The sequence below is a fragment of a genome, unplaced genomic scaffold (assembly GCF_019419815.1).
Source record: "Pyrus x bretschneideri cultivar Hongxiangsu unplaced genomic scaffold, Pyrus_bretschneideri_v1 Contig15, whole genome shotgun sequence".
Taxonomy (NCBI): Eukaryota; Viridiplantae; Streptophyta; class Magnoliopsida; order Rosales; family Rosaceae; genus Pyrus; species Pyrus x bretschneideri.
The window spans coordinates 5,190,024-5,262,112 of NW_025999446.1; the positions used below are offsets into that span (position 1 = coordinate 5,190,024).

Genomic DNA, 72,089 nt, shown 5'->3' on the forward strand with positions numbered 1-72,089 from the left:
ACAAAAACAAAGCTTTTCGAAAACCAATTCAATAAATAAGTTCTAACCCCTCGCCGTGAAACCTGTATACTTCCCAGAAAATAGAATATATATATATATATATATTATGCTTGAAAAGCATGCCATGCAATATGCCTCAAAGTATTATGCAAATGCTCAGGGAACATCAATCAATAACAAGTAACTGTCAGCCGGAGTCACCTAACGTGACCTGTACGGCTGAATCTAGAGCTCGAATCTCCATCTCACTAACTATACCTGCACACGAGTCGGAACCACCTAAAGTCGTCTGTACAATAGGCCTGGGTGTAATATAAGTATGCTCTAGTGCTACGATCACGTGAAGGCTGGGCGAATAATCGCGGGTCACTTACGAGTCGGAACCACCTAGAGTGGTCTGTACGACAGGACTGTGCACCAAACTTGGATCCAAGATGAGCGTGTGGTGCGGGAGGTGAACATCACGTGAAGGACTGTGCCCAACTCTGGGCGGGAGCACTAACACCGGGGGTGCAGGTTACGAGCTCACTAAGTCTCTAAAATCACTACTGGATGTAAATATAAAGTCATACTCACCTGGCACTTACCTGTGCGTCCACGACATCAATACACATGCATATATATATATATATATATATAACTAATAATGCATAACAAACGGCAATGTAATGCATGGCATATAACGAATAAACGATTCAAAATCAATTTCTGGGAAAAGTATAAGTATATAGGTATATACGGAAAACCAAAAGCCCACTCACTGGTAAATGGAAGGGTCGTAACCCCCCTGCCTCGAGTGACCATGCTCATCCTCGGGATACGTCTCACCTATATGCGAAACAACTATAAAAACGTTAATTTTAAAGCACATAACCAACCTTTAGAAATAACTTCTCATACATTGCTCAAATGGGGTGTATGAATACACCAACGTGATCTACTCAACCTCAGGAACATCCCCATATTTTTAAAATAATTTTTCACCGTCGCACGCGCCCCCACGTGCCGGCCAAGGCACGGCCACACGCGCCGGCCACGCGCAGGCACGTGCCTGGCACGGTGACGGCATCAACTGACGTCGTCAGGAATATTCCATTATCTATAACGGTTTCCGTCAACGGCGTCAGGAATATTCCATTAGATTTGACGGAATATTCCGTCGTCTTCTCCGGCGAGCCTTCGGTGCCGTCGCAGGCGCCGGAAAATCGGGAAAATTTCAAACCTTTGTAACTTCTTCGTTTTTCACCCAAATTTCACAAAATTGGTACCAAAATGAAGCTTACAACGAGAGGAACACAATCATACCACTTTCAAGTGCTAAAATCCACAAAATCTCACCTGAAAAATCACCCCAACTCCGGCCAACCTCGAAACTCATGATCCCGACGTCCAAAACCTTCAAACGAACCACCCCGAGCCTCCTAGGGACCTCACCAAGCTCCCTACAAGCTTGAAATTCCCAAAAACATGAGAAATTACATGTGCATGAACAGTACCAAAATCAGGCAACCCGAGTTCAACGTGAAAACGAAGGTATTCTTACCTGAAATGGGTATGGTTGGACTCCTACGAGCCTCACGAGCATGGATATATACTTTATACCTTCGATCTGTGAAGGTTTGATAGGTTTGTGTGTGTGTCCGTATGATGGGGAAGAAAATGGGAAGGGAACTGGGCACGGGATAGGGTGCAGGGCAGGGGAGAAGGTTGTGGGTGTAGGTTAGTGTGTGTGTGGCCCAAAAACATGCCAACAAGGAACCCAAAAACCAATAAACGTAAAGAAATCGCACTAGGGGTAAAATCGCCTTTTCACGCGTACGTTTTTAAAATTCCCGGAATGGGCTGTCACAACCTACCCACCTTATAAGAATTTCGTCCCGAAATTCAAAACAACCATAGAACAACCCCTAGTGATCGAAGAACAACCGAGGATACAAATCTCTCATCCGATCTTCAGTTTCCCACGTAGCTTCCTCCAAGGAATGATTTCTCCACAAAACTTTCACTAAGTTCACTGTCTTGTTCCTCAGAACCTTTTGCCTCCAATCTAGAATCGTCATTGGTTCCTCGTCATAAGTCAAATCTGGATTGATTTCCAAGGGTTGAGGAGGTATCACATGAGACGCATCAGCAACATAATGTCGAAGCATAGACACGTGAAACACGTTATGTACTCTAGCCAACTCCGGAGGCAACTCCAACCTGTAAGCTACCTCACCAACTCGTTCAGTGACCATGTATGGCCCGATGTACCTGGGACTCAACTTGCCTTTCTTTCCAAACCGTACAACACCTCTCCACGGTGAAAGCTTCAGAAATACCCAATCGCCAACCTCATACACTCTATCAGTAGCATGACGATCTGCTAAACTCTTCTGTCTGTCCTGGGCTGCCTTCAGATTATACTTAATTACCTGAACGTTTCGAGTAGTCTCCTCAACAATTTCTGGACCCACTAAGACTCTTTCTCCGACCTCTGACCAACATAAAGGCGTGCAACAGGACCTACCATATAATGCCTCAAATGGTGTCATACCGATACTCGAATGAAAGCTATTGTTGTAGGCAAACTCCATTAAATCCAACCGTGTGTGCCAAGCATCACCAAACTGTAACACCGAAGCTCGCAACATATCCTCCAAAGTCTGAATGGTTCTCTCCGACTGTCCGTCGGTCTGAGGATGATACGTCGTGCTATAAAGTAGTCTCGTACCCAAAGCTTCTTGAAAAGCCACCCAAAACTTAGATGTAAATCGTGGATCACGATCCGAGACAATACTCACAGGGACACCATGGTATTTCACAATTTTCGAGATAAACAACTCCGCTAATCGGCCCAAAGAATACTTCTCCCTCACTGGAATGAAATGTGCTAACTTAGTAAGCCGATCAACGATCACCCAGATGCCGTCAAAACCATTATGTGTACGTGGAAGCTTATACACAAAATCCATAGTAATATTTTCCCATTTCCACTCTGGAACGGGAAGCGGCTGCAACAACCCAAACGGTTTCTTCCTTTCTGCCTTAACTTGCTGACAAACAACACACCTACTCACATACTCAGCTATCTCCCTCTTCATACCCGGCCAATAATAAAACGGTCGAATGGTATGATACATTTTAGTAGCTCCTGGATGCATCGCATAAGCCGAAATATGTGCTTCATCGAGAATTGCTTTCTTTAAATCCAAATTATTAGGCACAAACATCCTACCTTCATGCATCAGCATGCCATCCGAATCACGAACTCTAAGGTCTCTCCTCCTCCCTCGATCTCGAGCTTGAATCAATTCTTGAGTCTCCCTATCAGCTACCTGAGCTTCAAGCACCTGATCGACTAAAATTGGTCTAACTTGAAAATTAGCAAGTAAAGCTACCTCTCGATCTTCTGCCTTTAACCTCACTCTCGTGGATCGCAAGTCTGCCAAAAGAGGAATACGACTAGCGTACAACGCATTGATACGACCCTGAAACTTCCTGCTAAGTGCATCAGCCACAACATTTGCACAACCAGGGTGATAATCAATCGTGCAGTCATAATCACTGAGCAGCTCCATCCACCTCCGCTGACGAAGATTAAGTTCCTTCTGTGTAAAAAGATACTGAAGACTCTTGTGATTTATAAAGGTCTTACATTTCTCTCCATAAAGGTAGTGTCTCCATAACTTCAACGCAAAGATAATAGCGGCTAACTCCAAATCATGCGTAGGGTAATTCAACTCATAAGGTTTCAACTGTCGCGAAGCATAAGCAATCACCCTACCATGCTGCATCAACACACATCCCAGGCCACTCAAAGAAGCATCACTATAAACCTCGAAATCTCCACTATCGTCCAGGAGTGCTAACACAGGTGCATGAGTGAGACAATATTTCAACTGCTGAAAACTCTGCTCACACTTATCATCCCACTCAAATCTAACGTCTTTCCTCGTTAATCTCGTCAGTGGTAAAGCAATCACCGAAAAATCCTTAACAAACCGTCGATAATAACCTGCTAAACCAAGGAAACTCCTCACCTCCGTGACGGTTCGCGGTTGTTCCCATTTCTCCACAGCTGCCACCTTTTGAGGATCCACCAAGATACCTTGAGCTGAAATGACGTGCCCCAAAAACACAACTTGGTCTAACCAAAACTGGCACTTGCTAAACTTAGCATACAATTGGTGTTCCCTCAACCTCTTCAACACCAAGGTAAGATGTCGAACATGCTTCGCTTTAGACTTAGAGTACACCAGAATATCGTCGATGAAAACAATAACAAACCTATCTAAATATGGCTGGAATACCCAGTTCATCAAATCCATAAAAGCAGCTGGTGCATTCGTCAAACCAAATGGCATAACCAGAAGCTTGTAATGACCATAACGAGTCCTGAACGCCGTCTTAGGAACATCATCCCTACTAATCTTCAGCTGATAATATCCAGACCTCAAGTCAATCTTAGAGAATACGCAAGCACCTCGAAGCTGATCAAACAAATCATCAATACGCGGCAACGAATAACGGTTTTTAATCGTCACCCGATTCAATTGCCGATAATCAATACATAGCCTCAAAGTTCCGTCTTTCTTCCTTACAAACAATACTGGAGCTCCCCAAGGTGAAGTACTAGGCTGAATAAAACCCTTATCCACTAATTCCTGCAACTGAACTTTCAATTCCCTTAACTCAGCGGGTGCCATACGATAAGGAGTCAAGGAAATAGAATTAGTATCTGGAAGCAACTCAATAGTGAACTCCATGTCTCGATCAGGCGGCAAGCCAGGTAAATCCTCAGGAAAAACATCAGGAAAATGTTTGACTACTCTCACATCCTCTACTTGACTAGGAGCAGCCTCATCCAACACCACATGAGCTAAGTACCCCTGACAACCTTTAGATAACAACCTTTTCACTCGCACAGCAGAGACAACGCCATGTCTCACCCTACTCTGCTCACCCACGAAAGTAACCACAGGTAGTCCAGGACGATGGAACGTAACTATTTTCCTGTAACAATCAATATTGGCACGATAGAAATGCAACCAATCTGTGCCCAGAATCAAATCAAAGTCAACAATATCTAATGGGATAAAATCAGCTGGCATAACCACATCCTCCACTATCACTGGACACCCTGGGAACACACGATCTACGATACATCTCTCCCCTCTAGGCATAGCCAACTCTAAATCCTACCCTAGAGGTGTGGGGCGAGGTTGCGTCATTTGAGCAAATGTATGAGAAATCACAGAATGTGTAGCACCATAATCAATTAATACTCTAGCAAAATAACCAAGGATATTTAACGTACCCATGATCAAATCCGGATTGTTCTGAGCGTCCTGTAGAGAAATGTTGTGAATACGTCCCTAGGTCTGCTGTCGTCCACCTCGACCTCTGCTCGTCTGACCACCACGACTCTGAGTGCCACGCCCTTGATTGGGCTGACCAGACTGCCTCGAAGACCCCGCACTACTCGAAGCAATCTCTCCCTGCTGAATTTGTCCTTCCTAAAACCATTGAGAACCGCCTGTTGGAGCTGGAGAATACGGCATATAGCCACCAGAATACGAAGGATAACCACCCTGAGAATATGGGTCTTGGGGATATTGATACTGTCCCGGGGCGTAAGGAACAGCATCACCCTAATAGTAGAAGGCACCACCTCGTCCCGTTTGCCCATAACTACCAGGGCCAGGAATCTGCTGGATCGGAGCAGGTGATGGCAAGAAAGTCTGTTGCGGCTTCTGTTGCTAACTCTGGGGATAATTCGCAGCCCGATGTCCCATCTGCCCATAAGTAAAACAACCACTGCTGCCACGCCTACACTCACCAAAATGTCGATTATTACACCTACGGCAAAGTGGGGCCCTACCTCTGCCACCATCACCCTGTCTCTGGCCTCTAGCACCACCAGCAAACCTACCTCCGCATCCCTGACCAGTGGCGCTGAAACCACCTCTAGAAGAGCTAAAACTAGTACCACCCATCTTGAAATTCTGAGTCCGACGAGGCCCGAGCGACGCTTGACCTTTACCCTTATCATCTTTTTTCTGATTATCGTCTTTCTCTTCCTCATCACTCTCGCTCGACATATTTTTTGAATCCTCAATCCTCAGCAGAATCTCATAGAAATCCTGGTAAGTATCACAATGAGTAGTGGTCACCATCGAACGTCATTTCTTCTTAGTGCCTAAACGAAAACAACGAAGCATCTCCGCTAGATTACCAGCAATCTCAGGATGATAAGGAGACAAATCAGTGAACTTCCGATAGTACTCATTCGCTGTCGGCTTCCTCTGTCTCAACTCAGTAAATTTCTGCTTCTTACGATCAATGTACTCAGGGGGTACAAACCTTCTCTTGAACAACTCACTGAAAACATCCCAATCAGTCTTCTCAGCTGGAGTCAAACAACGAAGTTCCTGTTCCCACTAGGAGGCAGATTCCTTACCCAAAAACCACGAGGTCGTCTCTACCTATTTCTCGACAGGAAGATTCCCCTGACTGTTCAAAACACGAAAAGTCTTCTCAATATGCTCTAGCCACCGCTCTGCACCTTCATTACCTTCAAACTTATCCAACTTCAAATTATACATAGTCTCCAGAGGAGTCCTCTGGGGAGGGCGGATCGCCGAATGAATAGTTGTAACAATAGCTTCCCCCAGCTGAGCAATATCGAGAAAGCTAGGCTCAGCAGAGCGAAGTGGTTCCCGACGAGGCGGCATAGTTCTAACAGAAGACACCAAAACCATTAGAAGGCTCACAAAAGTACAGGACTGCCAAACCTAAGCTCTGATACCAAACTGACACACCCCGATCGAGATCAGGGCATGCTGGCCGTCACGTGGAAGTGACGTAACCATGTGCACAGTACGGAAGCTAATAAAATAATGTAAATAGTACGAATAATTAAAAACTAGCATTACACAAAGTAATAAGAACAAGTGCAGCAAGTGTAAATCCTAAGTTTAGAGCAAACAAGCCTAAAGCAGTCCAAAAAGACAAGACGACAACAAAGCACACCCGAGGGTGGTCCTACACTGGTGGTGGTCTGTCAGATATGCCGGGAAAATCCTCTGGGAATCCACCAAACGTGCTAGCCAACTAGAACCTGGAGGGGCGCAAAACAAAAGCGTGAGTGGACAAAAACAAAGCTTTTCGAAAACCAATTCAATAAATAAGTTTTAACCCCTCGGCGTAAAACCTGTATACTTCCCAGAAAATAGAATATATATATATATATATATATATTATGCTCGAAAAGCATGCCATGCAATATGCCTCGAAGTATTATGCAAATGCTCAAGGAACATCAATCAATAACAAGTAACTGTCAGCCGGAGTCACCTAACGTGACCTGTACGGCTGAATCTAAAGCTTAAATCTCCATCTCACTAACTATACCTGCACACAAGTCGGAACCACCTAAAGTGGTCTGTACGACAGGCCTGGGTGTAATATAAGTACGCTCTAGTGCTACGATCACGTGAAGGCTGGGCGAATAATCGCAGGTCACCTACAAGTCAGAACCACCTAGAGTGGTCTGTACGACAGGACTGTGCACCTAACTTGGATCCAAGATGAGCGTGTGGTGTGGGAGGTGAACATCACGTGAAGGATTGTGCCCAACTCTGGGCGGGAGCACTAACACCGGGAGTGCAGGTTACGAGCTCACTAAGTCTCTAAAATCACTACTGGATGTAAATATAAAGTCATACTCACCTGGCACTTACCTGTGCGTCCGCGGCATCAATACACATGCATATATATATATATATATATATATATATATATATATATATATAACTAATAATGCACAACAATGGCAATGTAATGCATGGCATATAACGAACAAACGATTCAAAATCAATTTCTGGGAAAAGTATAAGTATATAGGTATATACGGAAAACCAAAAGCCCACTCACTGGTAAGTGGAAGGGTCGTAACCCCCCTGCCTCGAGTGACCACGCTCGTCCTCGGGATACGTCTCACCTATATGTGAAACAACTATAAAAACGTTAATTTTAAAGCACATAACCAACCTTTAGAAATAACTTCTCATACATTGCTCAAATGGGGTGTATGAATACACCAACGTGATCTACTCAACCTCAAGAACATCCCCATATTTTTAAAATAATTTTTCACCGTCGCATGCGCCCCCACGCGCCGGCCACGCGCAGGCACGTGCTTGGCACGCTGACGGCATCAACTGACGCTGTCAGGAATATTCCATTATCCATAACGGTTTCCGTCAACGGCGTCAGGAATATTCCGTTAGATTTGACGGAATATTCCGTCGTCTTCTCCGGCGAGCCTTTGGCGCCATCGTAGGCGTCGGAAAATCGGGAAAATTTCAAACCTTTGTAACTTCTTCGTTTTTCACCCAAATTTCACAAAATTGGTACCAAAATGAAGCTTACAACGAGAGGAACACAATCATACCACTTTCAAGTGCTAAAATCCATAAAATCTCACCTGAAAAATCACCCCAACTCCGGCCAACCTCGAAACTCGTGATCCCGACGTCCAAAACCTTCAAATGAACCACCCCGAGCCTCCTAGGGACCTCACCAAGCTCCCTACAAGCTTGAAATTCCCAAAAACATGAGAAATTACGTGTGCATGAACAGTACCAAAATCGGGCAATCCGAGTTCAACGTGAAAACGAAGGTATTCTTATCTGAAATGGGTATGGTTGGACTCCTACGAGCCTCACGAGCATGGATATATACTTTATACCTTCGATCTGTGAAGGTTTGATAGGTTTGTGTGTGTGTCCGTATGATGGGGAAGGAAATGGGAAGGGAACTGGGCACGGGATAGGGTGCAGGGCAGGGGAGAAGGGTGTGGGTGTGGGTGTAGGTTAGTGTGTGTGTGGCCCAAAAACATGCCAACAAGGAACCCAAAAACCAATAAACGTAAAGAAATCGCACTAGGGGTAAAATCGTCTTTTCATGCGTACGTTTTTAAAATTCCCGGAACGGGCTGTCACAATTTTGATTTGGGGATTAGGGTTTAGAATTTGGGATTAGGGTTCCACATTAGGGTTTCCAGACTTGGGAAATTTATTTAGGGTACATTTTTAATTAGGGGAATGTTATATAATAAGGGTTAATTTATAATTAGGGCTTAATTGTAATTAGGGGTAGTTTTTAATTGGGGGAATTTAATTAGAGAATGTAATTTGGGGAATTTGGGTTAGGGGTAGGCACGGATTAGATTAGGGTTAGGGGAAATTTCTAATTTAGGGGAATGGTATATTATTATAGGGACGGATTAGATTAGGGTTAGGGGAAATTTCTAATTTAGGGGAATGGTATATAATTAAATTATAGTTATATAATTAAAATTACCTTTAGTTTAATTTTCTAAATAATAGTTAGTGAATTTTAATTTTTAAATTAATACTTCTGGTTTTAATTACAATTAGACAAAAGGAATTGTTATTGGCACTTCAAAATTCTCATTTTGCACTCTAAACTTTCTATATTTAGAAAGAAAAATACACTTGTGGGAGTGTAGAATGAGATTGTTAATCTTACTTATTAAATTAAGGTTAGGGTTAGTTTTTGGTGGCCGGATTAGATTAGGGTTCCAGGTTACGGTTCTAGTGGATTAGTTTCAATTTGTTAAAAATAGTTATGTAATTATTTTGTAATTACACTTTTAGTTTTAAATTTGTTTACCTATACAATTTAATTTTTAAATTATTATTTCAATTTTAATTTTATTTCATTTTTAATTTTGTAGATGTCTCGCCTTATATCTACCCAGAGGGCTACGAGTAGTGGGTCCCCCACACATCCTCCACCACCTCCTACTATGCGAAGTGCTCCACCGATAGTGGAGCCTCTAGTGGTTGAGTCAGGAGTACCCAACGTGGCACAGGAGCTGGCATCATCGATGTCTTCGGTGGTGCTTCCGCCTAGTGCACATTGTACTCACCGGCTTGCCTGGGCTCCCGACACATCCAAACAAAATGAACTTTTTGCTACTTTAAAAAAAAAAAAATGGAGAAGAAAAATCTGAACCTAACTAGATGACTAGTTAAATATATTTGCAAAACTTGATTTTTATCTTAAAAAAAAATGAGTTTTAGATTATAACCTTGTGTTAGATTTAAATCCAATTTTCATCCCTTATAAAATTGTTCACAATGTTACTTGTCTGTGTTTTATTGTTTATTACTACTTGTAGGTTTAATTTGGGAATTGGTATAAATGTAGAGGAGCTTTTGCTGAAATTTTGTAAATTTTTAATTTTATGTTTAAAGTTTTTTTTTTTTTTTGCAGCTAAGAAAAACACCCGGGGACCCTGCCAACAACTAAAGACAGGGCAGGTCACCCAGGTGACAAACGATCGTATCATGACAGGATACGACGAAAGGCATCGGGCTACACTTACAACGAAGTAGCATAGTGCATTGGCGACAACGTTGAACATGTTGTTAGGACCGAGTGCCCTATGTTGTGGAAATCGTGGTGCGAGATCCCAGTGGAAACGAAGACCCTGGTCCGTAACTGTTTATTAGTAAGTTCCTAACTTTGTTTTATGCAATTATATATCAAGTTCATATATATATTTTTTTTCAACTTTAAATTTAAATTTAATTTTGGTTTTTTTATTATTTTAATTTAATACTCTGTAAATCGTAGACAAACTACAATTTTGACTATATAAGCGAGTCGATGGACAGCTACCTGTACAGGTTGTTTTACAAGTGGTACAAGCAGTGGAAGAGCGACCTTCACATACATTTTGAGTTGTTTGATGATCCTGAGGTCGCTCTAGAGGAAGGTTACCCACTGGAGTTGGAGGATCGGTTAGACGAGTGGGCGTGGCTCTGCGGCCATTTTCATGGGCCCGCCTATATGGTACATTTTTATATATGTATTAGTTATTTAATTTTAAATTTTTTTAAAATTATTCCTACTTTGGGTTATGCGTTTGTTTCATTTTCCTTAAATATTACACTAATATGTTTATTTTATGTTCACAGAAGAAGGCGAATGAGATCAACCAGGAGAAGAAGACTCTTCTCCACCATTCTGGTTCGAGACCCTTCTTCTATAGGATGGAGGCGTGACGACAAGTAATGAGTGTTTAATATTCGCGCTTCCAAGTCTGTACAAATATTTTATTTTATTTTCCGCACCAACATTGTCTTTATGTTTTTTTTTTCCTTTTTTGTTTTCAGGGGGTTTTTAAATTCCTCAAGATAGACGTCTTTAAGTACATTTATGTTCACCCTAGGGATGAGCTTGCCGAGCAACTACACATAAGTACAACTTCATTTGAAATTACTATTTTATGCTTCCAAATGTTACAAAATTTAATTTAATATTAATTCTACTTATACACTTCTTGTTTTATTGTCAAAGGAGATGATGGTGAAGAGGAGCCATACTGTACTTCAGGAGTCTGCCTCCCAGTTTCCCCCAGACACTCTTATCGAGTTCGTGGCTCTGCCCAAGGATGTGGGGTTTTAGATCTTGACTGAGACCTTGGATGCAACCTTTGGGCGGAGGCCGGAGAAGTATTGTCAGGGGATAGGGCAGACTTTTTAGCACGCTACTGGGGCTTCATCATCATCACAACCACAGGGCCACGACATCACTGAACTCAAGCATGAGGTGGCCGACCTGAGGAGTAAGCTCGCATTGATCGCCCTCAGCTCGAATAGCATCCGTCTCCCACCCGCCATTGTTGTCCCTTTCACCTTCGAGCCACAGAACCCATCTACCTTCGAGCATATCCACCATCCTTCCCAATACACCGACTCGCCACCCGACTCACAACCTGTCCAACAGCCCGACTTTCGGACAGACTTCCAGCCTGACCCGCACCCTAACCTATAAACGACCCCATTTAATGACCAAATAGATTATAGGTTTCTTTTTCCTTAGTTTTAAACTTTTTACTTGAATGTACATTTATTTTTTAAATGTTTTTTTTTTCCTCCATTCATTATAATTGCAATTTTAATTAAAAATTAATTAATTATTATTTAAATAAATTATGTAACCAAAACCCAAAAAAAAAAAAATGGAAAAAAAATAATTAAAAATTGATCCTTACGCGATGAAATTTTCGTCGCATAAAGTAATATCAACAATTTCTTAATATTTTTTATGCTATAATTAATTAAAAAAAATTGACCTCACGCAACGAAACTTTCTTCGCACAAAGTTCACGTCAACTAGTGTCCTATGCCACATGTTCGTTGCACAAACTTAATGGCCACAAATGTCAACCATCCCATGTATTGTATCATGTTGAGCTCACTTTGTTGCATCAGTTTACGCTCAATAAACTATTTTTGTTCCTTTAAATTTTGTTTGATGACGTCTTTTTCGTCGCATAGGTTCAATAATGCGCGAAGAAATTTTTGTTGTCATCGTGTAAAGTCTATTTTCACAACGAATTGCCCTTCGTCACAAAAGGTGTTAAATGTAGTAGTGAATTTGTAGTGTTAGAGTTAGTAGCGTGTATACATGAATCAAGACATTTATTGCATCAATGTGTGGTTGAGGATAATCTACTTCTTCAAAAGCCTCTGGCTAGGTGTTCATGGCCGAGCATTACAGAAGGGAAGGGGCAATGTTGGGCCTAAAATCTGGGATTTGGGCACAGGTGAAATAAACCAAGAAATAAAGGTTGGGAGCCTTAGCCCAATAATTAATATTTAGTCCAAGTAACATCCTCATCCAAGAAATGAAATGCCAATGATGTAATAGAGGAGGTGTGCTATTATACTTCTTACACACTCCTTGTTAATTTCTATTTGTTGAGTTTCTTCGAGTCATCCGATCCGACTGCCAAAAATTAGAAGGGTGTGTGAAAAGTAAAATGGGGTGTGTGAAAAGTAAAATGGGGTGTGTGAATATCACACCCTTAACAGAGTCCAAATGGAATTGAGATTGTTAAAGGATCATATTGTGATAATGGTTCGATCGAGTCATGGTTGGGTTAGGAATGTTGAAGGATCATAATGGGTTTTGAATAAGAATCGAATTATTGCAAGATCAAAACCTGTTATTTATTAAAGAAGGAAGGAATTAAGCACTTAATGGGGACTAGGATCAAAATCCTAGTTCAAGTCAACAAGGTCGATATCTAGTAGGGATAGACTTTCAGTAAAAAATGGGATTTGATGAGATAATGTAAAGAATATCCAGGTGCATGCTTAAGTGTCACAATTATATTGAGACTCTACTTCGGTAGACTTGGTTGTCACGAAACTCACCCCTATAAATCTAACTGGTTTTACATCGTAAGGGGACCTTCAACTGAACACACAAACAAACCCTCTATGTGAAACCCTCTCATACTTTGTAAAAATATTAACTGCTTCATTAATTCCTTTGTCAACACATATTCAGTTTGGCTAAAAATCATTAGGTTGACAAACCAGTAACATATTCAGTTTGTGTGAACGTCACTGGAACCGTATAATCACTTAGCTTGGAATACCTTCAATTTAGTTAAACAACCTTAGTTCTAGTTCGGTTGGTTATATGTCCCAATTCTCAGCCAGCGAAGAGTCTTCGATTCTTTTGCCGAAAGAGGTCACTTCATTAGCCTCCCCAATTAAGTAAGGTGTTCTATGATCGATTACTCACAAGTTCATTCCAGAGTTCGGCATTTAGATGGCCGAACCACTTTTACCATAGAGCCACTCATGTCTTTTGAGTATATATGTCCCTTTAGTTTGATTATTGTTTAGCGCACTTATAATATTTTCACAAATATAGTTGAAACAGTCAAATTCAGTGCAGAATATTGAACTTCGCAACTGAAGGCATAACATTATCTTCAAGTACCAAAACGCTAGGCCGAGAGTATTCCTTCCTCGGCCAAAGTCTCTCGGTGTAGAAGTCAGCATTGCGTCTTATCACCACAATACCACATCCATCTCATTTACCCAACCAAGCTTGAAGGCAAATTGGCATGCCCTCATCAACAACCATCCATAGAAGAAAGTAGTGAGCTTGATGGCCAATTTCTTGATAGAAATTTTATCACCTGCAAAAGTAGAGATAAAAACACACAAAAATACTTGCAAGAAAACAAGGTCGTTTTCCGTAGGGATTGAATGAATAATTTGTATTTAAACTAATTCTTAATAAACTATTTGAAAACAAAGTTTAGAAGAGGTTGATTTAATGATCTAAAATATTAAAAACGAATTTAATTAAAAACAATTAAATAAATTGATAAAGTAAGGAAAACAAAAGAAAATAGTTTTGAAAACCAAATTTTAAAAGCTTAGGGTTCTGCCGTCCCTTAACAATTCTATGTAAATTTACCAATTACTTATGAATTACCCATGCAACTTTGAAGGTTAGGTTTTCCTCATGCATATTCTACTCGTGGTATTCAAGCTAAAACATATATCAAACTTGCAATCCGTTTGTGGTATTCAGATCAAATATAAACATGCATGACTCATTAAGGTTTGTGAAAACCCTTTGAAAAACCATGCAACCCCCAAGACGTGGTATTCATCCTAGGTGAAATTACTACTACCAAGCACAAGAAGCAATACTTAATTCTCCGATGGTATTCCGACCGAATTGCATCTGATTCCTTATCTAAATATCTCAATGGTAGCTAAGCAGTAAGATATAGAGACAGTTTAAGCATAGTGACTAATAATTCACAACATGCATACGTAATATCATAAGCACTTAAATAAAGACTACATATTCATGCTAAGGCTCAAGGCATCGCCCTAACAAAAAAAAATTAGTTACGAACAACCATAAAACAAAAGAATTTTATTGAAATAGAAAAATGATAGAAAACACCTAGAAAATAAACTTCAAAAACTCTATAGAGTAGTGCGTGCATTTCCCCTCACCCTATGTTGCGTTCTCCCCCTTCTTCTAATGGCTAAAAAGTCTTATTTATACTACTAGAAAATAAAACCCTACCTTGAAAAGGTCTTAGAATAAAACTAGGAAACATAATTAAATGATAAAATAGAAAATAAAAGGTTTCCTATTTGAATTAGAATTCGGAGTTCTCAGAAAATTAGTCTTTTGACCGACCAAATCAACTCCAATTTGGTCCCAAAAGGTCCCTTTTTAAAAGCTTGAGACGTCCCAAACAAATCCTCAGAAGGAATCTTCCTCAAAATATTCCATCTTGACCTCCAAAATACCCAAAACGTCCAGAAATGTCAATCTGAGAAAGCTGAGCGTTGGGCCTTAATTTCATTGCCACGGTCAAACGGCCTAGTAGAAAAATCTGGAATTGTGGTACAATCATCATACATAAACATCCTCCAATTGGAATCACTCCAAAATTCATTTGTTTGAATACTTTTTGTTCTGGAGGAAATCGAATGTCCTACATTGAAAATATATAACAAAGTATCAAAATTCTACCAAAATAATTACCAAATTAATACTAAGATTAGGGTAAAATATATGGTATAATATTGACTCATCAGAGCCACTCATTTCTTTTGAGTATATATGTTCCTTTAGTTTGATTATTGTTCGGCACACTTATAATATTTTCACAAATATAGTTGAAGCGGTCAAATTCAGTGCAGAATATTGAACTTCGCAACCGAAGGCATAATGTTATCTTCAGGTTCCAGAACCCTAGGCCGAGAGTATTCCTTTCTCGACCGAAGTCTCTTAGTGTAGAAGTTAGCATCGCGTCTTATCACCACACTACCACATCCATCTCATTTACCCAACCGAGCTCGATGGCAAATTGGCACGCCCTCATCAACAACTATTCATATAAGAACATAGTTAGTTCATTGATTACTCGGCCTGTTCGCCACGTAAGTCTTGTAGTTTTTAGAGTCTACACTTGCATATAGTTTCATGCTTCTTCAATTTAAAATTATCGTTAACTACAACTTGTGTGATTAATTTGCTCATTGTATACAGCTGCAAACTTATATACACGACAAACCATGGAATCTTCTTGACGTGGGAAAGTTAGTTGTTTTACATAACCTACATTATGCTCATGAATTATCATGGATGACACAATACTACGGAAATCAAGACTTTAATATAGATATTGAATTCGTCATTCATTAGCCGGACGATAATTTATCATTGTTGTCATAGGCGTGGTCGCTTTGTTCGCGATTAGAGACATTGTTTAAGGTTCAATTAGTGCCTAATTAAGTAAGTTTTCAAATAATATAGAGCTCAATTATTCTTACTGGCTACAGGATTGACCAACTTGAATACTCAGCCAGTTGGCTGTTTGTATTACAAACAGAATTTGATTGATTCAATATAACTGCCATTTAATATGAGGTAATCGGGATGATTAAGTGTTTTGTTAAGTTTTGTTAGCAGTAGAAATAGACTGTTCATCACCAAAATGACGTCGCTTCTAAACAAAAGTGGTCACCATTAAACGTTGTTATTGATGGGTACACAGAAAGCAGCTATTAGAGTAATCGTACTAGTTACACCTCATCTTATCGCTATGATCATTTAGGTTATTAAACTCTGCAATCGGTGCTCGAAGATGCAGTTGCGTCAGTAGCCCAACGGTTGATGTAATTTTTTCATTTAACATTTGATATATTTTAAATTGCTTACTCTTTGCCAGGCCACTATAAGTGGAGATGGTTGATGAACCCAGAAAATATAACAAATTAGTAAATAAGCAATTTCATAGCGAGCTGCCGACTAATGACTATACCTTTCTGGTTCATATATAGTTAAAGTTCTTTCTATTAGATTTAGCAAGATGTTTTGATTAAAACAAGAGATTATGTAAGATGTAAGATAAATAAAAAGAATAATGTCTGCAAATTTGCGTTAGCTAGGTCAAATGAGTTTGTACGCCTTCTATGCACGAGTTTAATGACTCCCTTCATAGATATATTAAAGTAGTTTAAAATATAAATTTCATCCATAGAAATTCAAAGTAAGTGGTCCTAGCTAGTACTCCTGAAGATACGGCTCATCAAGTTTGCGGCTTTAAAGTTTTTCCACCTCTAGTTATATAAATATCATAAGATCAGCCTTCTTTTTTGAACTTTTTTTAGGTCAATATATATAGGTCAGTCTATTTAACACTTAGCTTCATGTCTTATTCATTTGTCTTTGATTTTGGAAGGCGTAAATTAAGCTCAGGATTTGGTGAGAAGATGGCATATTCAAAACTCCTAATTTCCAAACAAGTAGATGCTCCTTCAACTGCAACACCAACAAGATTATTTAAGCTGTGTTTGGAGAAGTGGCACATCATAGTTGCAGTTGCAGGTGCTGTCTGCATGTCTCATTCAAAATATTTGTAATTTCAGGAAACTCTGTCTTAATGTCGTATTATATAATCAGTTTTCCTTTTGAATGAGGGGCATTAATTAACTCATTAATTAAGTTTAATTCTTTTGTATGAGCTTTTGCTTTCTATGAACTATTCTCTTCTAGTTCTAAAAGTATATGAGTATGGGCGGATGATTGGTGAACCAAATGCCTCAATACTTATATTTATTCTTGTTTAATAACATCCGTACATGAGATTTGAACTTTAAACATCCTTAAAATAGTGAGGCTAAATGTTATTAGATTGATTACATTGACCAAATGATCGCAGTCAGTTTAGCGTAAGGTATATAGTTTAGTCGCCATACAGAATAAAATAAAGAGAAAAATAAAAACAACTAACAGAAATACTAGAAAACCAGCATTCGAAACCTTTCTTTATAACAAAAAATATAAATAAATACCAGTTTAATTTACAAATACATTGCATGTAGCCTGCTGTGGTAGAAATGTATAACACGTCATGCTGTGGAAATGTGGAATAGAACGATGAATTGTGAGGTGGTATATATTCTAAGGAGAAATTACTCAATATGTTACAAGAAAAATAACGAAATTGGTGGGCGGATTTAATAAAATATTGCATGCTTTCCATTCTACGACTATCCTTTAATTAATTGTGAGAAAAATAACGAAATTGGTGGGCGGATTTAATAAAATATTGCATGCTTTCCATTCTACGACTATCCTTTAATTAATTGTGAGGAGCAGGTAAAACAATATATCCCAATTCCACTAATTTAGTAGCAGCATGAAACGTGTCATTTTCATGGGTTAATTTATACTGCTTGTCACAATCTTTATGATCATAAGCATCTTATGGAGAGGAATTTTTGGGTGTACCTGAAATATAGTCTCTTGGTGTGTATATACTTCAGTTTTTTTAGTTTGTTTAAATTTATACAAAATTTAAAATAAATAAATAAAAAAGTTTAAAGGTCTATCACAAATGTGTATTATTTGAGACTCAGATAAATTGTACTGACTACTAAATCCAATTATGACCATGGATTATCATTTTTGCTACATTATGTATTGGGATTCTACTTAAAGACTAGCAATTGTCAATGTTTATTGGGAAACAGTGCGACCCTTGTACTAAACCCAGCTAGGGTTTATTCACATCCATCAAGATGGTCGGAGAGAAGCGTAAAATAAGATCGTGTTCACACATTTTTATGGCCTCATCACGTGGAAGCGTAACCATTACCACCCTACTTAGCTCACCATTGCCTGGCTTCGCCGGAAGGATCAAAACTTGCCCTAATGCGGACACCGGCTCAACATAACACGACACACGAATTGGTACTATCACATCTTCAAAAATAATCGAAAATGGGTCCACACCCTCTAAGCTAGCACAAATGAGATCACAACTGTTCATCAAAGACCGAGATCGATCATCCTTACATACAAGCCACTCGATCAAATCCATGATTCCCTCACGGTCCATTTTGGCCACTACCTCACCTATAGAACTTGCAGCTTGTGACAAATTATCTTCTTGGAAACCCTCCAGATGAACCTTATTATAAACCATGCAATTTCCAAAGAAGCCCTTATCTAACCCCAAAACTTTTCTCATATCCAGGCGTATAGACATGTCAACAAGCCCATTTCTCGTTCCTTTTACCTTGCTAATACAAACCCAAAAGAGCCCAGAAAGGGCCTCAAACGGTGTTGGGCTTGATTTGTCAGTTCCATTAATGGGCTGGGCCATGGCAATGCAAGCCCGAACCATGTCGTCTGAAAAAAAGAGAGTAACAGTCGTGTGTTTTGCATCTACGATGTGAATTGACTTGCTGATGGAGGTTTTATAATGGTTGATCAAGGCAGTGTAGGGCGTTTGGTTCAGCTTTCCGTTTCCTGGCCTCTGCGAAGGCAACGGGTAGAAAAATGGAGGGTGCATCATTTTGCTGAAGACTGTCGTGTCGGCCCAAGCTTTGATGAACATGGTTGCACAAGTTTGATCTGCAAGGAGATGAGTGCAACTCAGCCCAATTGCTAGTCCACCATCCTCAAATTCAGTAAGCTTCACACAAGAAAACACACGAAAAAGAGACAATGCTTCTACATGTTATTACGAAGAAAATGATATATTGTCCGTCTATCAATCTAAACACTATGTAGCAAGAAACCAATCCTACTAATGTTCAATTAGACTACATAGCATTTCAAACTATTTACTACGAGAAAATATTTTTCTGTTACAAGAAGAAAATCCTAAGTGTAATCAATTATACACAACTACGTATCTATCTCATCACATGATTAATCTACATGCTGAAAGAGAAATACACTTAATTGTGTACAAACGGAGATAGAGAAGCTATTCTCAATTGCAGAGGAGTACTAACATGATTACCTGAACATAAAATGTAGACCAAAAATAAGGCTTATGGTACATTTCCTCCCAATAAACAAGCATAAGCTCCTTCTCCCTATCCACATTTCTTAACCACTCCTCCAAACTCCCTCTGGCCTTAGCCTCAATCATTCTCACGCCCGCATCATTGCACTTTATCATCCACTGCTCTTTGTCAGTCTTCTGCAACCGGCCTGTAATTATCGGATAATTAGTAAGTGTTACCGCAAGGGACTCTCTAAGCTTCGTTGTGATTTCACCAGGCTTTGTTGGCACTCCAGTTGATGGATAGTACAACACCATCCTAAGGTGGTTCTCTTCCATGTGGCGGTCAAGAACGGATAGGGGGTAGGTTTTTCCGGCTTGGACAGGCTTCGTGCTCACCACGGTTCGTTTGCAGATGAATGTGATAAGCTCGGCCATATTGTTAGGATGTAAGATTACAGAAATTGGGATGTTTGATGACGATGAGTACTATTATTTATTGGTTGGTTTTGTGTTACGTGTGTTCCTTGTAGTAAGTAAGAGAAAGGGTGTCCATGTTTACAGGCACCAGAAAAACTAATTCTTGTATATTGAGGAAAATGAAAATCTCATGATCTATTAAATTATTCTTATGGTTTCTACAATCTGTTCGTTTGAAATTGTTTCCCCCTTGATTTACAAGGTTAATAGATTAGGGTTACCTTAGCATATATAGAAAACTCTTATGCTGCTAAACCTAGCAGCTATTTGTTCTTGAAAGAGATTTCAGTCCCTAACTAATGATTAATTTGTCATTCATGTTTAAGAATGAATAGTTTGTCATTAAGTAAACTTGTATTAATGTTCACGAAAATGATGTATTTAGACTTGAGTTAACAAAAGTTAGCCTGTATTGAATGTAGACTTTTTATGACTTCTAAAAAGTACATGAAAATCTTGTGGTATTCAATTATGACACTTTTGAGAGTCTACAAAAATGCACGTGTATCCAAAATTCGGTACTTTAAATGATTTTAAAAGTCATGGATTTTGATAGACTTTTAGTGGCTTTATAGTAAGTTTTTTGTCCTAGCAAATCCAATCTCTCCCCAAAATTTTGGTGGATTTCATTTTTTCTAAATTCTCTAATGATACTCTACCATCCAGCGTAATATAATGGTTGTTACTATCACCACTTCTACCACCATGTCACAGCCATCATCACCACCCCCATCCCTACTCTTCCACCACCCCGACACTCACACAATCACCACCCCTAATATTATTGCCGCCACTGAAAGACACCATTTTTACTACTATCATCTTGCCAAAAATCACCACTGTGACACTTCCACCATCATCATAGCCACACTATCATCTCATATGACTACTTTGTCATGGTCATGATCACTACTTCAATAATAAAAACTCAAAAAAAAAAAAAATGATATTTACAACAAATGATCATTAAAAATTCCATGAAAATCCACAAAGTTCAAAAAAAAAAAAAAATTATCTCTTTAGAGTTCTGCAAAAGTCATTCATTTAACTCGTTTTTATCTTAAAAGTCTATATATAAAAGTCTACGAAATTTTATGGAGTTTATAATAGTCAATAAAAGCCTACTAAATCCGCGAAAGTGTATGAATTTAATTAAAAACTCAACAAAACTCCATATAAACTTTAACACTCCTATACTTATGCTCCAAAGTGCAAATACAAAATCGCAATGCTCACTTATGTTTTAAGTGGTCTACGACTACCCCTTAGCTTAAGATATAGGGCAAGGGAAGGGACATAAATTAGCGATAGACTAACACCTAAATGCAGTTGAAGTCATCACTTCGAGCTTGATTATGCTTAACTCAACCTGAGTTTTTGTTAAGTATTGCTACTTAAACACATAAAATTAATCATACTATAGGAAGTCTCATTTCTATTGAAATTTGTCAGTTAATGTATCGATTTTGTTTGTTTGAACAACGTTATTGTTTTCTATTTCTCTTTTCACTTGCTTCCCATTCTTAGTTTTCAATTTGTCTTCTACCCAGGTGAAATATGAATGACTTGTCCTATCAAAACTTTAAGATTTACATTGATGTTGGTAAGGGATTAGGATTCTTTCTTCCTCTTTTGCCATCCCATTTCCTCAGCTCCTCTCAAACTTTTCATTTTGTCTTTCTTTATATAAAGAAATTAATACAAAATATTGACGTGACTTAATTGTGACTTTTCAAATAGGAAAAAAGAAATGGGAGAAAAAAAAAGTGAAGAGAATCCTAACCGGTTGGTAAGTCCATTCGGCTAGCAGACCCAGACACCCAAAATACAGCCCAAAGATAAGCGGCTGGAGAAAACACGCGCGCATCGTGCACTTGTCAAGCAGCAATCTCCATCCTCCACATCTCATCACATCACACGAATCAGATCAGATACCCTCCCGACTCTCTCCTCCCCTCCCCAAATCTTCCCCCACAATTTCACGTCTACGATTAGGGTTTCTGAAAATGTCAGGTGCAGCAGTAGTGGTGGGTTACTCGAGCTCCTGGGCACGCGCCCTCGTCCAGATCTCTCCCTACACTTTCTCCGCTATCGGCATCGCCGTCGCCATCGGCGTTTCTGTCCTCGGCGCCGCCTGGTTTTTCCCTTTTCCTTGTTTCCTCTCCATTTCTTAATTAAAGTTCTAATGTTTGGATTAATTACTGATGATGAATATTATTGGATGGAAATTAGGGGGATATATATAACTGGGAGCAGTTTGATCGGTGCAGCAATCAAGGCTCCTCGAATCACTTCTAAGAATCTCATTAGGTGATGAAATTTCCGGAATTTACTGCAATTTTGCTTGCATTTTCGTTTAATTTTAGCTTCTGCTAGTAGATTTGGAGGAATATAGCAAACTTATAGTAAATGTGAACCCCGGACAATTAGGATTATCTCGATGGTCTGGAGTAGCATCCCAGTAAATGAAATCGATAGTTGATTATAAATCTTAATTGAAAAATGGGTCGTGTTTTTATTCGCAAATGCACTTATAACTAGCTTGTTTAATTGATTGATGGATGGAGAATTGTGCTATCTATTCGAACACGCCCAAAACTGTTTCTTAACAGTTAACACCAGTGTGGGATTTTTGCTTGTCTCAACGATGCACCTTGAATATTTGAACTTTTACGTAACTCTGCTGATTGTGAATTACTTAGTGTGAGATCAAGATGATGATGTTTCGCGACTGACTTGGACTGGATGTATCGGTTGTCTCAGTTTTATCTTTTGTGAATGGAAATTCTTAAAACTAGCTGTGTTAATTGATTGATGGATGGAGAATTTATTTAAACCCTTGTAAAACTTGTTTCTTAACACAAATGTAGGAAATTTGCTTATTGTTAACGATGGACCTTGAATTTCTCTACTTTAATGTAGCACTGCTGTTTGTAAATTTTGAAGGGTGACATTAAGATGATCCGATTTGGGACTGACTTGGAATGGATGCATTTTCTGTTGCAGTGTTATTTTTTGTGAAGCTGTTGCTATATATGGTGTTATTGTTGCAATTATTCTACAAACAAAGTTGGAGAGTGTTCCAACATCAAAGATATATGCGCCCGAGTCTCTTAGAGCTGGATATGCAATCTTCGCCTCTGGGATTATCGTGGGCTTTGCCAACCTTGTCTGCGGGTTAATATCTTTATCCTTCTCTATCACATTCCTGTATATGGAGTTTTGAAAATTTTCAATGACAATACAATATGATGATTTTGTTGTGATTTTGTGACAGGTTATGTGTGGGAATTATTGGAAGCAGCTGTGCATTGTCTGATGCCCAAAACTCCTCACTTTTTGTGAAGATCCTTGTGATTGAGATCTTCGGCAGCGCACTTGGATTGTTCGGAGTCATTGTGGGAATCATAATGTCAGCTCAAGCAACATGGCCTTCGAAATGATGATTCCGTTGCTCGGTAAAACTTGGCATCACATTAAGACAGTGTTACGTGCATGCGCGAATGAATTCTGTAATTTGTTCTTTTCATCATTAGTGATAGGAATGTTAAAACTGCTTGGAGATACCATCTTGCCCTATTGTATCAATCTTAGGCTGTATTTAATCTGTTGGAATGAGTTGTGGGAGAACGAGTTAGGCATTTCCTCATTCATGGTGGTAAACAATTTTATCTTAGTTTTGAACGAATAACAGAATGATCTTTGTATGCATCGATTAAGGTTGTTTTCTATACAGCTTTGTTTCGAATGCTCAATATTGTGTTCAAATAGTTTCAGGTTCAAACTTTAATACGTGCATATACAAAGACCGAACAATACTCAGAATAGATATCATGCTTTATCGGCTACAGAGCAACGGGATCGGAATCAGGACGATCTGTCTTGACGATTATCCGGTGCATAACATTTGAATTAAAGTAGTATGGATGGAACATCGGTGAAAAAGGGCATGAGTTTCTGCTGAAGCTTGTGGCACTCTTCTGGGTTAGCGGTCTCGGGGTTGAAAAGTTGGCGATCAGGAAGAACAAGGCCTTGTTTAATCCGACCCATTCGCATTGCGTGCAAGACTTGTTTACGCACGACTGGTAATCGAATTGATTCATATTCTTCAAGAGCAAATTGCAAATCTTCTGCTCCCCACTTCTTCAAGCAGTGACCTAGCACCACAGCATCTAGCACCGACATGTTCGTGCTTCTTAAGGCATGAGGAGTTGTGGGGTGAGCTGCATCTCCAACTAGTCCCACATTGTCCCAGTAGATTTGTTCCAAGGGACCGCTTTCATATATGGCATTGATGAAAGGCTCTTTTGTTTCTCTGATCACTCTCACAAACTCCGGAAGCCACATTTTCTCTGCTTCTTTGTGCATACTCTGGATCATGTCGTTGCTCGCCTTCATGGTCATCGAGTTAGGCTTCAGACCAGGTTCGGGTTGATGGACGTACCAAATCCAATTCAGCCTTCGGTTTGGAAGCTCATACAGCATAGTGTGAGTCCCAGAACCTAAGCCAAAGTACAAGCATTTTCCAAGCTCAGGGTATTCCTTTCGGATGCCGGTTATGGTTTCTGAATCCTCATTTCCTGCAAAATCAAGCACCCCTCTCCATGTGCAATAACCCGAATACCTAAAGCAGCACACACAAGATCACTACACACCACAAGCTCAAAATATGAAAGTTTTCATGAAAATGGTTGACACTTGACAGTAACAAACCTCAGTTTATGGTCAGAAACAAAACTTTGGCGGATGGAAGAGAGACATCCATCTGCTGCAACGAGCAAATCACTGATCATTTCGATGACTTCATTGGTTTCATGGGATGAAGCCTTCGCTATAACTTAAAACTTGTCACTAGATATGGAGAAAGAAAGGAAACGGTTACCCCAAAGAAATAGGTTTGGTGGAAATGCATTGTATAGAAGAGCATGTAGGTCACCCTAGTGTCCTGCTCTACAGTTCAACTCCTCATCTCTAGTTAGTGTCCATTTCACCTTTTTCTCACCATCTATGGCATCATTCTAGCAATAAAAAATTTCGAGCTTGTTAGAAAACTAACAAATCACAGTTTAACACGTGAACAAATTTTTTTACTTTTACGAGTTACTTTTGCATAAGTGTCATCAGCATTCAAATTACAGACCAACAAAATAGAATTGAGGAATTGTGTGTTTGTACTTGATCAATTGTAAAGGGCAGAGTGGTTTGGCGAAGAAGCTCAAGTCATCTCCAATCGAGGGCCAAAGGGCCAAATAACTCGTTTTAGCCCTATCACAAAAAACCATCTCCAACCGAGGGCCAAAGGGCTATAAGCCCAAACATAATTTATTATTTAAATTTAAAAACTACAATAACTTAAATTTAAAAATAGCAACTTAAATTTAAAAACTACAACTTATATTTAAAAACTACAAATTAAATTTAAAAACGACAAATTAAATTTAAAAACAACATTAATTTAAATTTAAAAACTACAACTACTTAAATTTAATATTCATAATCAACATCATCTTCATTATCTGTCATTGTAGGAGTATAGCTAGAGGTAAATAACTGTTGTTGGGTCATAATTTCTTCTTTTTTCCCTATGAAAATAGGCCTGACTCATTAGAGTGTAATTCAAAGTGTTCCTTTCCATATTCTTATCATCCATCTCTTCTTGTATTTGTTTGGCCCGCTCTTCATGCCTGCGGTTCCTTTCTTCCACGTCAAGGGCAGTTTGCTCCACCATTAATCACAATGAGGCCGCCACTTCTTGTTGAGCGGCGTAATCATCATTTGCTTTGCCCTTTTCCTTCAACTTTCATGCCTTGTTTCGTCCCATAGCCCTAGGTATGGAATCTTCACTCGAAGACGGATTTTCTACCCTTATTTGTTGAATGGTAGGAGATCCATCTTCATCCATATCTACAGACTGAGGATGTAGTTCCAAACACCGACGTAGGACTTACTCTATGTTGAGGTGGACCTTCAAATAACACCTACCCTTTACAAATTTCTCAATAACTGTAAAACTAAAGGGGTTCGAGCTACCCTCCATATACAATTCCTCCGCTTGGCGTACCTAGAAAATATAATTACAAAAATTAAAGGAAATTAATTTATGAAATTAAATGTAATATAATTAAATGTATTTACAAAAATTAAAGGAAAGTAATTCATGAAATTAAATGTAATATAATTAAATATTTAAAATAAATTGTGAAAACACTTACTTCGTCGTAGTAGTTAGTGTCGCTTTCATGTCTACTTGCGACTGCTAACAGTGCTTGATGCCATTTGTTCAAACTTGGGTGAAGATATTTCTTCCATCTTGAAGAACAACTCTCATGGTTTCGGACATTCAATGAAGTGGTGTCTTCGTAGAACTCTAAGTATTTTATGGATACACGAGTCCAAACATCTTCACTTGTTTAAGAACTCACCCTCACACTATCTTTCGGCACCCAACTATAAGCCCTGCAAAGAGCTTCATCTTCTTTTCGGGTCCAAGCCCTACCTTTTATTGCTAATGAGGCCTTTTGCAAATTATTGAAATAATTGAAGGAAATATTTTTGAAAGATGTAAGAAAATATGAGAATTGAAATGGTGTAGGAATGGTGAAAATTTTGTGAGGAATGTGAATGAATGGTTTAGGTATTTATAGGAAAAAAAAATTAGAATTTTTAAGAATTTGAAAAAAAAAAAAAAAAAATGGCCCAAAAACCAAAAATAAAAAATAAATAAATAAATTTTGAATCCAACGGTAACTAGCGTCAGCTAGTAGTTGGATTCCAAAATTTGTTTAAGAATTCCTGTTAGATATAACTGACAGGATTAATAACAATGATGTCAGTTATATCCGATAGTAATTCTTAAATTCCCAGATGCTCACATGACCCAAGGCGTTAGGAAATTGAATGGCGAGTTTTAATTTAAAGGAACTAAGTGTTCCATTTCTCCCCTGCATCAATGAGGAGACACTACACCCTGTGCTACTACGAACCCGACCCATTGGCTGCTATTCGACCTTTTAGAGCTAACAGCAGGTCCTATAAGGAAGGGGATGGAAGCAACGTTATTCACAGTCGCGCACTTCTGGCGAACCCGGCCGCTCATATCTCAGGGGATAAGGGTGCAAAAACCCGAATTTAACAGGGGTGCCCTCCTTTAGGCCAGCAGGTTGGCCCTTTGGCACTTTCAGATTCCGTGGAGCCCACAAACCCTCTGTCCTAGCCCTTGGTTAGAGACGGTTTTCAGGTTATTTTCTGCCCTCTAACCCTCTGGATCCTTCGATTGGAAATGGCCTCAAGATCTTGAATCCATGACTGAATGAGTTTGAGAGAGAGAGGGTCAAGGCCAAGTCCTGCCCCAGTTTGGCTTCCAGTTGGGGGAGCATGTGATTTCTCCACCACCAAAACGTTCCACCCTGCTAATACGAGCGTATGGGCGCATGATACCCCTGCGATGCTCCCTCCCACTGTTACTGCCTTGGGTTTTTTCTTCAGACTCATCTCTCTCTCTCTCTCTCTCTCTCTCTCTCTATAGAGGTGAAGAGAGTTCTCTTTTGTCTTGTTTTGCTTGTGAACTGAAGAAGGATGGGCAGTCAGTAGAAGACGATAAGAGTTTTACAGCACAGGGACATTGAATATCGTTTTGGACTCTTGATTGCGGAGTTATATATAGTATGAAGACAAATAACGGGTACGCCGGCAAACATTATATTTTTTAATCTGGAATTTTGCTTTAATTTGTCAAATTTAAAAGTATTGTGGTCAATCCAACGGTGGACATCAAATCAGCGGCTACAAACATCCTACATCCTCATCCTCAGACACTGAATATTCTCCCTCTCCATTGGAGTCTCCAACCTCTCTCCGCTTTCCCAAATTTCCACCATTCTCATGGTACTACTGTAGAGATGAGACTCTGAGAGAGAGTAGCTATCTCGGCTTAAAGCATGTCGTTTTGCTTCTCCCTGTCAGTCTCCCCACTCTCTGTTTCTCCTTTCCAAAACCAAATCTCCAAGCTCTCGATTCAGAGCGTGCGCTGCTGACGTTCCTGATTTCCTCTCAGCCGATTGGTTCGCTCTCTCTCTCTCTCTCTCTCTCTCTCTCTCCTATTGATTGATATATAACTGATGACGATCTTGGAATTTGCAGGCTGGAATCCCGGAAGAAGAGGCCCTTTGGCCCCAGATTAAACGTAATCATCTGATCATATGGAAAAATAAATGATTTCATTCGTTGAAGTTCCTCTCTCTGTTTATGTGATATAATTTGTTGACTTGTGTTCTAGTTTAGCGCAGAAGAAGCTGTTCAGCATCAGCTGGATGCCCTCAAGTACAACGATCAACCCCGCCCCGATTATGGCATCGAGGTCATGTACAGGGTAAACTTTCTCAATTTCTTCTTCTTTTTTGGGTTGGATTTATTTTTGACACGAAGAAATGGGTTGGCTTTGGATTCTTACTGTTTTGCTTCCTGGTTTCCTGCGTTCATAGTTTGCTGGGTTTGATCCTTTTGAGAGGTCCACCTATTTCGGCCCATTCTTTGATTTGGGGCAGGTTGGTGCAATGCTGTATTTTTCAAATGATTTCCGCACGCCTTTTTTCTCCTTCTGCATAACCCTGTTAATTCTTACTTCTCCTTGGATTTATTCATTCCAAAGTCCAAGTAAACAGGGGTGTGCATGGGAAGGAAAAATCTGCGGAAATTACTCCCCTTAGTGATATTTGTAGCTCATGGTTTTCTCTTGGTTGTGTGATTCGCTATGTGTGCAGTTTGAACGATTTAGGCGAATTTTTCACCATTCAACATATAGAGTGTTGTTATGTCATAAAGAGAGGAAGATATTAAGCAGTTTAGTTGTGGAGGAGGTATGAGTACGTTGATTGATTCCGCTAACAAACTTATATGTGATGTAACTTTGAGCTAACTTAGAGTTGCCATACTAGACTCGAGTCCTCTGGTGTTGTTACACGTTTAATTGCATTTCTAATTCGATATCTTTGTTGAATGAATTTCGACTGCAAACTAGAACCTATTCAAGCAGCGGGTTTGGATAAGAGGATGTCGGCCAGAGGAAGAAGAAATATTTCAATTCACAATGGTTCAGGTTAGTGAAGATGTTTTCGCTTTGCAAAGTTTCTTAAGGGGAATAGATGAATGATGAACATGTCATATTTACGAGGCAACAAAACATGCATATAAGTTGTGTTGTAAAACCTATGGACATATTCTGAATACTGGATTTCACACCCCACCAAAACGGAAAAAGTATAGGAATCCACTGGTTGCTGTATCCAACCAAAAAATAATGTCTGCCGTCTGCAATGCTTCACGGCAGGCATGGTCTGTAAAGCGTAATATGGAACTGTATAGTCGGTAGAGTGCTAGTCAAGGAACTATTATTGAATCCGAAAGTACGACTGTGATTTTGATTTTGTAAACTAGGTTAGCCTTGTATCGATATGGATCATATGCGTTTTATACGATTGAACTATGGAAACTGTAGTTATACCTGTATTGATCTGTAGCTTCTTGTTGGCAGAGGGTTGGAGGGTCATGGGATGGTTATTGGCTGACAGAGAGTGTACTTCACGACGGAGATGCTTTTGTCGGTGGTTTGGCTTATTGAACATTCAAGGCAGCTATCGATCGACGATCACTCTAACAGAGACATTTGCTCACGCACTGCCAACCTTCCAATTTGTACATATGGAAAAATAAGCAAAGTTGTTGTAATGTCTAATATGATGTAGTTCGTATATCAAGTATTGTAAAGTCCGGAAGCAGGCAGAGGGTTGGAGGGTCATGGGATGGTTATTGGCTGACAGAGAGTGTACTTCACGACGGAGATGCTTTTGCCGGTGGTTTGGCTTATTGAACATTCAAGGCAGCTATCGATCGACGATCACTCTAACAGAGACATTTGCTCACGCACTGCCAACCTTCCAATTTGTACATATGGAAAAATAAGCAGAGTTGTTGTAATGTCTAATATGATGTAGTTCGTATATCAAGTATTGTAAAGTCCGGAAGCAGCATGTATCTTTCCTCCTCATACGTCTGGTCTGCCCCAACTCTTGAGAAATAGTTGAAGGAATAATGGAACTTCAGATGATTCATAGTAATACATTGTAACCGAAGAGATTTTACGTTATTCATTCAGTTTCCGTTTCTTCCACCTGTAGTACCGAGTGCGAAAATACAGAGAACAAAGCAGAAAATAAATCATCAAAAGAGTGATGTCCATTCATCCCTGTATGCGTGGTGCCTGCTTACAGAATTGCATTTCCAAAATAACAACACACTTCATAAAGAAAAGCCAGAAAGGGTTTTGTTAACGTGCCGGAAACCCTTACTTGGCCGTGAAATTATGAAATTTTCCATATGATCGTAAGCTAATCCGATAAAAAACCAACAATCATTTCACCGGAACATCGCAGATGAACCGTTACATAACTCAGCTTCCAATAAATTTTAGCTACTTCATAACTCTTAACAACTAGACAACATCCAGCATAATTAAGGAATAAAACAGACCAAAATTTAATGGAACAGCACCCCATTTGATGGCTTTGAGATGCTATTTCTTTGTCTGAGTAATATACTTGGTGAGCACATAGCAGTCTGGAGGAGTAATGTTCGTGTAATAATTCTGGATGGTTTCCGTGATTTCGAACCCAAATTTCTTATAGAAGTTTATGGCGTCCTCATTGTTTGTCTGAACATGCAAGTAAATTTCGGAAATATTTTGCATGGCGCACAGATCAAGAGAATGGTTCAACAGTTGTTTACCTGCAAAAATCCCAGAACTTAGATCAGAAAATTTGCGCAGTTGTAAATATCCAGATTAAGCCAACATTTACCAGTCGACAGAACCACCACAGAGCAGGAGACTTCTTGACAACTCAAGTTTGTATTCAGAAGGCAAAGTTAATCAAAGCATGGATCATGTATTTCGACCACAATGCCACACCAAAGTTATAATATGAAGAACATTGCTTGCTTACCAATGCCTAGTCCACGGTACGGTGCTAAAACTCCCAATGTCATGATGTACACGCGGACAGCTCCATTTTCCTTTTTCTCAAGCCGGCATGCAATTGCACCAACGCATATATCACTGAAATATGCTGTATACAAATAATAGCAGGAATTAAACTTTAAACTTTCATACTGTTTGTCACTTTGGCAAGTGGTCAACTCCAGCATAGACACGAGTACTAAAGAAGGGAAAAAAATCTGAAGGATGATAAATCAAGGGTATAGCTACACAATAAGTTTGTAATCGTGTTTACATATGATTATCAATCTAGTTTTAGACCATATATGCAGATTCATTGAGAAATCATAAGAAATGGACTTTGATGGCTCAGCGAATAAGCTTGTTAAATAATAGTCTCAGCACATACAATTCATAACAGGATACCTTCAAAAATGCCCAAGCCACTGTCCCACCCACTTCTTCATTCATAATGACCCTCTTTGCATGCCTAATAGAACATAACTCATCAAGAAGACATCTAATTTTGTTGTTGAAGAACTGATAAAAATCCAGGGGATAGCTAATCACTTAAGCACCTCACTGATGCTGCACCAGAACATCATCATTTATATTTAAAAATATGTAGTTACTCTCGTTCCTTTTTTTTTTTGGAACACCAACAAGCAGAAAAATTGACTTAAGACGCATAACAATCGAACTAATCATTACTATCAGAACTAAAACTACCCAAATCCCTGACATACCAATTAGTTTTCATCCCCAATTTACTTGTACAATTGTGTTGTCGACATTCTTCAAAAGTGTATCCAAATCCAAGTGACCAAACCCAGCATTTCCAAATGCAATGAGCTAAAGCCCAATATTTCCCAGCACGACCCATAAACAAATTCCATTTCGGATGACCCGAAGCAAACAAACAACCAGGACGACTATGAAATACGCAGAACGAACAGAAACTACGAAATACACAAAGATTTTACAAAATAAGCAAGAACCACAAGACATTTCAGGGAATTTGCATAAAATCTACATTAGTAACACAAAATAAGCAAACCCAGAAAATGTTATGCAAAATTAGACAAAACCCAGAAAATGTTATGCAAAATTAAACAAAACCTAGAAATATTATGTAAAAATAAGGAAGACCCAGAATCGAAGCTTAACCTAGCTTGGTGAAATCGCCGGACGCGAGGGCATCGGCGTAGTACTTGTCGTTGTAGCGAACTGGGAAGAGGGCAGTGTTGAGCTTCTTCAGCTGCATCACGTTCTTGTCTCTCAGACCGTCCAGCGAGCTTTGGACCTCGCGCCCGGCCCCCATTTCTCCACCGAGAGTTTTGCCTGCAGGGACGACGAGCAGAGAGAGAGAGAGTGAGATGTGGGGGGGGGGGGGGGGGGGAGGGTTGGGATTGTAATTTTGTACCGACATAGCGTCTTGGATTTATGCGGGGGGTGGTCGGGACGATTCGGGTCGGGTCATGAAATTAATACTGTTGATGGTTTGGCCCAAGCTTGTAAAAGTTTGAGATTAGACCCATTATAGTAAATGTCGTTAATTAGAGTGAACTATTAAAACGTTTATAAAGTTCTAGTGGTATTCAACAATTTTTCAGCAATAGTCCGAACCAATTAGTGGTTGAGAAATGGAGGGTCATGATTGAATTGATGAAATGTTATTTTTTTTAACTTGTCAATCTAATAGATAAAAAGTCAGACTACCAATAGTTTAGACTATTGAAGACAAATCCGATATTTAGTTATCATTTTTATAAAATTATTAAAGGGGGTGTTTGATGGATGAGATAGTTGTGTCTTCGACCAATTGCAAGGAGTAGAGCATTGTTTGGTATACAAGTCCACCAATTGAACGACACTCAAAATGTGTTACGCTGCTTTAATGAGGATAAAGCGAAGCTTTTGAGTACTCACATGGTTGTTCGAGCTTTGCAAAATGAGACCTATTTTGTTCTAAAGACGAGGATAAAGAGATACTGGAACCTATAGCTCCATACTTAAGTGCAATCGGTACCTTATTGTACTTGGCACTTGACCTACACAAGGTGTGTTCTTAAATTGGTTATGTCTATACCATTGAAGATATTACAATATCTTGAGATCAATCAAATAAGAGTTGATTGCTACGTCTTCAAATAACATTGGTATTCTAGCCCTACATGAAGCATTGTGCAAATGTTTTGGTTGAGGGACGTGATTGATCACATAAGAAACACATGTGGCTTTTCTACTATCGTTGACGTTCAAACAATGATTCATGAAGACAACGATGCATGTATCGAAAAATTAAAGAAATGATACATCAAAGATGACAACGCCAAACTTATTGCTCTGAATTTTTTTTTCATTCATCAGCAATAACAAGTTCAGAAGATTGAAGTCAAGCATATCCAGTCCCAGGAATGTTTCCTACCTATTCACAAAGTCACTGCCGAAGTCAACCTTTAGAAGGTTGTTAATGAAATTGGATTCCACAAACTTTTAGATTTGCATCACCGGTATTCTCTTGGGGAGTTTTGCTGAACTCAGGGGGAGTATCCTAATGAATACTCACATGATCTTAACATACTATATCCTTACGATTAGGAGCACTTTCCTAACTGGATTTTTGGTAATTTGATGAGGTTTTGACGAGACACCTACTATGGGTTGGTCTTACCCTTTTGTATTTTAATGATCATCTTGGAGATGTGAAACAATATCGAGATCCTGCATTAACTAGTTTTCTCCTTAGACTATGGGTTTGTCTCATTGGGTTTACCATAGCCAGGTTTTGTGAGATTTTCTTTTGATATGTGCCACTAATAAGAGACTCTTGTTAGCAACTATTTGTACCTAATGAGAAGTAACGACAACAACCGCCATCTTCTAATCATAAAGACTTGATGCGGCTACTTCTTGAGTTGTACACATTCAAAGAAGAAACTCTAAGAAAAGACTTAGAGTACTTGGATCTAACGGAAGACGTGACACAGAACCGATCGCAATGGTGTTCTAGGATTCATATAACGACCCCACTTAGTGGGAAAAGACTTTGTTGTTGTTGTTGTTGTATCAAGAAGTTTAACTAGAACTAGTGGTTTATGTTGTTTAAATTTAACAAGGAGGTCCTGGGTTCAAATCGCTATAGGTTTATTTACTTTCTAATGTTTACTATTTTTTTTATAAGGGTATAAATTTATAAAATTTGATCAAATGATTAAAAAGTTTAACTAGAAGTGGTGGTTCATTATGTTTGAAATTAACAAAGAGGTCTCAAATTCATAACATTATGTGTGTTTTTTTATTTTCCATTTTTTATGAATTTCTTTTCATAAGAGTATAAAATTTTTAAAATTTTGGAATTTCTTTTCATAAGAGTATAAATTTTTAAAATTTTGGTTAAATGATTAAGAAGTTTAATCAGAAGCAATGATTTTTGTTGTTTAAAATAAACGAAGGGTCTTAAGTTTGAAATGATATGTGCTTTTTTTTTTTTTTTTCTATTGTTATGGTAACGGTAGAACTCTAGGCTTTTACAATTTGATTTTCAAAATGTTTCTTTTTGTTTTCTTTATTTTGCTAATTTCTTTAATTGTTTTAATTTAAAATTATTTTTATTATTTTAAATTCCAAAATCAACATTTTCCCAACTTCGTTTTAGATAATTAATTAAGAGTTGGTTTTAACTACAAATTATTCATTCAATCCTTGTGGAAAATAACCTTGCTTGAGCTGTTTATACTACAACTACCGTGTTCTCCTGCAAGTATTTTTAATTGTTTTTATCCCTAATTTTGCAAGTGGTAAAAATCCTATCAAGTAATTGGTGTCATTGCGGGTGATTGTTTGGATTAATTTGTGTTTATCATATTCTTAGTTAATTATTTTTGTATATATTTTTTATTTATGTGTTGATTTTATTCTTTTTTTTTTTTTTTGCAGGTTATAGTTTGTTGATTTTGAAAGCCATCCGTTTTTTTACAGTTAAGCCGAATGGGAAGAAAGAGTTTTTCAACTTGTGGATGAAGAGAGTCGGTGGTACACTGAAGAATGGGCATTAGGTCAGAAACAAAGGACACGATTGAAGCTCACCTTAATTTGGAACAAATGGGCATTAGATCATTCTTGTGGATGAAGAGAGTCGGTTGTACATTGAAGAAAGGCCATCCGTTTTTTACAATTAAACCGAATAGGAAGAAAGAGTTTTTCAACTTTGTTTCTTCTATAAAGTTTCTAGATGGGTATGCTTCCAATATCTCGCATTGCGTGAATGTGAAAGGGTGTAAATTTTCTAGAATGAAGAGTCATGATTGTCATGTGATACTCCAAGGCTTTCTTCTGGCCAAGGTTTCGTCCAAAATTTAGATGCACTGCCAAATCTAGTGTAATTGAACATTGATATGAAGTTTAAGTAGTTCATCCCAGGTGGTCATCCTCAATGATAGTGAGCAATCATGTCTCAGACTTTTATGTTCGGAATTGGGATTTGAGTCAGACATTAAATTACAAAAGATGTTCAACTTTGGTATTGCCTTTGTTCCCTAAATCTGTATATTGCCTTTGTTTCCTATATCTTCTTTGCAACTGATTGGAGTCCAAGTGAGAAATGGTTCATTTCTTACATTTTATCACATGGTAGCTCATTTAGAAAGGACCAGCTATATATCTTAAAGGTATCTAATTATGATAATCCCATTGGCTTTGGCAGCTCATTGGAGTCTGTATATTGCCTTTGGTTCGGTTCATCAACTACTAATTACCGTCAAATGCTCTATGCATAATAGCTAGTATATATTCGTATTTCTAAGTATATATGTGTGGATATATATAAGGAAACTAAATGAACCTAGCTTTCATGGCATGAAACTATACACACGTGTGTATATTTTTATATTTATTGTTTTAGCTAGTTCAAGTAAACATGTGTTTGGAGTTGATAAACCAAAACTACTTTTGAATTAGAATTGTTTCTACTTTTGGGAAATGATATACTATTAGGGGAAGTTTTGCCAAATTTTTTGTAGAAATTTAAGATTAGGGTTTTCACCATTTAAGTTATTTTGGGCAACTAAAAAATACACCAGGGGGCCTAATCGAATGCTGAAGCTGGCACACAATGTACACGTGTCCAACGAATTGATCAAGATTATGTATGACTCGCAACATCGTGGAGCAGCTACCTCACAGCAGCATAGCAACATCTCTACCAGCTATGGTTTTCTTATTCGGTGGCATTGTCCTATGCAGTGGGAGTCTGGGCATAAATTCCCAAGAGGACAAAGAAACTAGTGCAGCATGAGTTGTCGGTTAGTGTATTAATTTTTAGCATTTATAATTTTTTAATTTTGTTTACAAATATTATAAACCAAAGTATATTATCTTAATATTATTAAATTTTTTACTATTATTTTACTATTTTCATATTTGTAGGTCAATAATAATCTTGAGGACATATTAAGAAATGGGATGATCTGGAGATTGCTCACCTAGAGGGTTGCCCAATCAGGTTGTAGGAGCGGCCGGAGGATTGGGAGTGGCTTTACAAACATTTTACGAACACAAAATTTGTGGTATGTACATAATATTTTAATAATAATTTATTACAGTTTTTGTTATTTTTTTTAAGCTTTTTTAATAATTTCTTTCAAATAGTCACACTAACATGTATATTGTATGTTTAACAAGAGAAATCTGTTGCTGGCAAGAAAGCTCTGGAGTCAAAGAAACTTCTCCACCTTTCTGGTTTGATACCCTTCTCGTATAGGGTTGAGGAATGCGATGTCAGGTAAAAGTATATTAATTTTTAAATTTTATACAATTTATTTTTATTATTGATTAATAAAATGTTCTTAATGTTTTTTTTTTTTTTTTTTTTTTCTTTAGGAGGGTTCTAAGTTCCTAGAGCTCGACATGTTCAAGGATGTCTACGTTCGACCTGGCGATGAGACCACTGAGTAGCTCCATGTAAGTATATGTAATTGTTATTGTTCTTATATTTATGAGTCATTCAAAAATTAATTACATTTGTTATTAAATCTTAAATATTTTTTCTTTATTATTACAAGTTTCTATGGTGGAGAAGGGCACTACTGTTCTCTAAGAAGCAGCATCGCTGCTTCCCTCGGAGACCCCGACCGAGGACGTCATTGTACTTGAGGATGCAGGTCTTCAGATCCTGACTGAAGTCCTGGATCAGACTCTCAGTTGTTGTCATGGCAAGGTTGTTCGGGGTATGAGGAAGGCGCAAGTTCATAAGACCGGTGCCTCCTCTTTTAGACCGACCACAAGATAGGTCATCGCACTGACGGAGGAAGTAGAAACCCTAAAAGATAAGATTACGGCTCAAGAAGCAGCTCGGGATGCTTGGGAAGCCCAGATTGCAGCCCAGTTTTTGGCCCAGGACGAGAAGATGAGCATGATTTTACGAGCCTTACAAATGTCGAGCCTCCAAATCCCGATGCCAGCAACTGATCTTGCTCCACCTTCGACCTCCCAGCCACTTCGCCCAACCAATACCTAGTAGCTTGATGCATCAAACCCAGATGACTACTTGTTGTAGTTTTTTCTCTTATGTTCGGAAAGCTTGTATGTACATTTTCATATATATTATAATAATTACTTTTTCTTGGTTTATTAATTATTGTTTATAATTTAATTAAAATATTTATAAACAATTAAATAAAAAACTTTTGTCAAAAAAAAGGAAGAAAAAAGGTTTGCGCGACGACGACAATACCTGTGTCGCGCAAAAGGTCTTTGCGTGACGATAATACCTGCGTCGCACCTATCTTTGCGCGACAACAAGAACAAGATGCATCGCACGAAAACTTTTGCGTGACGCAGGTATTGTCGTCAATCAAAGACCTTTTGTGCGACGCAGGTTACGCCCTTGTCACGCAAACCCTGCTTTCACGACCTTTGCGCAACGGTTTGCACGTGACTAAGTTGTTTGTTCGAAATTACTTTTATGCCCCATTTTTTTCTTTTCTCACATTTTTTGAGTTTTGTATTAAAGGTCATAATTGTAATTTCGTTGATTTTTGGTTGACAAATTGAGTTCTATTACTATGTAGTTTAGATCGTTTGTTAAAAAAATAAAAAAATAAACAAAAAGAGTGAAAGAATGATACTAAAAATTATATATAAATAGATTGTCAAAAGTAAAAATATTTGAAAGAATGATACTGAAATTATATAAAAATATATTATCTCTTATAATTTATATGGGTGATTCTATGTAAACCTAAATTGTAAGAATAAACCTCGAGTATTATTGTAAGCCTATCTTGCGTTCCAAGACGTTTAAATTTCCTTTTAATCCATTATTACTCTAAATTATTTTAAAGGAACGAGAAAAAGTTTAAGCCCGGTATGCAGTAGTTTGAACCCAGAAAAAGGTTGTGCTTAATTTCTCTTCCTCTGCCTACTTCTAAATGAAATTGCTTCATCAGGAACAATAATTGCTTACAGATGAATTTGATCTGAATTAAGGTCATACGAACATCTACATAGATTCACATCAGAGGTTTAATGCTCATGTATAATTAAAAAATACCAGTGAGGCGTGGGAGCTCATATGGATACATTACTTTATTGTTCTATGGAGCATTGTGACGAGTCGATTTATACTATATGTCACGCCCCAATCCCAACATACGTCCAGAATTGACATGTGACATCACCAAAAATCCGTATCTATCATACCTCACCTCCGGGATATGGGCAAGCACAACTCAATAATTGAATCACATAGTTATTTTTCGTATGCTTTATGGCTGCATCTAACCTCCCTGTTAGACTGCCTACGTACCCTAAACAAGGATTAAGCCATTCGTAGTTCGTCATGCACAATAATTGACATATAACACAGTCCAAATAAGTCGAAAGGTATAACATTTCTCAATCAATCAATAGAACTTGACAAGCATGAAAATACTAGACTCAGGGTTACATAACAACCCATCTGAAAATCATGATTTCCCCTCCATCAATATATAGGCCATTATGTCACAACATGATACCGCAATTCACAACATATATCATTTCAAAGAACCAACGATGTACAATACCAATCTCGAGCCACATTTATCACCAAGTCTAATCATAACAATAACAATGATATCCAACATAACAATCCCACATATTTAAGAATTAACAAAGTACATATTATTCTCTAGAAATATTAATCAACTAAAATACTCATGATAACTCCACTCATATCCAACATCATTCCATAATCACATCAATCAATAACACATACAACAAGTCGAAACGCAAGGCTAGAGCAACACAATTCAATTGAAGACTACATCTTTGAAAAAGGGGATTTTGGACCACCCAATGGACCAAGGCTCCAAAGGGGATTCCGGACCATCACTCAACGGAATCCAAACAAAACTCAGTTCCAATCCACCCAACCGAATTGAACGGAAGTCCGAGAAACATAACAACGGCTCGAAGGAACAAGACACGATTCCAGTTACCCAATTCACGAAACTCAACAAAACGAAGCAATATTGAGCAAAAACCACATCACAATGGGTCATCGGTCATCTACTAGACCTCACATCTCCCAAGCAATTCAATATGCGTTTCAATCACATGTCACAACCATTTCTAATACACAAGTCAAATCACATTTCACTTCATCATACTAATCACTATACTTCCAACATTATATTTCAATACATAGCTTGTAACATATCAAGGAATCACGAAGTACAATATTAATATTTAATTATGTTAATCAATCAGTGAGATAAACGAATTTAATTAAAGAACTCTACATAATTCCCAATTTGGGTTAAGAATAATAACATGGTAATTCTAATTTATTTTCACAATATCTATTGTGGGTAATTCCCATCTACTTGAATTTAGGATTCTAAATCACCTTACGGAATGAACAAGAGCAAGGATTCCGGACCACTCAACGGAATCCAACAACATTGAGTTCCGGACCACTCAACGGAACCAAAATATCAAGCGGTTTCTCATAATCTACCCAGACCTGTCATATGTAAAGTCAATGCCAATATTATGGAATTGGTGCACTGGCAATTCAGGCACTCAGATAAGCTGAGAGGCTCGGGTGAGGGACAATAAAATAAGCATATGATACAATAATAAACCCAGCCATCAATCATGATTTATAAACCTTGAATATAAATCTTTCATAGGAAATCAATACCAAACTTTTGAAAACTCTGAGGGAGGCACCCAGACATCCAAAAGTTCGTTTCAAACGACCATAACATCTCACACCCATATTCACATACACACAATGAAAGTAGAATTAGGCGACACTGTTCATCCAAAGCCTACACTTTGCAACCATCTCAAACTAAACTCCATGAACTAAGGTGGATACAATCCCGGACCATCACTCAACGGGATCGCGGAGTAAGAGGGATTCCAGACCATCACTCAACGGAACCCAAACCAAGATACGATTCCTGACCATCACTTAACGGAATCGCAGAGTGGAGTAGGAAGGATTCCGGACCATCACTTAACGGAATCCAAACCAAGATACGATTCCGGACCGTCACTCAACGGAATCGCGGAGTACATTGCATAACCACCAATCAATGAAACAACACATGAATCAAGTTACTCAAGTTATAAAGGCTCAATGAAACAAGAAATGAAATAATGAAACGAGCATTGACACATGTTTCAAAGCAACAAACCCCATGACAATGGGTTAACGGTCCACCACTAGCCCTCACCTCATCAAATCAAGCCAATCATACAAAACAAACCATATTTCCAATATGCACGTCAAATCCCCCTTCATATAACTATATCATTGGCTAAATATGAAACTTAACAATTTATAGGAAAAATGATTATAAAACCATTTCATATTCACATAAATTAAAGTCACTCACATTTCATCATATCATACCATCTATGTAAATCAACCACCTTTCAAATATGCACGTCAATTCACATATCACGATCATCATCAGTACACAAGCCAAATCATGTTTGATAAACATAGGTCTATGGCTAAATATATATAAATATATATATATATATATATATCTATACATATATATATATATATATAATCACATTTCAATAGAATCACATTATAAGACCAAGTAAAATTCACAGATGATACCAATATAAGAAATCAAGATAATAACCATACCACATATGTTCAAGTCACTCTCTAACCAATGTAGGCCCATTAGACTTCACTTAAGCCTCCCCTAGTACTAATTTTATTATTTAGAACGTTCCGAGACATATTGACCACAATTCAACTCTCAGTCAACGATGGGATCCACAACAATCCGCAAATCAGATTTATGATCCATAACTTCCCAAAGTCCACATTATGCTTCGAGGATAACATACTAAAGTTTCATTATGATCCAATGGTCGAATTGTCGTCAATCACACAAACAAGTGGCGGTCCAAATTGGTCACCACACCCAACAATTGAATCTTTGGCAACCAAGCTAGACATAGGTTCACATGATCACTAGAAGGTATTTGAAACCTAGACAACACTCGTGAACGATCCCACGCACCGCCACACGCGATGGAAGTCAAGGTGGAGGGTTTACAAACCCCGAATTTCAACATTAACTAGATGAGCTCAAATTTACGTGGTAGCTAGAGCTCAACAAGGGAAACACTTTTCACAACTAGGCCGACGATAAATTCTAACCGGAAACCGTCCAATTTCACCGGAGAAAACCGGATTTCTAACGTTCTAAACACCCAACTCTAAAATGAATATGAAAGCACAAACTAAGCATACCCACTTGAAGATTATGAAGAGTAGATGAAGTTTCATACCTCACTCGAAGGAAATCGTTGCCGAAAAAATGATAAATCCGCCGGCAAGGTCGTGGACTTTGCGACCTCGAACTGCAAAGATGGGAAAAGAAATGGGAAAATCTAAAATCATAGAGATGTAGGGCTCGTCAAGAGCTTTCCATGGACACCAAGATCATCCAAAACGGAGCTCGGATGAAAAAGATACAAGCAGGTCAAGTTTGGTGGGTTTATGGGTCAAATTGGGTTAGGCAGCACCCATTTCCATTTTCTGAAAACACCCGCCCCCCCCCCAAAATTTCTGGAGGTTTCCCTCCCATTTATAGCATTTTGGTAATATTACCAAAATGCCACCAACTTCAAATGACTCTAACTTCTCTATTCGAACTCGGAAATAAGATCTGTTTACGCCTACGTGCTCATGGAATCGAACTCTACCTAACCAATTCAAGAGTTGACTGAAAAGGTCGAGAAAATTAGAAATGACTAAATTACCCCTCACTTCGTTTTCTTAAATTTGGAGAAATAAAGAACTAGTTCCAATTAAATCTTCGAAATACGTCAAGAATAAAATAAAATAATAATTTTGGGGATGGGATATCACACTATATATTTTACTCTATTCTTAGTTATAATTTATTGGTTTTTTTTGTGAGAATTTTGATATTTTGATTTATATTCTTAATGTAGGACATTCGACGTCCTCTGGAGCAAAACATGACCAAAGGATGAATTTTAGAGTGATTCTAATTGGAGGATGTTTAGAAGTCTGTTGACTTGTTCGTATCAAAGTTTCATAATTTTCTACCAATCGGTTTATTTATCACGATGAAATAAAGGAGAAGTGTGCAGTGCTGTCAAAGACACATTTTGGGCTTATGTGGGCTTTTTGGCGTTCAAGATGATGTCTTTTGGGTTTGAGGCCTTTTACAATTATGTTCAGGACATTTTAAGCTTTAATTCAAGTTGTTTTGGCCCTATATTGGAGCCTTGAAGATCTAGAAACGTGGCTGTTTTGAGGTTGTGTAGAGTTTGGGTGAATTTTACTAGTCAATTTAGGATTATGTTTCTTAATTTATTTTAATTTATTTGGTTTCCTAGTATTATTCTAAGACCTTTTTTAGGTAGGATTTTATTTTCTAGTGGTATAAATAAGGTTTTTTAGCCATTAGGGTTGAAAAGAGGAGAGAGAGGAGGAGAGAACGCATAAAATTTAGGATGCACTACTTTAGAGAGCTTTTGGATTGAAGTTTATTTTGAAGGTGTTTTATAATTGTTCATAACTAGTTTCGTTTGCTAGGGCAAGGCCACGAGCCTTAGCAAGAATATGTAATTTCTTTTCAATTTGCTTATGATATTATGCATGCAGGCTTTGAATTATTAATCACCGGTTTATACTATCTAATTGCCTTAGCAAGAAAAGTAATTTGATGCAATTTTGGTCAGAGGTTGGTCCCTGAAATTGACGAAGGCTTCTTGTGGTTAATATGTGCAAGTTCACTTAGGACGAGTAACACGTCTTAAGGGTTGTATGGTTTTTCAAAAGGTTTCACAAAGCTTAATGAGTTATGCATGTTTAGATTTAATCTGAATACCATAGACGGGGTGCAGGTTTGATATACGCTTTAATGCTCATAAGTCTAATGCTCATCCAAGAGTACAAATATACGGTGTATATTGAACAACAAAATAAAACGAAGAGTGGTAGATTGGATTTTTGAGATACGATGTCTTGGCAGTGTAAAATTGAACAACAAAATAAAACACCGGGAAAGAAAGAGAACACCAGACGATGGAAGAGCAATGGATGCGAAAGCACCATGATTGGCAATTCGTAGTGTTTAGGGTAATAAACTACAAGTGAACCACGCTCAGATCATTTATCTTTGTTGAATTTATGCACTTGTTCTTGGCGTTTTGTAATTATCTGGGATAGCTGGTCCTTGTCAAACCATTGGTGTAAAATTACCTTAGCCTAAATGAAGTAGCTAGGGCTACAATTCTGGGAACTCCATTAAATCATAATCTTACTTGCAGCAATATTTTGGGTTAAAAAACAAATCCATTGGTTAAAACCTAAAACAAATCACATGCACATTGTCTTCCGTAGGTTGCTAGAGCTTAAGCCTTGTTACTCAACTATATATAGCTTGTAATATTTACTGATTTTGTCAAGTAAAAATAAATTCCTTAAAGAAACTTGAAAACAAATAAGGAAAGAATGATACTAAAAATTATATAAAAATGTATTGTCTATTATAATTTATATGGGTGATTCTATGTAAACTTAAGTATTTACACTGTAAGAATATATCTTGTGTTTTATTTGTAAGCCTATCTTGCGTTTTAAGACGTTTAGGGTACCTTCTATTAATCCATTATTACTCTAAATTATTTCAAGAGAACGAGAAAAGGTTTGAACCGGATGCGCAGTAATTTAAACCCAAAATACAAGACATATTGTGTACTTGCTTATTGAAGGACCAACTTACAGTGGCTCGATTCATGTTTTAAGAGAAGACTTACAAAACCTACTTCCAGATGAATTAAATGCCTGGTCACGAACAATACCCTATTTCTAGATGGCAATACTTTATAAGCATCAATACTTGCTCCGAGATGAATTTGATGTGAATCAGGTTATATGCAGATTCTCATCATAGCTCTAATGCTCATATAGTTAATATATATATATATATATTGAACAACAAAATAAGATAAGATATACAGTATATGTAGATTCACATCATAAATCTAACGCTTATGTATAATTAAAATATATGCGGTGTATATTGGACAAGAAAATAAAATAACCGGTGGTAGATTGGATATTTGAATTACGATGTCATGATGTAATATTGAACAACAAAATAAAATAGCGGGAATGAAAGAAAACACCAGACGATGGAACAGCGGTGGATGCGAGCGCACCACGATTGGCAATTCCTAGTGTTTAGGGTAATTAACTACAACCGAACCGCCCTCTTTAATTATCTTTGTTGACTTTTATGCAGTTGTTCTTGGCGTTTTGTAATTACTGGGAGAGCTGGTCCTTGTCAAACCATTGGTGTAAAATTCCCTTGGCCTCAATGAAGTAGCTAGGGCTACAATTCTGGGAACTCCATTAAATCATAATCTTAATTGCAACAATATTGTGGGTTAAAAAGCAAATCCAAAAGTTAAAACCTAAAACAAATCACATGCACACTGTCTTGTGTAGTCGGTTAGGTTGCTAGAGCCAAAGCTTTGTTTTTCAACTATATACAGCTTGTAATATTCACGGACTTTCTCAAGTAATCAGAAGCTATTATTCTTCATCTCTTTCTGTTTATTCTCTTCATTTCTTCTGCATATCAGTTTCTTCAGTTGCCTAGTTTCCTCCGTTCAATCTATGGGATCCCGAACAAACGTGTTTACCACTTTAGTGATTTTATGTGTCATTGCCTCTTTATCAGCTGACTCATCCACCGTTGATGTAACCTGGTCCGACTTTCCAGCTGATTTTGTTTTTGGAGTCACGACTGATGCTCCGCAGGTTTTTTTTTTTGTGAAACTGTAGTTAACTAGCTGCACACTTTTTCCTTGTATATGTATTTTAATTTCTCTTTGAAAAATTTGATAATGTAATAATATGTATGCTCCATGATGAGTTGGGTGTAGTACGAAGGAGCAACAGATGTCGCACGTAAAGGACCAAGTGTGTGGGATAACTACAATGAGAAGTTTCCAGGTTCGTCACGTATACTCACTATTAGTTTGTTCTAGTTTCTTTGACATACCCTTATTCTATGTGTCATAGTTTACCACCTATTTATTTTGTGATTTTCCTTCATTTCAGAAAGGATTCAGGACCATTCCAATCTGTCTATTGCCACCGATTCGTATAGGCGATACAAGGTGAGTGAAGACATTAATCATCAAGTTCCATTCGCTACTAGCTCCAAAGAAAAGTTAAAAGTGTTTTTTTCTTCTCTATTTGGCATATAGCTTAAAACCAGCAATTGTAACTGTAGGAAGATGTGGTGGCTATGAAGAACCTTGGAGTCGATGCCAACAGATTTTCTATTGCCCGGACCAGGATTCTTCCTAGTAAGAACTTTAACGAAAATAATGGCTTTAAGTTTTAATAGCAAACACGACTATGTACATGTTGATGTGTGCTACTTGAGCTCTAATGCATTTTGTTTGCAATTCTGGACATGTAGACGGAAGCTTTAATGGTGCAATAAATCAAGAGGGCCTTGATCACTACAACAACGTGACCGATGAATTACTGAAGAATGGTAAGACAATTAATTTTACAAAGAACAGTGACAGTATATCTTGATAGTTTGTGTTAATTACCAGTGATATGCCTTCAGTTTTCAATAAGTTTTAGGAGGCCTAAGCTTGAAGAAACAATATTTGATATAATATATATGCTTTGTGGAGAATATACACATGATGAAAGATGTTCATCAAGTTTTCTAGCGCTCTGTAAATTGTAGTTATAACAAAGCAATGATCAATAACTGACCACATGCCATTAGCAATTGTCATTCTCCAATATGTTGATCGTTCGATTAAGTCAATTCTATATTTTAATACAGGCATCCAACCCTTTGTGACCCTCTTGCACTTTGACCCACCACAAGCCTTGACGGACAAGTACGGAGGAGTCCTCAGCCGCTCGTAAGCACCTTTTGATGCTAAATACTTTTCATCTCTCAAAGTTGTGACACTCATGTTTACCATATCACATATTTTCAGGGCTGATTTCAAGGACTACTGCAAGCTATGCTTTAAAACGTACGGTGATAGGGTAAAAAATTGGATCACAATCAACGAGCCACTGATTATGGCCAAGCTGGGTTATGGCTTTGGAGTTGGTCCACCAGCCAGGTGCTCGGTTCCTGTGAAAGAACATGCTCCTCCATGTACAGGCGGAAATTCCAGCACTGAGCCGTACACTGTGAGTCATAACCTTCTCCTTGCCCATGCTACCGTTGTCAACCTCTACAGAGATAAGTTTCTCCTGTGTCACACTCTGATTCATTTACCGTCAACTTCTGGAATTAACATCAAATCCATGAGAATCTTCTCTTGACTAATGTTTATTTATTATTTTGCTTATTTGAAGGGAGATCAAGGTGGTCAAATCAGAATCAGTCTGGTCGGGCTGTATGTTGAGCCATTTTCTAATTCAATAGAAGACAAGGCAGCGGCAAAGAGACTAATGGACTTTGAAATTGGGTGGTTAGTAAGAAGTAGTATATATTGCTGGAACAAGTACCGCTTGTATGGTGATTCTTGCCTATTGTTTTCTTTTGAAATCAACAAAACGTATTTTTCATAATAATGATTTTGTACTCCTCCTTATCAGGTATATGGAACCGTTAGTATACGGAGCCTACCCGAAAATTATGAGACTCTTAGCCAAGCAAAGGATACCGACTTTCACAGTGGAAGAGAAAAAACTTATGAAGGGATCCTTCAATTTCATTGGGGTCAATTACTATACTTCAAGATTTGGTCGCTACCTACCAAGAAAACCTGGTGCACCAATCGCCTACCGCAGTGATACTTTTGCTAGAGCTGTGACTGAAAGTAAGCATATACATGACTTTTATTGTTGCAGATCTGTATGTACTTTTGTGCGTCTCTGTGCGTGTGTCCATGTGTTTGTGTGTACATGTATAAATGATGGATATGTTGAAAGTGGTACTGATATTGTTGCCCATGTTTTTATTGTTGCAGATAAAGATCGAGTCCTTATTGGCCCTAAAGTAAGAAAAGTGAGACTGTCAAAAAATATATTTCTCTAGTTTACTATTTTACGGGACTGTAGCAAATATATCTGGAAAACTAAATTTGCATCCCTGGCAGGCTCAAGGAATCGACTTTATATACTCTTATCCACAAGGATTACAGAAACTTTTGGAGTTCATGAACCAAAACTACCAGAGCCCAACAGTTTATATTACGGAGAATGGAATTACCGAAGCCAAGCTTGATAAATCATTGAAGGATCCACATAGAATCCAATATATTCTTCAGCATCTGTACCGGATCAAGATGGCAATGAAGTACGTAATCTATTACAACACAAAAAATTACTAATCTAGATCAACTTCATGAGTTGAGTGCATGTTTACTAGTTTGAGGAAAGAGTATCCATTTACTTGTCACTGATGTTTTTGCAGGAATGGTGTGAATGTGAAGGGATACTTTCATTGGTCCCTACTCGATAATTTTGAGTTTCGGCAAGGGTTTGTTCCAAAATTCGGTCTTTACTACGTGGACCGTAACAACAACCTTACTCGAATTCCCAAAGAGTCGGCAAAGTGGCTCCCGAAATTCCTGAATGATAATGCCTAGGAATAAATTGAAAGCCCAATATAAAAATAATCATTATCTGATCATTGGACTCTAATAGCATATATATAGGCAGTTTATTATTTACAAACAATTGCAGTGTTTTATCCATTCTATTCATGCTACTTTCTTTTTTAAAGTCTTATAAACGCAGTATTACTTTATATGAAGTAACTTTTGGATTGAATTGTTAAGATATTTATAGCAAGAATATTCCAGTCAAGTTTTGGTGTATGTGAGGCCATTTAATTTGTTGAGCAGCCATTGATGCTAACTCGTTTCTGTAATATTTCAATTAATATTCTATGAAAAGTTACGAAAGCAAATAGATTCAATCGTCCAACAAGAGGAAGAAGGTACATTTCTTTTGCAACCATGAAAATCAAGATCGTAACTAGAGTTGAATAACTACTGAATTTGACTATAGCATTATTCTGTTGGAATCTAGAATAATCAAGTGCGGTTCCTTGATTCGTTTAGTTTTCTTGTTTTATTAATTTTTAATGAGACTTATTGGCTAAATAACCTGGAATCTGTTGGATTTGATGGCTCAATTCTATTGTGTCTTGACCCTTTTTATATCGACATAAACCCAAACTGATGTGCCTCCTTAGTTGACCTATGTGGAGCATATGCTAGGTCTTTTATGGTGCTCATATTTAAAGCCGCTCTTTGTGCAAATGGAATGTGGGTGTGAGAATAGCAGCTGACACTACCTAACATTGGTTTTCAATCCACTGATTTAGATTCTTCTTTATTTGTGAAGAAGATTGGTTGTGATATTGTGATTTTGGTTCCCTACGTGGATGACATTATAATCACAATGAGCTCTTCATCTGTCATTCATCATGTTCTTAACTCTCTCACCTATGAGTTTGATATAAAGGACTTAGGTGACTTGCACTATTTTCTTGGCATTTAGATCACCTCAATCAAATCTGGGTTGTTCTTATCTAGTCAAAGTTTATGCAGGATTTGCTGCACAAAATTGAGATGTTTGATTCTAAAAGTTATGATACACCTCATTTACCATACAATAGGCTTCTCAAGAATGATGGGGCTCCCTACGACAATCCCACTGCATCTTGCAGTATTATAGGTGCCCTTCAATATCTCACATTTTCAAGGTCGTATACTGCTTTTTCAATGCACCAAATATGCAATTTATGCAAAATCTTATGGTTTCACACTATATTGTTTTCAAGCGCAAACTTAGGTACTTGAAGGGTACAATGCATCATGGTATTATTTATTCACAAAGGGGTTTGGTATTAAAAGCTTTCAGTGATGCTGACTTGGCCGGGGATCCAATTGATCGCAGGTCAACAATAGGTTTAGTTGTGTTTTTGGGATCCAATCCTATTTCCTGGTCATCCAAGAAGCAACAAATGGTATCACGATCTTCCACAAAGGCAGAATATCGTGCATTGCCACTACTTCAACTGAACTACTTGAATTCAACAGTTGCTTTCATTTATGCAGATCATAGTCATTGCACATCCTGTGTTATTTTGTGATAAATTGTCTTCGATTACCCTATCTTTTAATCCTGTTCAGCACCAAAAAACAAAGCATACCGAAGCTGATGTTCATTTATCCGTGAAAGGATTTCTAAGAAGCAACTTGAAGTGCAATTTGTGTCTTCTCAAGAGCAGTTTATAGATATACTTACAAAAGGTCTCAGTGCACCCTTGTTTCAAACACACTGCAACAATCTCATGCTTGGATTACTCAACCAAGATCTTGAGGGGGATGTTAGAGTATATTCAATGGTTAGAGATTGTGATACTTGTCATTCATATGTAGAGTTGGGTAGTGAAGGTTGTTAGATTCCATTGCTTAAAAATACAAGTGTGATGTAATAACTTCTTCATTAAGAAATATCAAAGATAATAGATTTTCCTCTTCTCTTTCCATTTTCGAATCCTTTATTTCTCTCTCTAAGAATCATATTCAAGAACTCTCAAATTGATCACTTATGGTTAACATATACAACTTGATTAAGGAGAACCACTTCATATGAAACATGTTTCTTCAATTTAAATTGATATTCATACTGGTAATGTCCACACACTTAATGTAACGTCCCGAAAATTCTTATTTGGAAGCTAAATCTGATGATAGGCCAAATTAAAATCTTGTTTACTTACTACCACTAATCACAATCTCTTTAATAAATTCTTAATTCCTCACAAATTTTATCGCTAAACTTATTTAACAAAAACATAAGGTCCATCTTTGAACTAAACACCCAATCTCTTTTCTTCTTTCTAATTTTCGTTAAAGATTAATCTCAGTTATTTTATGGCTGCATCTAACCTTCTTGTTAAATTGCCTACGTTCCCTACAAAGGGATCAAGCCAATCATAGTTCACATTTCCAATTTCTAAATCCATTTTCGATAATACTCAATTAACCGAAATATCTAACTTTCGTGTTAATAATCGAAGTACCTCAAATGTATATCTAACATTCGTGTTAATAATCGATGTACCTCATATCGAAATACACATAAAATGGTAGCGTCGGCTTATTGGCCACGTGCCACCGCACGTGACGGTTTCCTACGAACGGAAACCTAAAATTCCGACGAACTCTAAAAATTACCAAATTTTATAGGGTTGTAGAACACAACAAGGGGGAGAACTTTTATACCTAGGCCGAAGCCCAGTTCAGCTGGGAAGTGGTCGGAAAGCCACTCGAACCACCGGAACCCTCGATTTGGGTAGTTGTTGATTCGCCACCAAAACGAACTTTGCTGCCTCATCCAAGTCTTGGGCCTTGCTCCTGGGGTTGAGAGGAGTCCTTTGGTGGTGTTCATCAACGAGGAAGCTTGCCGGAGCCACCGAAAAAAGGTTAAAGCTATCGGAATCACCCGTGGGTTTATGGCTTCGATTTGTAAGTTTGGGTTAGAAATTTGAAATCTAACACCAGAGGGACGTTGGGCTCGATGAGAGCTTTCCATAAACACCAAATCCACCTTGAACGGAGGTTGGATGGAGAAGATAGGACCGGGTCAAGGAACCGGGTCGGGTGGAGAAACCGGGTTGGCCGATTCTCTCATTCTCCCTTCCCTCATTTCCCTCCTTTTCTTTTCTTCCCATTTGTCCTCCCTTCTACCCCCCTTTTTCCTGATTGGCAGCTCCCTCTCCTTTTTCTCCCCTTCTTTCCATCTCAGCCACACACGTGGCACCATATCCACACTCCAACAAATCTGGAGCCTTCCAGATAAATAATTAAATTACCGTTTTTGCCCCTAACTTCGTTCGTTAATAACTCATTCGTTATAACTCCGTTTCACAAATGGTTTGCGCCTACGCATTCATGAGATCGAGCTCTATCCAAATATGCCAAGAAATATGATAAAATATATGAGGATAAAATACGTCCTCGTATAATTACGTTTAGTCAACGAGGGACATTTTCGTCATTTCACTTTCCAAAAAAAAAAAAAATTTCCACATAATCATTTATTTTAAATTTTTCAGGGTATTACACTTAATTACAAGTGTAATTAAGTAGGTGGGGTATTATTCAAAAGGCTTTGGTAAAATATGATAAACTTTTTAGGCCCAACGCAGTTCATGTCTCAACTTACCATCTATTGCTAGATATGTTCTCAACACACCTCCTCATGAGTGGCTTCATGGAGTTACAAGGAAAACTGATTCCCACACCTAAAATCGGTCCAACCATTATTCTGAAAAAAAAACTCCCACTATTAGCTGTACATTATTGTCTGAGTAAATTGTAGCGATGATCCCTTAACTTTAACCAAATTGGAGCAATAGTCCCTGGTCTCTTAACTAAAAATTCCTTACCATTGGTCCCTCAACTCATCAAAACGTATAGCTATGGTTCTTTTCGTCAAATCCTTCAGAATTCTGTCAAAATGAGTTATGTTGAAATGACCATTGCTCCAATTGGGTTAAATTAAAGTTGAGGGACCATTTCTCCAGTTGGATTCCAGTTGGGTTAAAGTTGAGGGACTATTGATACAGTTTTTCTTATTTGATTTTTCATATTAGCCCCTTGATTCAACCTCACGTGCATGGCACGCGACTCATTTTGATGGAAGTTCTAATAGAGTTTATGAATAGGACCATAGCTAAACGTTTTGATGAGCTGAGTAACCAATGGTAATGGATTTATAGTTGAAGGACCATTGCTCCAATTGGGTTAAAATTGAGGGATCATTGTTACATTAATTTACTCATCTTGTCATATGATCGATATAAGATCTTATAAAATAGTATTGGAACCATTCAATATAAGAAAGATTCACTTCATAAGATTTTAACATGTGTTTCAGCATGTATATTTGAGTGATACAATGGATAGGTGTTTGAAAGAATGTGAAAGAAAACACGAAACACAAAGAGAGGGCGCAATGAAAATGGAACGAAAGTTAGAATTCTAAATAATGAGAATAAGATCTTGGTGAGTGCTCACCATGTAAAAGAAGCAAGTGAAATATACAGTAAAGAGAAAGATATATGTTTGGATTAAATTGTAATCCTCAGGCCAAAATCTTACATTTCATCATTAATTTCAAAGTATTTCCTTCTTCATACAAAATGTAGTACATAATTAACTCATAATTAATTATTCTTGGTTAAAGGATAATATACCATTGCAAGATTCTTATTATATATGCCATGATCGAATTAGTGGTAACCCAAGTAAGCATCTGTATCGTTAACACAACCATCCCACATTTCTCTACTTAATTTCGAAGCATAATCATTGTTGACTTTGACATGAATTTTGCGAAAAGCTTCATTCACTAATGCTTTTTGACAAGATTGACCAAGGTCAATGAGATCAAAGCAACACTCTAGATCCACAGGCACTGGTTTAACGAGTACATAATCAAATACTTCTTTTTCACAACTGGGAGAAAAATGTCTCCTGCATTCCTCTAAAAACTCAGAACTAGACGGAGAAGATGCTAAGATTGCAAATCCTGGAATGAACATTGCTCGTTCAATCACAAAAATGAGGATCAAAACAATAGTTGAACTATTTAATCTTCCCATTTTTCCTTCTTCTTTTGGTTTATATGTTAATGCTTTTCTTTTGATGGAATAAAAGCTGTGGGATGACAGAGGTTAAAAAACAAGAAGTATTTATTTATATGTTGAACACTCTTGAGGATGATAAAATAAATAAAATTGTTTTTGAATTGTAACTTGTAAATTGAATGCTAAATTAACTCAATGCTTCATGGAGAAGAGTTTTTAAGGGTGACGGGTACGTACTCATAAGCATAACTGGTGGTGTTGCCCACTAATTACTCATTGACACGTGTAAAATAACGATAAAAATAGAAATAACTCTTTAAAAGATTAATTGTTGTTGTAGGTCTATTTGACTGATGAATTGTAGAGATTGAGAAAGAGGGTGCGGTAAGCATGGAGATAATTAGGTGAATTCTAAAGTGTGATTTGTCATCCCATTGTATCTTTGTTTATAGTAGTAGGGAATGTAGATTTCGTACCCTAATAAGATTACAACTATAATAGGATAATATATAAAGAAAAGATATGGTAAAATCTCACAAAGATATCCCAAGATAATATAGAACTTACACGATCACATTTCTAAACTAATAGGACTGCAACACTCCCTCTTGAGTGTGTAAATACTCAAATAAATGGCGCATCAGGTCTTCAACAATGAAGTAAGTTCAGTTGATGAAGTTGTTAGTACAAAGAGCGAATGTGAGTCTCAAATGAACCGAAGAACGCATAAAAAGATAAAACTCACAAAGCCTCGCCATGGTAAAACCTAGGGTGGGATAAAAGCCTTAGACTAAGGAGAAACGTGAGAAGTTGCATTAAGTCAAAACTATCATCTTCTGGATGCAAGTAGCAAGCTCACAAGGGTATGATTAGCCCATGATGGGTGCCTCGCCAAAACTATTGGAAATGTGCTCGAAAGCCAATCATATGATGATACTTTACGGACATTTCTCATGTTAAACTAATCTAGTTTAATATAAGGAAAGTGTTATTGGCACTCCAAAAATCTCATTCTACACTCCTCACAAGTGTATTTTTCTTTCTAAATATAGAAAGTTTGGAGTGTAGAACGAGAATTTTGGAGTGCTAATAACAATTCCCTAATATAAAGGGCAAAGATTATTGTTTAAAACCTATAAAGGGCAAAGATTATTGTTTAAAACCATCTCATATAAATGTTATATGCTTAAATGATAAGTCCAAGGAATATGTAATTGGGAGAATGTGATCTAAAGAAGTTATATTCATGAGGTCATTCTCTTTTGTATAAATATCCTAAACGTTCCTGATCATAGGATTGCTAATTGGGCATTGATAGTCCGTTAAGATCAGTATGTGCTACGTCTTCTCTTAGGGAGAGTGACTGTTCTTGAGTCATTGGTGTGACTGACACCAAGACAAGCATGTAAGTGCTTAATAGAGAATGAGTCCATTGAATGCGATCAACAAGGAGTTCTTATACTCATGTCACATGAGAACTCATGGTTAGGATAATGCAAAGTAATCATTTGACCTGAGACATTATAGTTGTCTTGTGGTTAGGTCCTTGATCTTTGACTATGTCAAAGTCACTCCGTCAAAGGGTGTCCACGACATAGTTGGGGTTAAGCCATTTAGCCATGGAGGCAAGTGAATGCACAACAAGGGATCTCTAACCTTCAAACCGTTTAAGGGAGAATACTCTATGATATGATTAAGAATCTCTGGTCAGAGTATGAATGTGATTTAGGAAGTCGTTCCAAATCACATTCAAGGTAATCATATAAGTAAACGAATCATATTGGATAGTGGACATGAATAAACTATCAAACCAAACAATGTGGTTCAGAGTATTGTATTAGAGAAAGATCGTATTGCATTGTAATCCTAAATTGAATAGGTTTTCCACCTCTTCTGGTTAACTTAGGTAGCCATGACATACTGCTAGGTGTCACTCATGGTTTGTGGAAGCCCTAAAGGTTTATAATCACTAAAGGGAGAATTGAAAGTATGTTTCAATTCACAATCGATTTGAAGAGTTCTAATTGCCCACTGCCTTGCTAAAAGGAACCTAATGGATTGTACACTGTGTAAGGTAGAGATTGAAGAAACAACAGAGATGAATGAGGATAATTAAATGGTTTAATTATTTATGACTAGGATTAATTAATATGTTAATTAATCAAACGAACAAGTTCGTATTAGACCTTGGGTTAGTTTTGGGCCTCAAGGTCCAATGGGATTTGAATGTCAAGTCTAATAACTCAAGTTGTATGACAACTTGAAAACACAAAGGGTTTGAAAGCCTAATAAACCCATCAAGGTTGGCCATAAGAGTGAGGGGTAGTGAACTTGGCTTAATTGCAAGTTTACCACTCAAATGTGAGGTGGTATAAATGCATCTTTATAGCCATTTCATCGTTCTGGTTTTCTTTGAGGAAATTGGAGAGAACACAAGCTCTCATTTTCTCTCTAAGAGGCCGGCCACTTTAGAGGAAAATAGCTAGCAATCTTTCTTCCTCTATGTCACTCATCTCTTCCTCAATGCTCTCCTTGGTGTGGATACTTAGAGGGTATCCAAGAAGTCATGGAGCCAAGAAGCAAAGTTCTTCCATCCACATCCATAGAGCCAAGGAGCAAGGAGACTAAGAAAAGAAGGGCCTCATATGGGTGAATATCCTTTGCTAAGCAAAGAGGTGCTTCAAAGGTATAAAAGTTTCTCAACTTACTTTGCTTTTGAGTTGAGTCTTGGTTCACCACAATTACTAGGCCTTGAATTTCATGGGTAAAGTTTTGTTTTTGAGTGCATACAAGCATGATTCTGCCTTTTAATTGTTAATTGCATCCATAGATGTTGCTTAAATGAAGTAGTTTTCACAAATATTTCCTTAAAAAACCTAGTTAGGTAACAAAAAACATTGGGAAAATGCTCCTAATCGTGGGAAAAAGAGTACATTAAGATCAAGTGAGTATACTTTTGGATACTCCACCTAAGTTTGACAAAACTGCCAAATGAGAATTACAAGCATTGCTTATAAGATAATTACATATATCAATGCCTCAGACAAGCTTCTGGAAGGTAGACTTATCCAGTGATGTCGTGAAGAGGTTAGCAATGTTGCCTGCGAGTAGATTGCTCGACTTCAATCTCTTGATGCTTTGTTGATGTAGATGTAGATGCAATATGTCTTGGCTTGATTTTGTCGATGTATCATGTCTTGGTCGGGTGGATAAATACGACGTAGTCTTCATGCTTCGTAGTTAGTACTCAACGATGGATGAAAATAACAGGTACTTCGAATATGCTCAACAAGAGCTCTTAATCATATCTCCGTGTGGCATATTGAAGTGAGGTGATTCTTGGAACGATTCGAAGATTTCGCAACTAAGGTCTACATAGTGGACCACCAAGATATTGCGTTATCCTTAACGGTAAAGATGTAACCATTTGGGGATGTCCTTGTGTAGGTTTTATAAGTAACTAGTGTGATTAATGAGTCAATATTTTACTATATATTTTACCCTATTCTTAGTAATAATTTATTGGTTATTTTGGTAGACTTTTGATACTTTTTATATATTTCCAATGTAGGACTTTTGACTTGCTATGGGGAAAAACGTGACCAAATGGACAAATTTTGGAGTGATTTTAATTGGAGGACGTTCGTGAGTCTACCATCTTGTTCATACCAAAGTTTAAGATTTTTTTCACCAGGTAGTTATTTTTTGGCGATGAAATAAAGAAGCAATGCATGTTGCTGGAAGGTGACGTTTTTGGGCTTAATTGTGATTTTTGGAGCCCAATATGTCTTCTGATGGATTCGTGGCCCTTTGGAGAAGTGTTAAGAGTATTCCAAGCTTTAAATCTATCCATTTTGGGCTATTTTTGGAGCAGATATTGGTCCAAAATATGGCTGTGTAGATTTTGGCCGAATTTTACTAGTTAATATAGGATTTTGTTTTCTAGTTTATTTTAATTTATTTTGTTTCCTCGTTTTATCCGAAGATCTTCTCTAAGGTTTTATTTTGTAGTAATAAAAATAAGGCTGTTTAGCCATTGGAGGAGAACTCAGGCACGCACTAATTTGGAGAATCGTTTTTGACAATTCAAATTTATTTTTTGACACGTCCCAACCCAGATATCCAAATGACACATGGATGGCACGTGCTGGCCGATACCCAAGGGTAACAAAAGCCATAAGTGTGTGAATCGATGAGGATAAAAAGGAACAAACAATACAAAAATTATGCAAGAAACAACATTGACAATGAATACGCAATATTAAGAAGCAATAATAACACAATTTAAGTATGAACGAAACGAGGTATTCAACGATCATGAATATGTCCAAAGCATACTAGCAAACGAAGGTGCCAGAGCAAAGTAAAACAACAAGTAACAATGATTGTAGAAGGAATCCATACTCAAGTGGAAAGATGCAAGGTCACTGAAAGGGAAATGCATTGAAGTTCGGATTGTAGTCTTCGTCGCTATGTCCTAAAGGGGTGCAAAACAGAAAAGGCGAGTGGACCATAATTTAGATTAATACTAATAATAGGAAAACCATTTTATTTATGAACATACTAACCCTCGGTTTTGAAAATACACATATAATACTACATATAAGTTTTATAAAAACCCTAGCATGCCATGGAAGACATCTGTAAAACATTTGTAAATCGTATCCGTGATGTACTCAACTAAGGGTATCATAGTCGCCCGAAAGCGGTACCTGTCCATCACCTGAAGGTGAAGCTAAATAACCTGTTTATCACTCGAAGGTGAAGCTATATGAAATAGCATAACATCCACACCGACACTAGCCGTGGTTAGTGAAGCTGTTTGACACTGCTTTCGGTTGTGAAGCTGGGGGTATATCATATATCATATATCACTCCTCCTCATCAACTATGTCCTATGGCCATAGACATCTATACCCATGGTGCGTGGATGTGTGGTATGATAACCCACTAGATAAGTACCAAAAACATATCTCAAAACTCATATCAAATTTAGAGCTCACTGGCTCAAAGTCTTATCTCATAAATCCAAGATATATCATATTCATAAAACCATAAAATAAATCATACTTGAAAGCCATATAAAATCATATACTCAAATCCCATAATTCATAACCTTTAGTAAAAATGTAATCTCGATAAATCATGAATATTTCGTAAACCATAATTAAAGAAATCCATAAAGCATAATATAAAAAAAACCCAAATTGTGAAATATGATTGCATGCTAGGCTAATATTTTATAAAAACATATAAGTTAAGAAGGGGTCCACTCACAAATAGTCATCTACCATAAAGCCACTCGAACTAGGGAAGACTGGATCGCTTCCAACCGTTGCACCTAAACACAAAGAGAGTACATTTAATAAAACTTTACTAAAACGATGGAATTTAGAAAAATAGATAGCGGATTCAGATTTGACATGTCGAATAACCTAAGGAGGGACCACGGGTTCCCCCACGCGCCGCCATGGGGTGGCAGCTAAAAAGACCACGTGCCGTCGTAGTCTTCATCCCACTTGAATTTCATGCCTTTCCGTGTTAACCTCGTTAGTGGCAAAGCAATAGTCAAGAAGTTTTGCATGAAGCGTCGATAATAACCCGCTAATCCCATAAAGCTTCTAATTTCTGTGACCTTCTTGGGTTGCTCCCACTCTGCAATTGCCGATACCTTCTGAGGGTCCACAGAAATGCCTTCAGCAGAGACGACATGTCCAAGAAAACTAATTCATCCTTAAATGTCTAGCATGCTTTGCCTTGCCCTTAGAGTATACCAAGATATCATCGATGAATACTATTACAAACCTGTCAAGGTATGGTCTGAATACTATATTCATCAAATCCATGAAGGTTACAGGTGCATTTGTCAACCCAAACGACATCACATGGAACTCATAATGCCCATAACGAGTACGAAATGCAGTCTTCAGGACATCTTCTCTACGGATCAACAACTGATGATATGCAGAAGGAAGATCAATTTAGGGGAATACGTGAGTGCCCTTTAACTAGTCAAACAAGTCTTCAATGCGAGGTAATGGATAACAATTCTTTATGGTCACTTGATTAAGCTATCGGGAATCAACATAAAGTCGCATTGAACCATCTTTCTTTTTCACAAATAATATAGAGGCACCCCAGGGGGAGATACTAGGCTGAATAAAGCCTTTATCGAGACGTTCCTGCAATTGAACCTTTAATTCTCGTAATTCAACTGGCGCCATACGGTAAGATGCCAAGGAGATAGGATTAGTACCTGGAAGCATGTCGGTAATGAACTCAATTTCCCGTGCAGGTGGCATTCCAGGTAGATCATCGGGGAATACGTCAGCAAACTCGTTTACTGTAAGCACATCATCAACACTAATAGAAGGTTCATTCGGTGCGACTGCATAAGCCAAGAACCCTTCATAGCCTTTTTGTAAGGACTTCATTGCCTTGTGGGCCGAAATAATACTATTCTGAAGAATTCTTTGCTGTCCTTAAAATACGATATTCAGCTGTCCAGATCGGGAAAAGGTCACTGTTTTTCTTCTACAACCTACATGCGTATCATGCTTAGTTAACCAGTTTATCCCTAGTATAAGGTAAAACTTTACAAATTTAAAAAGAATCAGAGTTGCCTCCATCAATACACCTTTTACATAAATTGGATAATGTTAAACTCCTACGGTTCGGTAACTATATAAGAATATCAAAACCAATTTCAGTTAGTTGCAGGTTCACAGCCTATGCTAACTATAATGATATAAATGAAAATGTAACACCTGGATCAATTAAGAAACACACCTAGCGATCAAATGCAAATAACATACCAGTGATGACGCGAAAATCCTCATTGGCCTCCTACTGTGTCATAGAGTTAATGCGTCCAGTAACCTACTGACTTGAACTGTTGTTCCTGCCTCTGCGAGTCCGAGCACCTCGGTTACCATGACCTGGTCGGTTACTCTGGGTACAATTACCATAAGTCATCCCCGAACTCTGCTGATGTGCCTGCCTCTGCTTCCGGGTACCTGAGCTGCTCCCTTCAGCATAGCCTAAACCCGATGCAACGTTCTCAAAAGGTTGACCGATAGGGCAGACATTAGCATAATGTCTTGTACCTCTACATCTGAAGCACGTGTTTAACCCGACAACATAATCTCCCCGGTGGTGTTTACCGCAACGTATACATATCGGAGTAGCGGGTGGAAAGTGGCTGAATGACTAACATGTTGTATCAGAACCCAACCCTTCACTAGAAGGTCCTGATCCTTGCCCACGTCGCTTGAACAAAAAGGAATGTCTCGGGCCAATATTAGATGATGAAGTGTGCTTTCTAGTGCTCCATGATTGGAAACCTCGACCCCGAGAAGACTGACCTCGAAATTGACTCTGACTGCTGGAAGTTAGGAATGATCGCTCCACTCTTAATGCTATCTGGATCATACTATCATAAGAGTCAAACTGCGCTACCGACATAAAATGATAAAACTTATCCCTTAGAGTGATATCCAGATGATACAGCTTTTCCCGTTGATTGTCATAAATTGATGGAACATGTTTCACCAGACGTCGGAATTGGCAATTGAGTTCGGTCATTGACATGTTTCCCTGGCAAAGAGCATAACATTCTTGTTTTTTTCTAGCTATATACTGAGGACTAAGGAAATAATCTGTAAAGAGTTCCCGGAAGGTCCTCTATGTCATCGGTGGGTTAGAAGGCGGAGATCGTCTAACAAAACCCCACTAGGCCTTTGTACCACCTCTAAGGAAATAACCAGCGGTCTTTGCCCGCTCGTCCTCAAGATAATGCATAACCTGGAAAACATGCTCAACTTTTTCAAGCCACTCTTCTGCCTCCTCACAGGCACCCAAAATATTTAGATCAGTCACCCCGTGACTATGGCCAATCTCTACATAAGCGCGGCTTTGCCCACTATTCCTCAGGAATGCATGGCGCAAAGTAGCAGCCACTTGTTGTAATCCACCTAATACACCAGAACTTGGACTCTAAGGAATATTATCGCCACGAGATACATTTCTGCCACAAGTGTTCATGATTCTAAAAAACAACAAAAATAGAGTTTAGCATCACAAAATATCTCATGATCAAGAACGGAAGGAAGTATAGACTTCACAATTGAGTATGGAAGAGATAATAGACAATGGAAAGGAATAACAATCCATGGGAGGAAGTAATCATCAATGGAAGAAAATAACAATCACTAGAAAGAAATAACAATAAAGGGAGGGAAATAATAATCAAAAGGGTAAAGTGAAAACCTAAGTATGCCCTGGACCAAAAACTACAAAACAACGGGGATGAGCCAATGAAATTAGATCAAGGAGACAAATCATTAGGATGAAATCAATAAAAATTGGACCAACAACAGTTAACAATGGTTGGAATCAACAAATTCAGATTAATACGACAAAACGATAGGAAACACGATCTAAGAACATTTAGGGGTGAGTTCAAGCTTACCTCGTCGGAGATTCACGTGCACGATGATGGTGCATAATGCCAAGAATGAGAGGGAATGTGAGATCAGAGGAGTGAGAGAGAGAAGGGAGGGTCCAAGTGGTGGTGATCGTGGTGTGGTGATTGTTGTCTGCGTGTATGTAAGTATGTGTGTGTGTGTGAGTTCGCCAGAGAGGAAAGGAGAGTGAAAACGAGAGAGAGAGAAGGAGAGGGTTCTAGAGTGAGAGAGAGATCATGGAAATGAGGGGAAATAGGCACCAGAATTGGGGTGCCACATGTCATCCATGTCGAGGTCTAAGGTGGGAAATATCTCCACTTGTAAAATTACCAAATCGCCTTAATCGTTCAAAAATTGTAGAAGCTTCATTTTAGCTCCAAACTTGATTCTGATTGCTCCTACACATTAGTATCATTAAGAGCTATAGGAATAGAATAAGTGAAAAATTCTTAAACATTAAGGAATAAAGGTCAACAAAAGTCAACCCTTCCGTCACTAAGGGTATTTTTGTAATTTTACCCATTTAAAACGTAAATTTCGATATGGGTCGTTACATTTTTAAGGTTTTTTCTATCCTTATTTTTAAAAATATTTTGTTTATGGTTGTAATTATGTAATCTTTATTCAATTGCTTATAATATTATGCATGCTTGCTTTGAATTATTAATCACTGTGTTTAAACTGTCTCTATATCTTAATGCTTAGCTACCATTAAGATGTTTAGATAAGTAATCAGATGAAATTTGGTCGGTATATCACCGGAGGACTGCGTATTGTTTCTAGTGGTTAATGATTGTAATTTCACTTACGATGAATATCACGTCTTAGGGGTTGCATGGTTTTTTCAAGGGGTTTTGACAAAACTTAATGAGTCTTGCATGTCGATATTTGATCTGAATATCATAGACGGTTGCATGTTAGATATACGTTCTTGCTGGAATATCACGAGGAGAATATGCATTAGCAAAACCTAACCTTCAAAGTTGCTTGTGTAATTCATAAGTAATTGGTAAAATTACATAAGATTGTTATGGTAACGGTGAAACCCTAGCTTTTATAATTTGATTTTCAAAACGTTTCTTTTTGTTTTCTTTATTTTGCTAGTTTCTTTAATTGTTTTAATTTAAAATTATTTTTATTATTTTAAATTCCAAAATCAACATTTTCCCAACTTTGTTTTAGATAATTAATTAAGAGTTATTTTTAAATACAAATTATTCATTCAATCCTTGTGGAAAATAACCTTGCTTGAGCCATTTATACTACAACTACCGTGTTCTCCTGCAAGTATTTTTAATTGTTTTTATCCCTAATTTTGCAAGTGGTAAAAATCCTTTCAAGAAATTGGTGTCATTGCGGGTGATTGTTTGGATTAATTTGTGTTCATCTTATTCTTAGTTAATTATTTTTGTATAAATATTTTATTTATGTGTTGATTTTATTCTTTTTTTTTTTTTTTTTGCAGGTTATAGTTTGTTGATTTTAAAAGCCATCCGTTTTTTTACAGTTAAGCTGAATGGGAAGAAAGAGTTTTTCAACTTGTGGATAAAGAGAGTCAGTGCTACACTGAAGAATGGGCATTGGGTCAGAAATGAAGGACACGATTGAAGCTCACCTCGATTTGGAACAAATGGGCATTAGATCATTCTTGTAGATGAAGAGTGTCGATGGTACACTGAAGAAAGGCCATCCGTTTTTTACAATTAAACCGAATAGGAAGAAAGAGTTTTTCAATTTTGTTTCTTCAATAAAGTTTCTAGATGGGTATGCTTCCAATATCTCACATTGCGTGAACGTGAAAGGGTGTAAATTTTCTAGAATGAAAAGTCATGATTGTCATGTGATACTCCAAGGCTTTCTTCTGGCCAAGGTTTCCCCCAAAATTTAGATGCACTGCCAAATCTAGTGGAATTGAACATTGATATGAAGTTTAAGCAGTTCATCCCAGGTGGTCATCCTCAATGATAGTGAGCAATCATGTCTCAGACTTTTATGTTCGGAATTGGGATTTGAGTCAGACATTAAATTACAAAAGATGTTGAACTTTGGTATTGCCTTTGTTCCCTAAATCTGTATATTGCTTTAGTTTCCTATATCTTCTCTGCAACTAATTGGAGTCTAAGTGAGAAATGGCTCATTTCTTACGTTTTATCACATGGCAGCTCATTTAGAAAGGACCAGCTATATATCTTAAAGATATCTAATTATGATAAACCCATTGGGTTTGGCAGCTCATTGGACTCTGTATATTGCCGTTGGTTTGGTTCATCAACTACTAATCACCATCAAATGCTCTATGCATAATAGCTAGTATATATTCGTATTTCTTAGTATATATGTGTGGATATATATAAGGAAACTAAACGAACCTAGCTTTCATGGCATGAAACTATATACACGTGTGTATATTTTTATATTTATTGTTTTAGCTAGTTCAAGTAAACATGTGTTTGGAGTTGATAAACCAAAACTACTTTTGAATTAGAATTGTTTATACTTTTGGGAAATGATATACTATTAGGGGAAGTTTTGCCAAATTTTTTGTAGAAATTTAAGATTAGGGTTTTCACCAGTTAAGTTATTTTGGGCAACTAAAAAATACACCAGGGGGCCTAATTGAATGCTAAAGTTGGCACACAATGTACACGTGTCCAATGAATTGATCAAGATTGCGTATGACTTGCGACATTGTGGAGCGGCTACCTCATAGCAGCATAGCAACATTGCTACCAGCTCTGGTTTTCTTATTCGGTGGCATTGTCCTATGCAGTGGGAGTCTTGGGCATAAATTCCTGAGAGGACAAAGAAACTAGTGCGGCATGAGTTGTCAATTAGTGTATTAATTTTTAGCCTTTATAATTTTTTAATTTTGTTTACAAATATTATAAACCAAAGTATATTATCTTAATATTATTAAATTTTTTACTATTATTTTACTATTTTGATATTTGTAGGTCAATAATAATCTTGAGGACATATCCCCAGAGGCCATCACCTTCTTAGAGGAGAACTTAGCAACCCGGTACAAACATTGGAAGTGTGAAATCCACGTACATTTTAAGAAATGGGATGATCTGGAGATTGCTCACCTAGAGGGTTGCTCAATCAGGTTGTAGGAGCGGCCGGAGGATTGGGAGTGGCTTTGCAAACATTTTACGAACACAAAATTTGTGGTATGTACATAATATTTTAATAATAATTTATTACTGTTTTTGTTATTTTTTTAAGCTTTTTTAATAATTTCTTTCAAATAGTCGCACTAACATGTACATTGTATGTTTAACAAGAGAAATCTGTTGCTAGCAAGAAAGCTCGGGAGTCAAAGAAACTTCTCCACCTTTCTGGTTCGATACCCTTCTTGTATAGGGTTGAGGTGCGATGTCAGGTAAAAGTATATTAATTTTTAAATTTTATACAATTTATTTTTTATTATTGATTAATAAAATGTTCTTAATGTTTTTTTTTTTTTTTTTTCCTTTAGGAGGGTTCTAAGTTCCTAGAGCTCGACATGTTCAAGGATGTCTACCTTCGACCTGGCAATGAGACCACTGAGTAGCTCCATGTAAGTATATGTAATTGTTATTGTTCTTATATTTATGAGTCATTCAAATATTAATTACATTTGTTATTAAATCTTAAATATATTTTTTTTATTATTACAAGTTTCTATGGTGGAGAAGGGCACTACTGTTCTCTAAGAACCAGCATCGCAGCTTCCCTCAGAGACCTTGACTGAGGATGTCATTGTACTCGAGGATGCAGGTCTTCTGATCCTGACTGAAATCCTGGATTAGACTCTCAGTTGTCATCATGGCATGGTTGTTTGGAGTATGGGGAAGGCGCAAGTTCGTGAGACGGGTGCCTCCTCTTTTAGACCGACCACAAGATAGGTCATCGCCCTGACGGAGGAAGTGGAAACCCTAAAAGATAAGATTACGGACCAAGACGCAGCTCAGGATGCTTGGGAAGCCCAGATTGCAGCCTAGTTTTTGGCCCAGGATGAGAAGATGAGCATGATCTTACGAGCCTTACAGATGTCCAGCCTCCAAATCCTGATGCTAGCACCTGATCTTGCTCCACCTTCGACCTCTCAGCCACTTCGCCCAGCCAATACCTAGTAGCCTGATGCATCAAACCCAGATGACTTACTTGTTGTAGTTTTCTCTCTAATGTTCGAAAAGCTTGTATGTACATTTTCATATATATTATAATAATTACTTTTTCTTGGTTTATTAATTATTGTTTATAATTTAATTAAAATATTTATAAACAATTAAATAAAAAATTTTGTCAAAAAAAAGGAAGAAAAAAAGGTTTGCGCGATGACGACAATGCCTGTGTCGCACAAAAGGTCTTTGTGTGACTATATTACATGCGTCGCACCTATCTTTGCGCAACAACAAGAACAAGATGCATCGCACGAAAACTTTTGCGTGACTGATAGGAGCACATCAAATCTTTGTTATGACATATGTGAGTATTTGTCTACATTTTTACATCAATCTTCTCACATATACCTAGTGTAGGGAGTCTAGTCAGAAAATCTGTGTGAAAATAGAGAGTATATCCAGTGAGGAATTGAGGGAATTCTCTAAGGCATGTTACTACATTCAAAACCATGTTTGAATTGATTAAATGCAAGCTAGTGTGTGGTAACTATGGTTAAGTATATGCTCGAGGGTAGGGATAACTAAAATCTATGTGAGTGGTAATCTTTAATATGTCATGCTGCACTGGAAATCCCCAAGGTAATTGTTGGAAGGTTTAGACTGTGTTTTGTTTGTTTTATTTATTTCGTTTTGCTCAAGGACTAGCAAAAGCTAAGTGTGGGGGAATTTGATAGGAGCATATTTATGCTACTTAGTTATGTTGTTTCCTTGCATTTAGTTACTTAATTACTATCTATTTTAGTCTTTTAAGCTATTTTCGTATGTTTTTAGGTCCTAATGGCAAAAGGAGCAAGAAAGTGCATTTTGAGGCTATTTGGAGCAGTTTTGGGCATGGATTGGATAGCTTAACTATGGAGCAATGTGGATGGACGAAATTGAAGTCAAGAGATGCTAGGAAAGGCTAAAAATCTGGAGAAAGAAGTCCAAATGCAAAGAAGATAAGGAAAGAGCAAGAAATAAGGAACCTTATCCAAATTTCCTTATCTTATCCAAACCTTATCCAACCTTATCTTATCTTATCCTAATCTTTTCCTACCTCAATTCCAACTTCAAAGAGGACTCCCTTTCACATTAATCACCTAAATATCAAGTTCTAGAAGCCCTATTTTCGTGGATTATGTTTATGCCATATATAACCCTTCTAGAAGTTCTAGAATCTGCCACAAGGACCATTCCTTGTCCTCCTTGGAATCTAATTGAAAGTATCCTTGTTCTTTGGTGATTTGGAGTGCTAATTCCTCTCCTTTTCAACCCAAATTCGTGCCTCCCCTTCACCCTATAAATACTTGATGCCACAACACTCAAAAACCACCACCCTCTACCCCAAATTCACACCACACCTCAAGAGCCTAAATTCATACAAATCCCCATTGTTGGCAGCAAGGAAGGAAGGAGGAGCCACCTGGAGTGTTTCTAGGTGTATTCTATCTTTGTTTTTAATGTTTAAGTTTAATTATCTTTTTTTTGCGAACATGAGGAGCTAAACTTGTTTTAGCTAGAGGAGACTTTGAAACCATGATTATATTTGCAATATGAATTGATTACTTTCAATTGTGATTTCATAAATTGTGAATGCAATTTACTTAACCGTTTGATGGATAACTTATTCTTGTTTGTTGATTAAGGGTGCACACTTAATTTGCATGCTTGAATTTGGTGCTAGAATATAAGGGAGTCTCACATAATCGTTACAAACTTATATTCACAAGTAGTTAAGGTTGTTTTCACAATCATGTTAAGTAAATTCCTAGCATGAGTATCATGATGTCATAGTTACAAGTGCTTTGTCAATGCTTATGATTTTCATTGAACGTAATGATCTTTGATTGTATCTCTATTATGATGTCATGTAGGGAACTTTTGAAGAATGCTTTGGGTTGTCGTATGATGTCATCCAATCCAATAACTAAAGGAAAATCTGAGGGTTAATTAGTGATGTCATGGTTAATCTGGGGTGTTGAGGTTCATGGTTTATCGAAAAAGCAACTGGAAATCAATTTGTGTTCAAATGTGTCATGTGTGGAAAAGAATCCTCTAGCTATCTAATCATCCATCGTTTTTCCCAAATTCGTCCAAATCCTGTTTAAGTCTTTTAGTTATTTGTTTTTATCTTAAATTCGTCAAAAACCCAATCCCCTTTATTTAGTTGTGTCAAATCTGTCCTAATTAGTGTTTTTGAGTGTTTTGAGTCAAAACCAATTCTATTTTCGTCCAAATTTAGTATTGGAGTCTAGTTTGAGTCTTTTTGATTGTTTTGTGTTGTTTTGAGTCTTTTAAGTTTGTTTTGAGTCATATAAGTTTAGTTAAGAGTCTTTTAAGTTTGTTTAAGTGTTTTGAAGCATATTTTTGTATCTTTGAGTCAGTTTTCATTAGATTAGCAATCCCTCCTAATCCCCGGCCTAGAACAATCCCTACTTATATCTATACTACAATTGTCAAAAAGAGGGTTTAATTTGTGTGCTATTATATAACACATCAGTGACGCAGGTATTGTTGTCAATCAAAGACCTTTTGTGTGATGCATGTATTTTCATTGCGCAAAGACCTTTTGTGCGATGCAGGTTACGCCTTCGTCACGCAAACCCTGCTTTCACGACCTTTGCGCAACGGTTTGTACGTGAGTAAGTTGTTTGTTCGAAATTACTTTTATGCCCCATTTTTTTCTTTCCTCACATTTTTTTGAGTTTTGTATTAAAGGTCATAATTGTAATTTCGTTGATTTTTGGTTGACAAATTGAGTTCTATTACTATGTAGTTTAGATCGTTTGTTAAAAAAAAAAAAAAAAAAAAAAAAAAAAAAGAGTGAAAGAATGAAACTAAAAATTATATATAAATAGATTGTCAAAAGTAAAAATATTTGAAAGAATGATACTGAATTATATAAAAATATATTATCTCTTATAATTTATATGGGTGATTCTATGTAAACCTAAACTGTAAGAATAAACCTCGAGTATTATTGTAAGCCTATCTTGCGTTCCAAGACGTTTAAATTTCCTTTTAATTCATTATAACTCTAAATTATTTTAAAGGAACGAGAGAAAGTTTAAACCCGGTATGCAATACTTTGAACCCAGAAAAAGGTTGTGCTTAATTTCTCTTCCTCTGCCTACTTCTAAATGAAATTGCTTCATCAGGAACAATAATTGCTTCTAGATGAATTTGATCTGAATTAAGGTCATACGAACATCTACATAGATTCACATCAAGGGTTTAATGCTCATGTATAATTAAAAAATACCGCTGAGGCGTGGGAGCTCATATGGATACATTACTTTATTGTTCTATGGAGCATTGTGAGGAGTTTATTTTATACTATATATTTTACTCTATTCTTAGTTATAATTTAGTGGTTATTTTTGTGAAAATTTTGATATTTTGATTTATATTCTTAATGTAGGACATTCGACGTCCTCTGGAGGAAAACATGACCAAAGGATGAATTTTAGAGTGATTCTAATTGGAGGATGTTCAGGAGTCTGTTGACTTGTTCGTAGCAAAGTTTCATAATTTTCTACCAAGTGGTTTATTTATCACGATGAAATAAAGGAGAAGCGCGCAGTGCTGTCAAAGACACATTTTGGGCTTATGTCTTTTGGGTTTGAGGCCTTTTACAATTATGTTCAGGACATCTTAAGCTTTAATTCAAGTTGTTTAGGCCCTATATTGGAGCCCTGAAGATCTAGAAATGTGGCTGTTTTGAGGTTGTGTAGAGTTTGGGCGAATTTTACTAGTCAATTTAGGATTATGTTTCTTAATTTATTTTAATTTATTTGGTTTCCTAGTATTATTCTAAGACCTTTTCTAGGTAGGATTTTATTTTCTAGTGGTATAAATAAGGTTTTTTAGCCATTAGGGTTGAAAAGAGGAGAGAGAGGAGGAGAGAACACATAAAATTTAGGACGCACTACTTTAGAGAGCCTTTGGATTCAAGTTTATTTTGAAGGTGTTTTATAATTGTTTTATAATTGTTCATAACTAGTTTCGTTTGCTAGGACGAGGCCACGGGCCTTAGCAAGAATATGTAATTTCTTTTCAATTTGCTTATGATATTATGCATGTAGGCTTTGAATTATTAATCACCGGTTTATACTATCTAATTGCCGTAGCAAGAAAAGTAATTTGATGCAATTTTGGTCAGAGGTCGGTCCCTGAAATTGACGAAGGCTTCTTGTGGTTAATATGTGCAAGTTCACTTAGGATGAGTACCACGTCTTAAGGATTGTATGGTTTTTCAAAAGGTTTCACAAAGCTTAATGAATTATGCATGTTTAGATTTGATCTGAATACCATAGACGGGGTGCATGTTTGATATACGCCTTAGTACTCGTAAGTCTAATGCTCATCCAAGAGTACAAATATACGGTGTATATTGAACAACAAAATAAAATGAAGAGTGGTAGATTGGATTTTTGAGATGCGATGTCTTGGCAGTGTAAAATTGAACAACAAAATAAAACACCGGGAAAGAAAGAGAACACCAGACGATGGAAGAGCAATGGATGCGAAAGCACCATGATTGGCAATTCGTAGTGTTTAGGGTAATAAACTACAACTGAACCACGCTGAGAATCAATTAACTTTGTTGAATTTATTCACTTGTTCTTGGCGTTTTGTAATTATCTGGGATGGCTGGTCCTTGTCAAACCATTGGTGTAAATTACCTTAGCCTAAATGAAGTAGCTAGGGCTACAATTCTGGGAACTCCATTAAATCATAATCTTAATTGCAGCAATATTTTGGGTTAAAAAACAAATCCATTGGTTAAAACCTAAAACAAATCACATGCACATTGTCTTCCGTAGGTTGCTAGAGCTTAAGCTTTGTTACTCAACTATATATAGCTTGTAATATTTACTGATTTTGTCAAGTAAAAATAAATTCCTTAAAGAAACTTAAAAATAAATAAGGAAAGAATGATACTAAAAATTATATAAAAATGTATTGTCTATTATAATTTATATGGGTGATTCTATGTAAACTTAAGTATTTACACTGTAAGAATATATCTTGTGTTTTATTTGTAAGCCTATCTTGCGTTTCAAGACGTTTAGGGTACCTTCTATTAATCCATTATTACTCTAAATTATTTCAAGAGAACGAGAAAAGGTTTGAACCGGATGCGCAGTAATTTAAACCCAAAATACAAGACATATTGTGTACTTGCTTATTGAAGGACCAGCTTATAGTGGCTGGATTCATGTTTTAAAAGACGACCTACAAAACCTACTTCCAGATGAATTAAATGCCTGGTCACGAACAATACCCTATTGCTAGATGGAAATACTTTATCAGCATCAATACTTGCTCCGAGATGAATTTGATGTGAATCAGGTTATATGCAGATTCTCATCATAGTTCTAATGCTCATATAGTTAATATATATATATATTGAACAACAAAATAAGATAAGATATACAGTATATGTAGATTCACATCATAAATTTAATGCTTATGTATAATTAAAATATATGCGGTGTATATTGGACAAGAAAATAAAATAACCGGTGGTAGATTGGATATTTGAATTACGATGTCTTGATGTAATATTGAACAACAAAATAAAATAGCGGGAATGAAAGAAAACACCAGACGATGGAAGAGCGGTGGATGCGAGCGCACCACGATTGGCAATTCCTAGTGTTTAGGGTAATTAACTACAACCGAACCGCCCTCTTTAATTATCTTTGTTGACTTTTATGCAGTTGTTCTTGGCGTTTTGTAATTACTGGGAGAGCTGGTCCTTGTCAAACCATTGGTGTAAAATTCCCTTGGCCTCAATGAAGTAGCTAGGGCTACAATTCTGGGAACTCCATTAAATCATAATCTTAATTGCAGCAATATTGTGGGTTAAAAAGCAAATCCAAAAGTTAAAACCTAAAACAAATCACATGCACACTGTCTTGTGTAGTCGGTTAGGTTGCTAGAGCCAAAGCTTTGTTTTTCAACTATATACAGCTTGTAATATTCACGGACTTTCTCAAGTAATCAGAAGCTATTATTCTTCATCTCTTTCTGTTTATTCTCTTCATTTCTTCCGCATATCAGTTTCTTCAGTTGCTTAGTCTCCTCCGTTCAATCTATGGGATCGCGAACAAACGTGTTTACCACTTTAGTGATTTTATGTGTCATTGCCTCTTTCTCAGCTGACTCATCCAC

The 72,089-nt window shown here is 37.4% G+C and overlaps 5 protein-coding genes and 1 pseudogene across 5 annotated transcripts; 3 read left to right on the forward strand and 3 right to left on the reverse strand.

Moving 5' to 3' along the window:
- Positions 1-18,418: 18,418 nt before the first annotated feature.
- LOC103927601 (protein ECERIFERUM 26-like) lies at positions 18,419-20,098 on the reverse strand. The gene is made up of 2 exons (XM_048580568.1): positions 19,676-20,098; positions 18,419-19,342 (listed from the first exon to the last, which is right to left on the reverse strand). The coding sequence occupies exons 1-2, from the start codon at positions 20,096-20,098 to the stop codon at positions 18,419-18,421; spliced, it is 1,347 nt and encodes a 448-aa protein (XP_048436525.1).
- Positions 20,099-21,954: 1,856 nt separating this feature from the next.
- LOC125475545 (V-type proton ATPase subunit c''2) lies at positions 21,955-23,895 on the forward strand. The gene is made up of 4 exons (XM_048580445.1): positions 21,955-22,277; positions 22,373-22,450; positions 23,147-23,317; positions 23,418-23,895. Exons 1-4 carry the CDS (start codon positions 22,147-22,149, stop codon positions 23,581-23,583), a joined length of 546 nt encoding a protein of 181 aa, XP_048436402.1. The 5' UTR covers positions 21,955-22,146; the 3' UTR covers positions 23,584-23,895.
- Positions 23,896-24,013: 118 nt separating this feature from the next.
- LOC125475547 lies at positions 24,014-28,225 on the reverse strand (annotated as a pseudogene).
- Positions 27,716-30,305, forward strand: LOC125475582. The gene is made up of 8 exons (XM_048580552.1): positions 27,716-27,722; positions 28,194-28,200; positions 28,280-28,322; positions 28,416-28,508; positions 28,621-28,683; positions 28,900-28,995; positions 29,157-29,234; positions 29,670-30,305. The coding sequence occupies exons 1-8, from the start codon at positions 27,716-27,718 to the stop codon at positions 29,754-29,756; spliced, it is 474 nt and encodes a 157-aa protein (XP_048436509.1). The 3' UTR covers positions 29,757-30,305.
- Positions 30,306-30,436: 131 nt separating this feature from the next.
- LOC125475546 (N-alpha-acetyltransferase 50-like) lies at positions 30,437-32,518 on the reverse strand. Its single transcript, XM_048580446.1, has 3 exons — positions 32,295-32,518; positions 31,135-31,257; positions 30,437-30,919 (listed from the first exon to the last, which is right to left on the reverse strand). The coding sequence occupies exons 1-3, from the start codon at positions 32,446-32,448 to the stop codon at positions 30,708-30,710; spliced, it is 489 nt and encodes a 162-aa protein (XP_048436403.1). The 5' UTR covers positions 32,449-32,518; the 3' UTR covers positions 30,437-30,707.
- A 12,620-nt stretch (positions 32,519-45,138) lies between these two features.
- LOC125475624 (beta-glucosidase 12-like) lies at positions 45,139-48,338 on the forward strand. Its single transcript, XM_048580604.1, has 12 exons — positions 45,139-45,453; positions 45,579-45,648; positions 45,757-45,815; positions 45,932-46,007; positions 46,124-46,201; positions 46,508-46,589; positions 46,668-46,931; positions 47,037-47,153; positions 47,281-47,504; positions 47,655-47,683; positions 47,784-47,983; positions 48,101-48,338. The coding sequence occupies exons 1-12, from the start codon at positions 45,310-45,312 to the stop codon at positions 48,273-48,275; spliced, it is 1,518 nt and encodes a 505-aa protein (XP_048436561.1). The 5' UTR covers positions 45,139-45,309; the 3' UTR covers positions 48,276-48,338.
- Positions 48,339-72,089: the final 23,751 nt, after the last annotated feature.

What these genes read in the sequence shown, in the direction of transcription:
- LOC103927601 (XM_048580568.1), bottom strand. Translation starts at nt 20,098, where the DNA reads ATGGCCGAGCTTATCACATTCATCTGCAAACGAACCGTGGTGAGCACG. An exon ending in GGTCTACATTTTATGTTCAG is followed by an intron (nt 19,343 to 19,675) that starts GTAATCATGTTA and finishes TCTTGTGTGAAG; the next exon opens with CTTACTGAATTTGAGGATGG.
- LOC125475624 (XM_048580604.1), top strand. Translation starts at nt 45,310, where the DNA reads ATGGGATCCCGAACAAACGTGTTTACCACTTTAGTGATTTTATGTGTC. An exon ending in CTACAATGAGAAGTTTCCAG is followed by an intron (nt 45,649 to 45,756) that starts GTTCGTCACGTA and finishes CCTTCATTTCAG; the next exon opens with AAAGGATTCAGGACCATTCC. An exon ending in GGAGGAGTCCTCAGCCGCTC is followed by an intron (nt 46,590 to 46,667) that starts GTAAGCACCTTT and finishes ACATATTTTCAG; the next exon opens with GGCTGATTTCAAGGACTACT.
- LOC125475545 (XM_048580445.1), top strand. Translation starts at nt 22,147, where the DNA reads ATGTCAGGTGCAGCAGTAGTGGTGGGTTACTCGAGCTCCTGGGCACGC. An exon ending in TCTGTCCTCGGCGCCGCCTG is followed by an intron (nt 22,278 to 22,372) that starts GTTTTTCCCTTT and finishes GATGGAAATTAG; the next exon opens with GGGGATATATATAACTGGGA. An exon ending in TTTGCCAACCTTGTCTGCGG is followed by an intron (nt 23,318 to 23,417) that starts GTTAATATCTTT and finishes ATTTTGTGACAG; the next exon opens with GTTATGTGTGGGAATTATTG.
- LOC125475582 (XM_048580552.1), top strand. An exon ending in CATTCTTTGATTTGGGGCAG is followed by an intron (nt 28,684 to 28,899) that starts GTTGGTGCAATG and finishes CTATGTGTGCAG; the next exon opens with TTTGAACGATTTAGGCGAAT. An exon ending in GCAGTTTAGTTGTGGAGGAG is followed by an intron (nt 28,996 to 29,156) that starts GTATGAGTACGT and finishes ACTGCAAACTAG; the next exon opens with AACCTATTCAAGCAGCGGGT.
- LOC125475546 (XM_048580446.1), bottom strand. Translation starts at nt 32,448, where the DNA reads ATGGGGGCCGGGCGCGAGGTCCAAAGCTCGCTGGACGGTCTGAGAGAC. An exon ending in CGGCGATTTCACCAAGCTAG is followed by an intron (nt 31,258 to 32,294) that starts GTTAAGCTTCGA and finishes ATTTGTATACAG; the next exon opens with CATATTTCAGTGATATATGC. An exon ending in GTACCGTGGACTAGGCATTG is followed by an intron (nt 30,920 to 31,134) that starts GTAAGCAAGCAA and finishes GGATTTTTGCAG; the next exon opens with GTAAACAACTGTTGAACCAT.